Source organism: Saccoglossus kowalevskii, chromosome 17 (assembly GCF_978046115.1).
Source record: "Saccoglossus kowalevskii chromosome 17, keSacKowa6.1, whole genome shotgun sequence".
NCBI lineage: Eukaryota > Metazoa > Hemichordata > Enteropneusta > Harrimaniidae > Saccoglossus > Saccoglossus kowalevskii.
Window position 1 is genome coordinate 10488248 of NC_140657.1, and position 72089 is coordinate 10560336.

The 72089-nt window shown below is 36.8% G+C and overlaps 3 protein-coding genes, 3 long non-coding RNA genes and 2 pseudogenes across 6 annotated transcripts in view; 2 read left to right on the plus strand and 6 right to left on the minus strand.

Moving 5' to 3' along the window:
* Nucleotides 1-15673: 15673 nt before the first annotated feature.
* On the minus strand, nt 15674-16999 carry LOC146732629 (uncharacterized protein F54H12.2-like). The gene has a single exon (XM_085491861.1). The coding sequence runs from the start codon at nt 16997-16999 to the stop codon at nt 15674-15676; it is 1326 nt and encodes a 441-aa protein (XP_085347987.1).
* A 4765-nt stretch (nt 17000-21764) lies between these two features.
* On the minus strand, nt 21765-22790 carry LOC146732630 (uncharacterized). Its single transcript, XM_085491862.1, has one exon. It carries the CDS (start codon nt 22788-22790, stop codon nt 21765-21767), a length of 1026 nt encoding a protein of 341 aa, XP_085347988.1.
* Nucleotides 22791-27275: 4485 nt separating this feature from the next.
* LOC146732631 (uncharacterized) lies at nt 27276-27879 on the plus strand. Its single transcript, XM_085491863.1, has 2 exons — nt 27276-27670; nt 27852-27879. Exons 1-2 carry the CDS (start codon nt 27276-27278, stop codon nt 27877-27879), a joined length of 423 nt encoding a protein of 140 aa, XP_085347989.1.
* Nucleotides 27880-31041: 3162 nt separating this feature from the next.
* Nucleotides 31042-39555, minus strand: LOC144348193 (uncharacterized). The gene is made up of 4 exons (XR_013419798.2): nt 39449-39555; nt 34359-34441; nt 32986-33035; nt 31042-31228 (listed from the first exon to the last, which is right to left on the minus strand). It is a non-coding gene; the product is annotated as an uncharacterized LOC144348193 (long non-coding RNA).
* A 2111-nt stretch (nt 39556-41666) lies between these two features.
* LOC144348188 (uncharacterized) lies at nt 41667-44091 on the plus strand (annotated as a pseudogene).
* Nucleotides 44092-45811: 1720 nt separating this feature from the next.
* Nucleotides 45812-48093, minus strand: LOC144348189 (uncharacterized; annotated as a pseudogene).
* A 10854-nt stretch (nt 48094-58947) lies between these two features.
* LOC146732632 (uncharacterized) lies at nt 58948-60067 on the minus strand. Its single transcript, XR_014926895.1, has 2 exons — nt 60024-60067; nt 58948-59255 (listed from the first exon to the last, which is right to left on the minus strand). It is a non-coding gene; the product is annotated as an uncharacterized LOC146732632 (long non-coding RNA).
* Nucleotides 60068-64921: 4854 nt separating this feature from the next.
* The window catches only part of LOC144346268 (uncharacterized), an 18418-nt gene continuing 11250 nt past the window's right edge, over nt 64922-72089 (minus strand). Inside the window, exons 2-4 of the long non-coding RNA XR_013419496.2 lie at nt 66976-67073; nt 66447-66496; nt 64922-65106 (exon numbers count right to left, since the gene is read on the minus strand). This is a non-coding gene — a long non-coding RNA (uncharacterized LOC144346268). The remainder of the gene's footprint in view (nt 65107-66446; nt 66497-66975; nt 67074-72089) is intronic.

Consider the following 72089-nt stretch of genomic DNA (forward strand, 5'->3'; position numbering starts at 1 on the left):
TGGGGGTATCCTCGTAATAATCTTATTAATATACATCTTTTCCTTCCAAGCATACATCATGGGAATGCCGAAATCCAAAAAGTTTAGAACAGAATCAGTGAACTTCTTTGTGTGGAGTCCGGTCAAACCCCGGTGGCATCCATCTTTGTTTCTATTATTAGAGAACGTTTACGCGCGTAATCATTCCATATTTGGATTTCGCAATTCCTTATATAGTAGAAAGAAAATACCCCGTTCAATTACGGCACGCTGGAACTTGTGACGTTACATTGTCAGATATGTATAATGTCATAATTTCTGCATGGAAAATACGTAATTTAATAAGTGGACTAGTAAACAATGTTCAAATTACAAATTGTGATACAACTATTTCAAACGACGTTGTATAATGAAGCGTGTTGTGGTAGAACGGCACCGTGATCACATTTCATATCATATAGTACACCTACAGGTAAATCGCACCCCTGGGAATATGACACGTGACGCCACGTGTAATATTTAGAACAAAATCGTACATACTGTACCGTATTATATTTGAGTTTAGCATTGATTTAATTTTAAGATCCTTTGCAGGTTCTTTATTTTCAAATGTTTAAAGAAAGAATAGTTGCCATATTGTTTGTAGTTTCTATTGCCATTATATGACAAATGTCTACAGACTTCCTGATGCCACAAATAAAAAAAGGTTACTTGTGGACAGGTAATTGACATGGACTTTCATCTACAATGCCAGGTAGTGAATAGCGTAGTGTGAACTTGCTTTTTTTAGGGATAATTTTATTGAAATTGGATGTCTGTTATGGAATTCATGAAAACAATATTGATATTTTTGATATATATATTTTTTTATTACCAAAAGTGGATCTGCAGCAAATCATGGAGGAGGAAGAGCAATGTCCCCGGGGAGCCAGGGCATCATTCATTTCACCCATCTCCATCCCCTTTTGTTCTCCTTTGTGCTAGTGTTGAGGTTGAGTATGATCATGATGAGACTGTTGGTGATGATGTCGCCGATCATCGTCATCATCATTTCCATATGATTCATCATCACCACCATTTCCCTCTTTTTCTTCTCCTTCCTCAGGGGCGGATTTAGAGGGGGCCGAGGGGGCCGCGGCCCCCCTATTTTTAACAACCAGCAAGGGCTTCGCGCCATCGGCGCTCGCGAACTTGGCCTTCGGTCAACTTATCAGCCCCCCCTATTCCAGAATCCTAGATCCGCCCCTGTTCCTCTGTCTTCTCCAACTTGCATTTCTTCCGCCCCTTCTTTGTCTCCACCCGCTCCCCTGTGTTCATTTTCTGTCCCCCTTGTTCTTCTTGTTTACCTGCACATTTGCCTCCGTGTGGGTTTCGTTCCTGCTGTTGTCTCTCCATGTTCTTCCCCTGTTGTCTTTCCTGCCCCCCTTTTGTCTGTCCGTTGTTTCCCTACCCTGGTGTCTCATTAGTTATCTTCCTGTCGTCGCTTTTCGTCATCGACTTGGTGGTTGTTCTTCTCGGGGCTTCCCCCCATTTATGGTTTACTTTTCAATGCTCATCGACCAGACAGATGAATTACTGTTTAGCGCCATTCTACCTTGGAATTGAGTATATCCCATGTATCATCGCGAAGGGAATATAATTCCGAAATCAACTTATGGGCATAAATAAGCCGACTACGATCATGAAGTCAATGTCAAAAGCAGTGGACTTAACTGACATACTGAGTAACAGCGCACGTAAACCTGCGTTCAACGTCTCCTTGTTGCCGGTTTACAACCAAACACAGCAGAACATTTCATTGCAAACAGGCAAATATATGAAAAGAATATGCCAGTAACTCCAGTAACACTCTTGTACGAGGCATTCTTGGTTAACGGATACATGAAGAGCAACATGGTACATGGAAATTAAATCCATTCTTGATGATGCAAACTACGATGAACTAATATATTCCCATGATCCAATAACATCAAAATTAATAAACCTTGATATAACACTTAAAAAACCTACCGTCTTTTCAACGTTTAGAGGATTATTTGACAAACATAAAAAATATTGAAATCCGGGAATGAATTGATGACTTTTGTCTAAGTAACCATTCACTGAGAATTGAAACAAGGCGCCATACTTAATTAACAGCAAATGAAAGGGCGCGTCTTCTTTTGTGACACAAATCAGATGAACAACATTTTGTGATGTCTTGCCCTGCCTATGCCCAACACAGAAACATACTATTTACAGAAGGAAGATAAATGTCCCAAAATTCTAATGAAATTAATCACGACGATCAATTCAGATTTATCTTGAGCAATGAATCTGTCAATTTCTTTACGTCAATATTTGCGAATCTATTTTGAATCGAGACAGCAACCCCCCCCCGAGGGACGGATGTCACCTTCAAAACTTTCTGCAATTTTCATTTTTAATTGTTGCTTTCTCTGCGTATTTGCTTTGTCATGTCACTTCATGTATTTGTTTGTGTGCGTCTATTGTATTCCATTATCATCCATTCCAATGGATGTTAAGTGATTAAAATAACTTTAAGTAGTATCTGCATACATGCATTAAATATTAAGTTCAGTCGTGTTACACATAAACCATGTGTTACCTGTACATATGGAAGGAAAAAGGCGTAGTAATTACAGCAACATGTACTGTAGCAGTGAAAATTTGTTTGGACATTATAGAAATAAAGTACTCCCATGTACTGATGGGTATAGAGGCATATCATTACACATAAAAAGCATTGTGTTTAATTCATGCAAAATAATGTCTTATTTGTACTTGTCTCTGACCTTTATGCAGTTCTTGAATTCAGTAAGTTGGATCTCTTTGAGATCTCATTTTTTACTTTTGAAATAATTTTTTCAAGTTTCTATACTTTTCAAATTAATGACATGATAGAATATTAAATCGAGTGAAAATGAACCATAATACGACTTAAATTAAGAGTGATTATGGACTTGAACTGCTTCTTATCTAAGGGATCTACAAGCTTGAAAACATGTAACATATTTGAAGGCACGTTCATGAAGAAAAATTATGTGTCTTATTATACAACTCCCTTCTGGGAGTCTTGTGAATAAATTTCTATTTTTTTCCCTCGTGATCCTCCTGCTGTGGCTTTGACAAGGGTTTTTAGACACGTTCACACAAGATGACTTCCAGGGGACCGTCCAGAAGTTGTTGGAATGATACAATAAGTGCATTGCATCTGGTGGGGACTACTTTGAAGAGGACGAAAAAGTGTTCCCACGAAAAAGGTCAAACTTATTGAAGGCACCTCTCATACATGTACATGTCAAAATCAATGTTTGTTCGTCGCATAATCTATGTCATTGTCTCATTTGCTCCATACTTAATAAGTTGATACATGATGGTGTATATGGCGGCCATATTTGGTACAAACACAGGCTAATCAAGACAAGCTTAGAAAGAACTTCTTTGTGCTGAAAGTGTCAGAAGCATGAAAAACAAACAAGGAATACTGTATTCATTGCAATATTTAGAGAAGCACATCTTCATTACACATGAAGCATTGTATTTATGCATAATCATTTGACCATAGACGTGTCTTTGTCTTCTGTTTTTACAGTATGCATATGTAATTCTAATAGAGCAAATGATTAGGGTGGTTTCAAGTAGCTATGGTTCAACAATTATAAATATTTAATGAAACAATTGTCAATGACATAATCCCCGTCATGTTTTTAGTAACTTTGTTGAACAACAAAACGATATTCACATGTATCATGACTTGTGATGTACCAATTTTGAAAAAAGGTATGCACAAGAAATGACTGACAAAGGGATGCATGTGACAGTCAAAAGTCAGCAATTTTTTATCAACTTGCAACTGATTTGCAGCAAGCGCACATCAGATCGATGTTCATATGCTCAGTAGACGTGCGCGAGAAATGATACACACAAACTGTTTGGAAGACAAAATTGGTTAAAACTTGACAAAGACCGTTGAATACAAATGGATGTGATTATGCACAACAGATTAATGACTCATTTTAGTACAAAATCTTACCCTTGGTCTTGGCATATCAGAGAAACGATATTGACAGACAATACCCTGAACACAAGTTCTCATTCCATTGTTCAATCCAATATTTATAAAGGCTTTATCCATGTACTTCACAATGCATTGCATCTACCGAGTATCTTTTACACAAAACTTAATAAATGAGCAAGAGTAACTTTTTCTATTTACTAATAAAAATAAAAAAAAACAATGTACAATTCGGGAGGCAGACAGAGATCAACTGAAGACTAATTACGGCCCTGCTTGCCATTATGAAGAGCATGTTTTAGGATATTTAACTGATTTTTTGTTGGCAAATTATTTACAACTGCTTTTTATAGGAATTGATTAACTAAACTTTTATGCAAGCTCATATTTACAGCAATGAAGACAAAGCAGTGTACAAATGTGTATTAGTGCCATTACATATCAACAAATCCATAATAACTTCAGTTACAGGTTAATGAGATTCATATGGCTGAAATGAACTGCTTGTGCAGACAGGAATTGCTCATCAGATAAGTGTAATCATAACGAACAATACATAAGACTAATTATGAACGCTAAAACTATCGACGTTATTAAGACCACATGGCACCATCAAGTCAATATTACTTTCACTGATCATGCACACTGGTGCCATCCAGTTCACATTATTTTCACTGATTGGTTAATTAGGATTCATAGAACACTGATGCTTGAAGAACTATCAAAATGCACACTGTTTTGCCATCGAGTCCACATTACTTTCACTGATTGGTTAATTAGGATTAATAGAATATAATGCTTGATCAACCAGCAACATGCACACTGTTGCCATCAGGTTTATATTACTTTCACCGATTGGTTAATTAGGATTAAAACAATACAATGCTTGATCAACCAGCAACATGCACACTTGTGCCATCAAGTTCACATTACTTTCAATGACCAAGCACACTGTGGTGCCATTATATTCCTTTCACTGTTTGGTTAATTAAGATTCATAGAACACAATGATTGATCAACCAGCAACATGCACACTGTGGTGCCATCAAGTTCACATTACTTTCACTGTTTGGCTAATTAGGATTCATATAACACAATACTTGATCAACCAGCAACATGCACACTGTGTTGCCATCAAGTTCACATTACTTTCACTGTTTGGCTAATTAGGATTCATAGAACACAATGCTTGATTAACCAGCAACATGCACACTGTGTTGCCATTAAGTTTGTATTACTTTCACTGATTGGTTAATTAGAATTAATAGAACACAATGCTTGATCAACCAGCAACATGCACACCGTGTTGCCATCAAGTTCACATTACTTTCACTGTTTGGCTAATTAGAATTAATAGAACACAATGCTTGATCAACCAGCAACATGCACACTGGTGCCATCAAGTTCACATTACTTTCAATGATCAAGCACACTGTGTATCATCAAATTTATATTCCTTTCACTGTTTGGCTAATTAGGATTCATAGAACACAATGCTTGATTAACCAGCAACATGCACACTGTGTTGCCATTAAGTTTGTATTACTTTCACTGTTTGGCTAATTAGGATTCATAGAACACAATGCTTGATCAACCAGCAACATGCACACTGTGTTGCCATCAAGTTCACATTACTTTCACTGTTTGGCTAATTAGAATTAATAGAACACAATGCTTGATCAACCAGCAACATGCACACTGGTGCCATCAAGTTCACATTACTTTCAATGATCAAGCACACTGTGTATCATCAAATTTATATTCCTTTCACTGTTTGGTTAATTAGGATTTGTATAACACAATGCTTGATCAACCAGCAACATGCACACTGTGGTGCCATCAAGTTCATACTATCACTGATTGGTTAATTTAATTATGATTCATAGAATACAATGCTTGATCAACCAGCAACATGCACACTCAAAAAAACAAAATGGCCACTTGACGGCTTTTTGAAATTGAATCACGAAAGAAAATGAAGTGCATCAGTCACCCACTATGTCTGATGTTAATACTAAGTTTGAATAAAATCGGTTAAGTTATGCCCGATAAACAGTTGATGACATGTTCAAATGTTGATTTTTGGGACAAAATGGCCGCCAGTCGGTCAAAGGTAAACCAAATCGAAAATAAATCGATGTGCACATTAAGACTTGTATTTGTACCAGCTTTGGAGAAAATCTGTCCGGGCGTCTAAACAAATGACGCCTACATTTTATCTCCAAGTTTTGCTGGCAGATTCTGTTAAAAATTATAATATTTTCCTTTAAAATTGGCAGACTGACGGTCATTTGTCATGTACTTTAACAAAAGGTACATAGGGGGGCTGTGACATGGCTCGTCTCAATCTTATTTAGTTAACCAATACAAATTCGCAAGTTGCACGTTGTTTTCTCAAAAATTCTAATGTCAAAACCGCGACAGAAGCAGCTAGTAGAAAATAACAAGAGCGGCCTTAGCCCCGCTGGCCTTGTCCCCTAAAATATCAGCACAGAAACGGGTGAAGGTCGATACATACTCCATATGCACATAATATGGTATTTCCAGCGGAAATGTTGGCTGTAGTATTACGTTCAATAAACAATAAAAGCCGAACCACTAAATAGGCCAAGGTTAAAAGCAAGACAAGTTAACAAATTGCCATATTGGGTCCTTTGCAGTGCCGTAGTCTAAGCGTATTGCACAATAATCGCAGATATTGTGGTTGCAGATGAAAAGAATACACAAGAATCAACCTCACCAGACAGTGAATACCGAATTTGGACCAAACTAGACAATTTTAAAATGAACGTTCTGTCGGCCATGGAGTCTTTTGAAATTACCTTCCTAACAGAACGAACGAAAATACGAAATTTACAAAAATGTTGAAGAGTGACAGCTGTCGTCGACACGCACTCGTAATACGGCCACAGTCAGCAGTCAAGTTGTACTCCTTCAAACAGTGATATTTGTGAAGACAAAAAACCAGGCGCAGAAGCCAACCACAAAACCCTGCTTCAAAATACCTCCCAAAACACGATCACGGTTGTCCAATTCGAATATACAGCGACACATTGCTGACCAAACAGCTTTAAAAACTAGCATGCTCCACAAAAGAGTTACTGTTTGACCAAAAATGTTTGCTGAACGACATTGAAATATCACAGAAACCACGTCCACTAAGCACTGCATGCGCAGCCAATTCCTGTCAGGTGCCGTATCAGCTGTACTCGACACTTTACATTCGATTTGCAAAAATTCATCCGCCGAATGCGATGTTAATAAAAAAAATTGTGTTCCTGTAAACGCTAACATTTGTGGCAAATATTTCATAGGGAACAACAGCATTAGAAATTAGCATTATGAATGTCATTTCGTAAAAAACAAAACAAAAAAACTTATCACCCACGTTTATGGGGATACCATTGCGCGCTAAGGTGTTACCCATTTGAAAACTGGGGGCGCTGGAAACAATTTATTTCATATTTTAAAGACATCTGCAATACAATGTATTCATTTGCTTTTTTTCCTTTTCTTTACAACTATTGTGCAATGTTTTGTGTTTGTTTTTTGAGGGCAATTGCTTTTCCATAAATTCCTTCGCTGCCAGCTCCATGGATGTAAAATTACGAAGTCCTAATAAATTCGATACACTTTCCAAGGCCCTGGGTCATTTGTAATATTTTTTCCTTATACGGGTATGCGAAACACCAACTTTTGAAGAAAATTAGGGTCCGGGAAACTAAATTTCTCAAAAATCAAACCCCTAATTTGAAACATATTTACAAGAAGAGTCTACCTCCAGTGTCAAAAACGATTCTCTTGACTATTGAAAATTTCAGAAATGAGCCCCTTGCACATCTTTAGACATTTTTGTCGCCTCGCCAGACCTGCATACAGTCCCGTTTTTTTCTTTTTTCTTTTTTTCCAATAAAATAAAATATGTGTAAATGGCGAAACGGTCCGTGGCTAATGACGGTCAAGTTAATTTCTAATATTTTCTGCAATCTAACATTTGGGTTTTTGATGTAATTTCAATTGAAATTGCGTAAGTATTCACACTTAACATTTTAGCTGTGATTCCCGAAGTTATGCCTTTGGTGGCGTCATTTAGTTTTCAATACTGAAAGTAATAGGATTTTGAAATGAACGACGACAATCAAAGCCCTATTTTCAATTGGGGACTTTTCATTTTATTGAATCGCTAAGGGTCCTTTTCGGTTATTTGCACTTTTTCAGTCAACTGCTATAATATCACCAGTCAATTACTAGTATGTTCCTACACATCATTTACCTGATGACCAGTAATGTACACTATGGAACAGTGACATTTTTCATTGTCTGTAACAAAATTTACTTGTCTAATTAAAAATTACGAGTCAGCATAGCGTTAATTTTTGGTACCTTTTATATTTTGAGGCAACGTGTGGAGATCTTCACGTAACTAGACTTTAGAAGTAACGAATACGAAACAACTTTGCCGTTCCCTCGAAGCGAATCATATGGCCATTAATCAACCAATCGCTTGGTCGTCACGTGACTATATGTCAGCTACTAGTATACATTTGTTGAAATTTTGTTCGCTGTCATTATTATTCAAAAGTGTCACCCTTTTTCGTAATCGCACTTCAGAACGTGAAACAGTTCAGTGATATAATATTTGCGAGTTGGGGTCGGATTGCGCAATTTTTAATCCCGTAATTATAAGTTTTTTGAGCTAAGAAATTCCACAATTGCTCGGATATTGAGCGGCCGACCGACAGTTTATCTCTCACTGAGAAGTCTCGTGTTGACAAAAGCACTGATATATATGCGTAAAAAAAAGTTCGCCACCGCAGGTATAACTTCGGGAAAAATCAAAATTGTGATTACATACCGTCAATTCATAAATTTAATTCATGTCGAAAACCAAAATGTTAGATTTCAAAAAATATTAGAAATTCACTTGACAGTCATTAGCCACGGACCCGAAACCCGATTTACCGCGAAATAAATAAGTCCCTTGTTTATTTCGCGGCAGAGAACATTTTCGCAATTTTATAAAGACTCCAACTAGAATCAGTGAAAACTGGTACAGTTAACGAACGCTATAATAACAAGTCATTGTCAACTATGAAAAATGTACTTTATAACTAATTGTTGGGAGAGTATTCAGTCTGACTATACGCCAACTGATAAAAGACAACATTCTTTAAAGCGAGAGAGTCGTCACCTGCGTATGCGTCAGATGGCCATAGCGTGTCATTGTTTACAAACAAGCGTCTACCCATGAGCCTTTGCGTTTATATCGTGTGTTGTTATCGTCGCTTGGGACTCAATTCCCGCGCGTGCCTCCCGCTTTAAATGTTTAAATAAAGTCTGCCAAAAAATGTGTAGACCGTTGTTCGTTGTAATTGTACCGACTTCAAAAGAATGGGTTCATGTATATTCAATATATGGTTGAAGCATGTCTGAGAAATAATGTCGAACGGAACTCAAAACATCTGACAAAGACTAAACAGGATTGACTTTCCCGAAGTTATGTCAGTTTGAATAGTTTTTGAGGCAATATTTTCCCCGCAATACGTAGATGATAAAAACAATAAACATTATGCTATGCCTTCGCTTTTATAGTATGTGTAACATCAGGTAGCATCTACTTTGGACTTGAAAGTGTTAAAGAGCGGTGATCATCGCGCTGCGCATGAGCGACATTTGTGTTGATAAACATTGATTTTCCCACAATCTAATGCGCTCTTCTAATGGAAATCACAAGTATGAGGTTTTACCTGGGCGCAACTTGCACTAACTACCGCCGGTGACTCCTTCGATACCTTCCAACCACCTAAAACAATGCCCAATTAAATCTTGGTAAAGTCTCAGTTTGTACTCGTTGATCTGCGCAACAGTCAAAGTCGAAATCTTTGTTTATATGAGACACGTATATCTCGCGCATGCGTGGCGCGATGACTACCGCCCTTTAAGCATTTATGCACTGTAGTGAGTGGAAGCATATCGAAGCCGGGTTGAAGATTTCACGCCCGGTCGGGTTTCACGGTCGTGTTGGCGAGTATAAATGTAAACCACGAACTAATTTCTCCAAATGTTGGAACACATACAAGTATATTTCACCGTATTAATTGCTCGTAACAATAAGCAAACACCGTGACGTCGTGTTGGTATTGTTCATGTGACATTAAACATATAACTCTGCAATGTGTGCAAAATTGAAAACAATTCTGGGTTTAATAATTATTACATAGTTTGTTAACTGTGATAATTTAGTGAAGAAATCGCGTGTGTCGTGTGTATCAGGACTGTTAACATTATATGTAACGTTAATGCCAGAGGTCACTAGTGGAAACTAACCAACGAACATGCGAGACACCCAAGAGGTTTATAAGTTATGTTTCAAAGTGAACACTGGGACCCTGTTCGACATTTTAGGGATCGTATTTTTGTTGTGTTGTGAATTTGTTTCAGGGGGTGAATTTGCTGGTTGTAAATTTGTTTCAAAGAGTGAGGTTTGTTTTGCAAAAACTAGTCTCGGATATCAAATGAGGCAATTAGACATTTTCTGGTAGCTACATTACATTCCAGAAAAAAATATTGAAAGGTGCTTTGATATATTAAAAAAACGGGAAAATGTTTTGCTGATGTGAAACATTAATGTCAATAACAGCAATAAATATTGCATTTTTTCTCTTTTTCATGGCAGCTTCAATTTCAGGAATTACTTTAAATGTTAATGACTGTCGTGATTCCATGAAAAGGTACATCATCTTTGAATTTTTGAAGCGCGACCATCCCGGCGACTTTTTAATTTTAATTTTTGCAGGAAACGCATTCTTTGGCTTTCGATGACAATGACTGGCAAATTGTGTGGCGAGGTATTGGTTTGTTTTCCCACGGGATTTATATTCACTTTGTACCCAATTCAGATATTGTTGTTTTATCATAAACAAAAAAATCACGGTCATCTTTTAACACGCAAATGTACAAATTAACAATAGTCCAGTTCATCTTTTCAATGTTTGCGCAACTAATAGTAATGAGCGCATTGAATGTTTTCAAAAACTTAAAAATCATCTCAAACAGTTTTAACAATGACCCAGTTATAATAGGGGGTGATTTTAACTGCACTATTTATCCTGGACTTGATCGCAATGGCGGCAATGAGCCAGACATACACACGTCCAGCTCGCTCAATACTGTTTTAGAGCGATTTAAGCTCACTGATGCATGGCGTCACTATCATGGTAACATCACCAATTATACATGAAAGTACGTCTTGACAGGTTTTATGTCAGCAAGCACATGCGCAGTAAAAGTAATGCAATTAAAATCGCTCTTGTGCTTTTTCTCATCACTCTTTACTTTTCATAAAAAAATCCTATGGTGACTCCAGAAATAAAAATGCTGTCTGGTGCATGAACACCGATATACTCGGTGATGATGAAACATTAACTGATTGCTGGACAAACTCAGCGCAACAGGTTCAGAAATCTACAATGTTGGCGGGATATTGGAGAAACTAAAATAAAATGGTTAACACAAGACTACAGTCACTTCAAAAACTACAATTCCAACACAATAAAGCCATGCTAGAAAATGAAATTCATCACGTGGAACTCACCATGAGAAACGGGGCATTCCCCCAGAGCTAAAAATGTTTTTAATACGCTTCTACAACAAGCACGAGGAACCGATATGCATGCGCGCTACAGATGTTTGCGTGAAAGCGATGTCTCCAACTCGTACTTTTTGCTAGTTGAAAAACAGAATAGTAAAAAAAAGACCATCTCTCACTGAAAACTTGTACAACGCTGTCCCTGAACACTATTCTCGATGACTCGCCACATCTTAACGAAAGAGACCGTGATGACCTGGATGATGTCATCACTTTAACAAAACGGTCAAACTTCTCGCAGCTGGGCGTACCCTTGGTATTGATGAGATACCATATAAATTCTATTAGAAATTGTGGAGTGTCATTGGTCGAGTTCTGTTTGATGTTATGTCTGCTTCTGTTCGGGGTAGCATTTTGCCCCTGTCATGTACGAAGGCGGTTGTTACTTTACTCCCAAACAAAAGAGACAATACACTGTTAAAAAAATGGCGGCCTGTGAGTCTGCTCTGTAGTGACTACAAAATACTCATTAAAACATTGTCACTACGTGTCCACTCTGTTATTGGTTCAATTATGCACACTGATCAAAATTGCAGCATTCCAAACCGTCACATTCATGACAATATCAACTTACTTCGTGATTGTATGGATTATTCCAACATTAATAACTCTCTCCTGGGTATTGTCGCCTTAGATCACGAAAAAGCTTTTGATAGGATTCATCATGAATATCTTTTTAAAACTTTTGAGTTTGGTCCTGGTTTCATCAGTTGTATCCGTCATATATCATAATGCACAATCATTAATCAAAATAAACAGCGCCCTCAAAGTCCCGTATTTGCTTTATCGGCGCTAACGTCAGGGCTGTTCATTATCATCGCTTCTTTGTTATTGCCAACGAGCCATTACTTGATCAAATCAGGAAAGAAAAAGTGATCAAAGGTATCAAAATCCCGAATAGTGACAGTCGTCACTACTAATTGACATCGATGCATACGATGTCGATTTTTTTATCACTCGCCGCCGGGATTTTGAGAAATTAGGAAAACGGCCTTGTATATATGAATGTGCCTCAAATGCTAAAATCAACTTTGTTAAAAAAGAAGGGTTATGGGTTGGCTCCTGGCGGAATAACACCATCTCATCACCGAGCATTAAATGTAACAGTGTAACGACTGTCTGCGTTGTTTTAATAGCGATAACGCTATTCTATGTAGTTTAGCGATCTTACTTGTATAGCGCCCTCTATAGTTAAAAACAAACAGACCGGGAAGTTTCGGTTGTATTTAGCACCGATCCCCGGAATAGAGGTACGCTTTGTGATTATAAGTTCCTGTAGTTCATTTTGACATGCTTTTTGTGTGATTTTGAGTATAATTTAATGCTCTATATCATCGAGAAAGTAAAAACGCATTACTGAGTGTACATAACATGACGCCATTGCTAAACTACATGTACTGAATATTTGCATTTATGTACTTGTCTATCGGCTATGAAACAGCGGTTGTAAATCGTCGTTGTGATGGGATTACGTCCTTGTATTTTGATATGCCAGTGAAGTGTTGATTGTGCAGTACACGAGTCTATGTACATGTATTAATAGTGGACTGGTTTACTGGATATGCCTTTGCTCGAGTAATTCTATACTTGTTTACATTGTCACTTAGTATTTTGTATTTCTTTGTTTTTCTAGTTTCACGTGAATTTGTAATTCTCTCTATGAATTATATTCAATGAACCTTGACACTGGAGTGACCTTGGTGAACCAGTGAATAAACGACATTGATGTTAAATATTGGAGTGATTTATTTCTGACGCTTGCGGACTGCGACCCCTCAAGTGAACTGTTTCATTATTGATGAAATTACTGCGTGAAACGATTTATCAATAATCATTCGCCACACACAGCACGGGGTTGAAAATGCTGGGGGTGTAAATCAAGCTTTTCACTGTCAAGAACTGGATAGAGCTGGTACAAAGGTCGAAAATAAAATTAAGTTTTCGTCTCATTTTGCACCCAGCGTGACCTATAAAGGGCGTTCACTGGCCATTAACAATTTATCCTCACACCATGCGTATTGTATACATTCAAAGATATCTTTATTCGGATTACGACCACCAAAGGCTCAACTTTACAGACTACTTTTTCAATGTATGCACGCCATCTGATTTGCACCAATCTCAATATGTCACTTCTTGATCTCCCACCATTTATTCAGACTTATTAATTGTTGAAAATCATGAGACAAGAGACGTAATCTTGATCATAATGCGACACGTTTACTTGCTGAACCTCTATTTCATAACCCGCTCAACCGTCATCCAGTGCGGTACGAATCTTTTTAAGCACTTTGCCGATACGGGAGTTGTAAAGATTGGGGATTTGTTTGATACTTCAAACAAATCGTGGTTTTCAAGCTCACATTTTGTGAATAAAGTCAATATCCGATCTGAACATACTCTTAATCTCAGTCTCAAGGTTATCCCCGATCCCATTCCAACTAAATGGAAAAATGAGATTAATACAAAATAAAAAAAAATGATGCTAATTAGCTACCTACGACGCATCTAAGCTTTCGGTTGCATGAGTCGGATGATTTAAGTATGCCACTGTATACAATCGAAAAATGTGCAATATATAAATATTTGTTAAAGACAGTTATGCCTTGCCTTGCCTATCACCAAATTTGAGGGTGACTTACAGTGGCGCATCAGTAGTTTAGCATGGACTATAGGGACGACCATGAGGGCGCTGTTCATATTGGGATGCGATGACGTCATACGGGGATGGATGACGTCACAATGGGAGGCCGTGCATAGATGAGCATAAATAATGACGTCACAATGGGAATCCGTGCATAAATTAGCATAAATGAGGACCATGGCCGTAAAGGGGATAATTTGAATGAGGATGACGTCACAATGGGATATTGTGAATACATTTGCATACATAAAATTGATGTGAATACGAGGTCGTGTCGAGGTCATCGTGAATACATTTGCATAAATTACCATCAATTTTTTTTTATTATTTTTTAATTGGATGTTTTAATTATTTTTAATTGGACAGGCGTGGACGAAAGATTTTCAGAATGTATCGTAGAGGGCGCTCACACACACACACACACACACACACACACTAATAAATATACGTCATTTTGAAAACTAACGGAGTTTATTACACAAAGAAGGGGAAATCTACTAATGAGTAAATAATCAAAAAAGAATGGATTAAAAACTGAGTAATATAAGAATAAAAAAATGACATTTTGAGTATATAGAAAGTATACAATTTGTTTTTGTTTTGTTTTGTTTCTTGTTTGAGTAAATAAACAAAAAGAATGGATTAAAAACTGAGTAATATAAGAATAAAAAAAAATGACATTTTGAGTATATAAAGTATACATTTTCAAATGCGGATAAGTATTCGATTATAATAAAAACAAGAAAAAAACGAGTAACATCGAAAAGTCAATACACACTTTCTAATCAGAATCGCTCATCTGTGATAAAAAGAAAAAAAGAGAATTAATATGAAATCGATATATATACATGTGAAATTTCAAAAGCATAAGTCATCTAGTAAAACTGCGTGGGGAAAAAATATTTGTCATAAATAGGGAGGTTGAGTCCGGTCACGTTTTCGATATATCTGTTCACATAAAGGTCATTCAAATGTCTATCACGCGTAAAAGTGTCGGCTACGGACTTCATAGGTTCCCCTCGACATCTGCGCAGCAAGTAATACAGGACGTATTGACCACAAACTGTAGAGAACGGAGCTTGTAGTATTTGATGATTGTAGACCCATGTACAAACGTTTTTATCGAGAAATCTCTTAAATTCCACGTAGTAGGGTTGACTACCATACGAGTCAAAATATTCTCCGCGGTAGGGATCCTTCAGATAAAAAGCCACCCAATGTGTCCCGCCTCCGCTACTGTCATCGGTGTTTGATACGAACGCTGCGGGATACTCCAACACTTTAGCCTTAGGCAGTTGATCTCTAGCATAAACGCCGAAGAACACGTTTCTAGTGTACGGATTAGTCGACAGAATACGATTCAGTTGATTCGTGTCAATCGCAGCTAGAAATCAGTCAATACGTTTCTGTCTCTGTCAATCTCGATAACGTCGTATTCAGCATAAATCAAAACGGACACAGTCTCAGTCAATGCTTGTCTGAACTGAATCTCAAGACCAATCTTTCCTTCTTGTATCAAATTGAGGTGATAATCGCTGGCCGATTCGTCGGGAGTGAGGTCAAATGCGAAGATTGTGTACCCTTCGGGATATTCGTCTCGAGTGATGCCGTTGCCTTGGTCTTGACCCATTTTATTTGTACCGGTAAATAGAGTGTAATAAGCCATGATGCAACTTCTGCCACCAGCTGCCATGAAGTCCGTCTTCAATGGCTTTGCGGGAACTTGCTCGCCTCTAACGTTGAGAACGAGTGAAGTGATACCGTAATTCTGGAAGTTGAATGGATTGGTTTCGTAGGATCCATTGAAAGACGTATTAGAAACCAGACACAGGATGATTCGTTTGGGCAACTGACCAAGGAATATCAAATCTTTGTTTAATGACATAGTACCAGCCGGGATGGAAGCGATTTTCATAACGCATCGATCGATGGGGTAATTTGCAGTACCTTGTTTCAACGCTTCGACGTGTCCCAGTTGTACGCTGGGGCTCAACTTGACTTTTCTCACCAGGAGAGTAGCGTCGGTGATGACTACTTTGAATGCTGGATTTTCGGTTGAACTGATCAAGCAGAACTGATTTTTACTTCGATGTAATTTCAGTCTAACTTCCACCCCATTGAGTAAATACTTTGGTTGAAAAAATATGTCCCCGTGTATTCGTCCGATCATGTCGACCGTCTTACTGAGTGATGTATATGCGTATCGACGTTTGAGTCCCATGTTAGCATCATCATCATCAGCCCTTGGGTTTGCAACATTCATTTTTCCAGCGGTGTCCTTCTCAAATATCGCCGCACCAATCTGCGTTGATTTGGCGTCGCCTCCATAATTCAATAGCGTTTCGATCATGGCTCTGTAAGAATAGGTGGGAGATGCATCCGAAATCTGCTTTCCATTTAGGTACACGTCGATTTGATTGAAGAGGGAATGCAACCACAAGTTTGCAGGCCCTACAGTGGCGTCCGCAGCCAAATTACTTCCGTTGGCATTCGTGATTTTAGCCTTGATGTGCAAAAGCGTAGAACCAATATCGATGTAGTCACTTCCGGCCGAAGGTATTACAAATTCGATCGGACCATCGGCTATATTCGTGAGTGGGTTTACCTCTTCGTAACTTCCTTTTTCGATACTTGTCTGTGTCGGAGGAATAGTAAAGAGATCGAGTTCCGTCTTTGCGCATTCACAGGAGTGTTCGTGTACAAAAGCCATGATGTTCAGTCGAATATATCCGGAGATCTTCTCCTCTTCTTAGCCTTGGAAGAAATGACACGTCTCGTTGTTGTCTTCTTTCTTTTGATGGTGCGTCCTCGCCCCGTTTGAGAGGGTCTTCCAAATAAATTGCTCAATACCGAAGAAGTAATTTGACGACCCGCAGTCTTTGCTCTACTCGAAGCCGCTTTTTTAAAGTTTTTCCCTTGTACAACATCACCTAGAATACCCAAACCGGCATCGAGCGCTGGTTTTGCCACTGCTTTCAGACCTTGTGTTAACAGAGGTGCGGCCGATCTCGCCAATCCAGAAAACATACTTCCGATTCCATATCCGTGTTGCAGTCTCGTGCCAGAAAATACAGATCCTCGTCCAATCTGATTCATGTAGTAATTTCTATAAACCCCCACGTGAGGAGTGTAAGGTCGATGTCTGTTCATTTTTTCTTCACACTGGCGAAGGACGAGCTTTGCGAAAACTCAGCGTCACGATCACTCGTCCGCGTTGAAATGGCACCTTCTCCCCCGTATCAGACCTTATATCAATCTCCACAGTCTCAAATGTTGACGTTCGAATCGGCAGGAAGTAGGGTTTGTTGTAAGTGTGATTGACGCTATCTCCGTGGGTTCCTTCAACATTGACTATTCTCAAGAGAGGTACGGAAACGTCACCGACCATTTGGTGTTCGACTATATTGCAATACACGTAGAGGGAACTTCTAATGTCGGCAAGGTAGGGACTAGTGCGTCTTTCATTTGTAATTGTTGTATTTGAGGGAAATCCTAACAGTTCGGCCAATCCACCCATCAAGATTACACGAGCTCCTTCTTCAGCCGCCACGGTCACTCTCCTTGACCTCGAATTATATGTGATCAGTATTTCATCTGGTAGACCTTTTTCTCAAATCGCATCTAAAATCATTTCGATCGAGTTGTACTAGCCCGGATTCAATTTCAGTTCTCCATGATCTCTCATATTGGGTGAGGCATTGTAAAAGATCCTATTTTCGTCATGTACGACGTTGTACCACGAATTTGGGTAGTGGATGTCGGCCAATGCTACTTCCCAATCGCCATCTAGCGAAAGCGTTCTCGGTAGTTTGACAGTGTATTTTGTCAATGTGTTGTTCGGGAACACATCGAGCGAGGCATTACTAGGGAGCGTCAAAAAGAAATCCTGTCCCGACATGATGATCTTTGAAATGAATCGGGTCATCGTGTGTGTGAACGGTATTTATAAACGTTGCAAGTCCCTGATCCAAGAATTAAACGAATCATCATATCCGCGCCACTTAACGAAATATTCCACGTGGCCTTTACGTTTTCGCTTGCGCAGCACTTTCTCCACAATGTACAATGCATCGTCGTCTTTTACTATTTTCTGAAGTTCTTCTTCGTAGAAAGTACCTTCCAACATTTCGCCGTTGTAATCTGAAATTTTGTAAACAGGTGGTTGCGTGTTGAGACGTCCAACAATCGTGAATACCTCTTCGGTCCAATTGGGTAGGTAACCTTTCTTGAAAACGTGTTTGGTTTTACTGATTCTGACTCTGTCACCGAGTTTATAAATCTTCCTCTTCTTCGACCCATTTTTCTCCGTGCTTAGATCACCGTACAATATGTCTCTGACCTTTTTCTGGTTCGCGTAGGTAACGAGTGAGGGTTTGGTATTTATACTTCTGTGATGGGTATTGTTGTAAGAACGTACCATGTCGTCTAATACAGGTAGATAAGTCAACGTGTTGTTCTTCGTGAAATATCTGAACATTTTTCCCTTGATGGTTCTGTTGTATCTCTCCACAATGCTGGCTTTAGTCTCATTGCCTGTAGTAAAGAACTTAATGTCTTCGCTCTTGAGGTAGTTCTGAAAAAGTCTGTTGGTGAATTCAGTTCCTCTGTCCGTGTGCAAAACGTCAGGGCGACGCCCCTTCCCGAGTATTTTCCGAAATGCCTCGACCAAACTCGCCCCTCTCTTGTCTTTCAGAGGTACAACGAAAGCATATTTTGAAAAAACATCGATACACGTCAATAAGAACTTGTATCCACTGTTGTATCTGGATATTGAGGAGAGATCGCATAGATCAGCCTCCCACTGCTCGTCCACTTGGAAAACCACCACCCTCCTTCTTTTAAAGGACCGTCTAGAAGGTTTGTGCAGAGTATATGTATCCTGTTTACTCAACCACTTCTTCACGTCCGACTTGGTTATCTTTTTTCCTCTCTTTGTTTTTTTTACGGCAGCATAAAGGGAATTCAAACCCCCGTAACTTCCAGGACTTTGGACATCGTAAAACAGTTCGTCTAGGACGGTGTCCATCTTCTTCATCATTGTTTACGGGTGTGGTTATTTCACACGCGCAGAGGCAGTGGATACGTTCGATAAACGAAAGCAAAGCGGGACAGCGTGGATCCATCACGACCGACTGAACCAAAGTGAGATCTAGCGGTAGCGACGAGGTTCTATTTAATACGTCACCCACGTGTGTCGAGGATGAATGGGAGTGGAAACCACATGGGGTCAACGTCTCCTCGGAACTCTCCCCTTGAGTGTGTTGGTATGCATGTAAGACCACCGATCTGTATTGCCAACAAGGTCTTGAGGTACATTTGACATTTTCATAACTTCGGCAAATTCTCTCCAACCTGTGGGGGTGAAATTCTTCCTTTTACGCAAGAAATCATTGACTAAATCGATGATGTGCATGCCTGGCACGGATTGTCCATCAATGATTAATTCACCATTTTCACCCCAGTCGACCCGTTGGTTCTGTTTAACTTTCTGTAGTAGAAGCTTCGCTTTTCTCTGCATGCTCTTGAGAACACTTTGTAAGACTTCGGATGTAATTTGATCTGGCACACCGTCTTTGTCGGGTTGAGATTCCTGATCGGCTACAGCAACAGTGCTGGGTAATTGCTGCGTAATGGAGATTGGAATCTGTTCGTTTTTCTTCTCCCGCAACAACAAGTACTTGCATAGAACCTGTTGGTACAGTTTGACTTTTTCATCTTCAGGCAACTCTACCATTTGCGTTATATCGTTCATGTCTCTATCCAGCGAAGTCAATGATTTCACCACAGGTCTCGTCATTTGAGCATTCTGGCTTTGGATGGTAGATAATAGCTCAGCAGGGACTAAAGCCATCTTCTTCACGGATTCCATCTATTTAAGACCTAGTAGGGGAGGGAGTATGCTCGAAATTAAGGGAGCAATCAAGGCGGCCAGGAAACCTCCTTTCTGAACCAGAATTTTTCTTTTTCTTGACTGGAGTTTTCTTATTGGACAGTGCTTGGAGATGTTTCACGTACAACGCCAATTTCCTTTTCTGACTAGGTGATAGCTGGACGTTCCCTTTCAACACATTGAGCGAGCATTCACACAGACACTGTATCAAGTCACTAGAGGCTCCATCAATTATCCCCTTTTGTTGTTTCGAGTTGGCCTTGTGCAATACAGAGAGAAAATCAGCGTTCTTTCGCATGCGGGATGACATGGTGAAATGACTGACGATGAAAGACTGTCTTTTTTTTATACCTTTCTCACATACACTATCGGTACTTGAGATGAAAGTATGTTCGTTCGAATGCGTATTTCCTCAGGGGTGTCTGGCATCAGATCCACGAGGAGGTAACCATGAGGTTCTTGGGTGGCATCGGTGAATGCCTCCTGAAGAAACTTAATGTTTCCGGGGTACATTTGCTTTGCCAGAACGTTGACTTGTGATGCGTCCCTTGGATTTTTAAACAGGAAAATGTAGTGCGTGTTGAGACTGATGGTTCTCGATTGTCTGCCCTGATGAAAGAGATTTTGCAAAATCAGTATCACGGATAAATTTCGATGGTGAGATCCCTTCGTGAAGAACTGGGCGATTTGTTTATCGTTACCCGTTTCTGTCATCAGATCATCTATCACCAACAAGTTTCTTTTAGCCGGGTCGATTATTCTACCAATATCTGGAGGTATCCCTTCGATAAAGCGAATTTGAGGCACTGTCTTCATCATTTCCAAATAGGCTGGCTGAAACTCGCCATAGCACCAATAGATAACGTCTGGTGGTGGAGATATGACGCTGTCACATTGTTCTAATATCTGTTTGACTAAAAACGTCTTCCCAGACTGCGTGGGACCGCACACGAGAGAGGTAAATGGGTGTTTCAATCTTGCATCCATGACGATATCATAGGACCTCGCTGGTTATCGCGTCTCCTTTTACGTTCTTCAATGTACTTTTTCAACATCCAGTTTAAAACAAAATAAGGCAGTGTACATAAGCCAGAATAGACGAGTGATAGAACCAAGTCCGATTTGGTAGAGCCCATGCCAATGTGATTGTTCAAGGTTCAAATGGATGAATGATGGGTAACCAACGATCTAGCTTCTATTTATATATTTTTTGTTTTTAGAAGCCGTATGGGAGGGTATAGTAATCATCTTGTATCACCCGTTTGTCATACACTAAACTGTACGTTTTAACTTCTTCTCTATTGAATATTCTATCTCCCTTGCGCGTTATTTTTCGAGGGTCTTTGACGTGTAGAGGACCGCTTGTTCTCCGAACGAGTTGATTCATGGAGTCAAAATTAATTTCCAGTTGATTTCTGTTTGTGTAGTCGGTACGCGTAATTCTTCGGTCCTCTCGATACGAAATGTGTGATGTAATTATCCGTCGGAGTTATTTCTCTCGTCAAATCTCCGAGATAATCACCCGATAATCAAACGAGTTGAGATTTAGCTTGGCGAGAGCTCTGAGACCTGGATTGGTGGTTATCTAGCTTCTGTCCAAGACGATACCTTCTCTTTCGTGGTACCTTTGGATGTACATGGTTCGGTCTTCCTCGGTGCGACACCACTCTGGAAAACCAGAAGACTCTTGTTTAATTTTCAGAAACATGTTGATGTACTCGGTGAACAACCCTCCTTCTCCAGTTTCAGGGTTGTATGTTGCCGACTCATCGTCTTGATTCATGGTTTCCGCGCATTTGGAACAGAGTGGGAACATCAGTTTGTTGTTCACCCTGAAAGGTAGAACTGGTATATACAATCTCCTCGGAGGTAAAACGTCGCACTTGATAATACCGAAATAGTCTGTGGGTTTGGCGATAAAGTCTTTAGTTACGACTGTCGGGTGGCCAACTGGATATCGCAAGGTCTTATTGATGTACAGGTAGAGGCTGCAAAAGTCAACATATTCTATCTTTTCGCCTTCCTTGACCTCGTAATACAGACGCAGGGCATTGGTACGACCCCCGAGAAAAGCCTCCCTGCCTCTGATAGGATTTGAGATATCTAAGCTTCCGACAAACCTCTCGACTTTGTGATTGTTCTTCATCAGGTTTTTGAAATCGCATTCCCACATGGTGACTAGCGAGTATCCTTTCGATTTCAACCACTCTTCCCTCGCCAGTAGCCTTTCGTAGAGGGATGTCATACTGAGTTCATTCTTGCGATTCGTCTCATTCCTTCTGGGAAAACACTTTGGACAACCGTGGAAGTAACAACCGTAGTACTCATACAAGGTTTCGGTAGAAGCATCATATCCGTCTACGTAATAAGGTCCAATTTTCATCTCCCTTCTGGAATTACGAACATGTTGAATATGCGTGTTATTGACGTGTGCCTCGTATTCCATCCATCTTATAGCATCTGCAGATTGATTCTGGGCGCTGAGGTACCCTTTCTCAGGCACAACCCCTATTGTGTCAGGAGTCAGGAAATGCTTTCGAAATATGACGTTGCACACGGAAGCGATCGTGATGCAACGGCTGAAGGGGTCAACTTTGGTGAGATCCATCATCATCGATCTAAATGCCAAACAACACTCCTAGAGTATGCGCACGTCGCTCCGACAGTACTTGAGCAGTTCTTTACGTAAATCATAAACAGTGTTCTTTTCTACTTCTCCATTGTACCATGTGTAGAATGTCTTTCTAGCCGCCTCCTTCATACCATCTGGGTCAAAATAACGAGCCCCAGGTATCGGTCCTCTGTAATTGTCTCCAGTGGTTCTCGGAAACAGGTGAGGAAAAAAACCCTTGTGTAACTCGTCTATGCCAAAGGTCTTAGGAAGTTTAGATAGAGCCATGGGCAGGAAATTCAAGCTATCAATGAATTTGATATCTGCACGACGGATGTATAGTTGCATGACTTTCGAACCATTCATGATGACTTCGGGTAGTATATTGTGATCGTGACAGTATTTCAGAATCATAATTCCATCATACCCCTTCGAATTATGCGCGATGAAAATCATCCCATTATGCTCTTTTTCTAACGCCCACTCACAGAAATCTTCCAAGGTACGTGGACCATTGAACACTTTCTCCCTATTCGGTGGAATTCTCGCTACGCACAGATCTGGAATATGAGTGCAATGTTCGTCGGTCGTGCATTCAAAATCGTAAAAGACGTAGTTACCATGGCTGTCAGAGTCATCCTCCTCCAATTCTTCCATCGAATCGTCAGATTCTTGGTTCCTTTTTCTATCGGTGAGTGGTTGAATGTAACACAGGTGGTCGTACGTCTGAAAAGACTTGCAGGTTTTGCAGTAAACTTCGTTACATTTGTGAGACCCATCACGATATTTGAGGAGTATGTGACATTTTTCGCAACGTTGAACTGACTGGCAAAGAGTTTTTTTCCCATTAACTGAGTTTTGATGCCTTTCGAAACATTCTTCGTTCTTGAAAAATCTGTGACAATTTCCGCATTTTTGCCATCGTGTAACCACGCAGTCCCGTTGATTTCCACAACTCAAACACCCAGTCGGACACACATGCTCGTAACGTTTAGAATAAGACTTGTCACATCGTGTGCAATAGTAGTCCTTTCCCAGAAAACCAGTCATTTTTGTGATGACGTTGTAGTGTTTATCTTTCAGAAACAGATATATGTCTTTAGAACCTTCTGCGGCATCGCCCACAAAGATGAGGGAGTCAAAATGATCATGCGACAATACGTGTATTCTGAATTCGGGTAACACGCTCTGGAATTTTTTAATCTCTTCGATACCACATGGACCCTGTTCGACTCTGGCCTTCCGTAAAAGTTCTCTAGCTCGGACGGTTTGCATAGAGTAGTTCGCCGTTTTTTCCTCTTTATAGAATCCCACACCGATGGTGGATTTTCGTCTTTTGTGGCGTGTGCCATGGCGACCACGATCGCTCTTGCGCAACACATCTGGTCATCGGAAACGATTTCAATGACAGATTTGGAATTTCTCAACCTGTCTGCGATCTTCGTATCAAACTGTCGCTTCCTCCCACGTGTTTTGCCGGCACCAAGATGCATTTCAACAGATACTGTCCTGATGGTGATGTTTTCCTCAAGGGATATATCTTGGTAAGATTGTAGAATCCTCTCCACTTTTGACATCACCTTGTCAACATTCATGTCCTCAACCGGTATAAATGGTAACCAAATTTCGTTGTTCAAGTTGGTTACGTTTATGGAAATGCGAATTTGGTCACGTCCGTCAAGGTCAGAGGTGACCAGCTCGAGCAGTTGATGAAAAGTAGCGTGTAATACGCTATGCACTTCATCGAACGTATTGGCATTTGGATGCGAAACTTTTACGACCCAGTCCATTCCACTCACCTTAAACTTTTTGACAAACGTTTTCTCTTACTGACAAGATTGAAATTAATCTTGTCGGTGATATTCTCGTCACTATCATCTGTGTCAATATCACTGTAATAAAATTTCAAATTAAATAAATAAATAAATAAATAAATAAATACACAAATATATGAATAAATAATCAATAAACAAACAAACAAAACAAACAAATATATAAATAAATAAATAAATAAAACAAACAAACAAACAAATAAATAAATAAATAAACATACCTTACATGGTCTTTACGACCCCCACGTTGATATCCCGAGGTAGATGGATGGTTAACAGGCCCTATTGGACTCGGAGGGTGGGTAGGCGTGTTCGTTTCTCCATATATAGAGTACAAATTTTTCTTAGCGGACTTGGGTGTTGCAAATCCAGTACTTGTAGAACTATAAAAACAACAACAACAAAGATTAAAAAAGAAGAAGAAAAAACAAATTTCAACTTACCTCACATGTTTTGTTTTTTTGTTTTTTGTTTACCAAGTATACTTACGTTACATGTGAGCTTGAACCAGATTTAATAAGACATTTCAACTTCTGATTGAAATCTGGAGTATCTATACTGCTGGCTGGAGACCATGAACTATGTAAAAATAATAAATAAATAAATAAATAAATAAATAAATAAATAAAATAAATAAATAAATAAATAAATAAATAAATAAATAAATAAAGAACTTACGAAACACTATCTTTCATAGGTGATTTCTCAGATGTGTCGTCTTCACTGAAAAAATAAGAGTTATATCATTTTTTATAATTCATATTGTTTACTATCTTCACACGCATATCGAACGAATTATTCATATAGTATTCGAATACACACCTGCTTATAAAACCATATTCATGTTCTAGGTCTGACAAAGTTTTAAGCTGTGAATTGCTTTCCCTGTAAATTCAAAAAGTTAAAAAACATGTTTTATCCTGTTTTATTTTTTTCCTCAGGTAAAATTTGAAATAAATAAATAAATAAATAAATCACCCTTCATCTGAATTGTCGCTTTCTTCTGTTTGTCTGAAAATGACAAGAGTTTTGAATCAGCTACAACTTTGTGGTCAGTTAAAAAAAAACTTACTCAGATATAGAGGGCGTGCATTCATGCTCCGATTAAAAACAAAAGATTTTGAACGAGCTAAGGTTGGAAAATAACGTTGCTATGTTCAAACATGTTGGCAGGTAACGCTATACAATATGTTGACCTTCATGACAAAATAAAAGGTCAAGTCTAGTGAAAAGACACCGTAACTAATTGGGAAAACACCGCACATAATCATTGTTTTAAAGCTGGGGGGTATGCTCGATGAATGAGTCCAAGCAAGTCTTGATTCGCTGTGTCAAGGCATTCTTTGCGAATGACCGTGGTATGACATCATTTGAAAATATTGTAGTTTTCGTTTTTTAGTAACCAAGTCTTCATTAATTATACATTTTCTACCTACTCAGACTTTCTATTTTCTGTGCCAATTTATAACAATGTCTCTCATAGCATAAAAAGATAAGTATTCTTTAAAGACGTAAAGACTCATGGGTAGAAACTTTCCCCTGGTTTCAACTGACAGTTTTTCAAAAAAACAAAAAAACTCACATATCCCGAATTATTAGGTAGTGTTTACAACATGAAAACAAAAAGTAAAAAATGAATTCCCTACCTTATATTATCTGTGGACGCCATTTCATTCCGTGTAACCAGTGTGGCTCGTTTATTCATACTGACTAAGCTAAGAAGTGATAAATACATTCCAACGATTTGTGTTTTGATAGCAGGTCTGACACCCTGAAATGCCCTAGATAGCAGACATTCATAAACCCCCTACCCCCTGGATCCAGGAACAGATGTGAATCTGTTTATTTTACTATAAACATCTGTGTGTCTGTGTGGTCTGTTTGTGCACGGTTACAAACTAGTAACCGTGGTTTGTGTGATAAAAAATGGATCATGTGGACACAGGTCTGACACCCATCGCTCAACACCTTAGTGAACTCAGCATTGATTTTCCCCTGGATTCATGAACTGTTTTTGAACAGGACATGTGTTTTGTCTGTTTGTGTGATAAAAATGGATTATGACGACATAGGTCTGACACTCATCGCTCAACACCATAGCGAACTCGACTTTGATTTCCCCCCTGGATTCATGAATTGTTTTGAACGGGAGAAACCTGTTTATTTTACTATAAACATCTGTGTGTCTGTGTGGTCTGTTTGTGCACGGTTACAAACTAGTAACCGTGGTTTGTGTGATAAAAAATGGATCATGTGGACACAGGTCTGACACCCATCGCTCAACACCTTAGTGAACTCAGCATTGATTTTCAGCTGGATTCATGAACTGTTTTTGAACAGGACATGTGTTTTGTCTGTTTGTGTGATAAAAATGGATTATGACGACATAGGTCTGACACTCATCGCTCAACACCATAGCGAACTCGACTTTGATTTCCCCCCTGGATTCATGCGTGCGTGTGTGTGTGTGTGTGTGTGTGCGTGTGCGTGTGCGCGTGCGCGTGTGCGTGTGCGTGTGTGTGAATCTATAAATATATTTGACTTGGTTGGGAAAAATGCTGACATGATGTAAACATTCGGGGCAACAGAAAGGGGAATTTTTTAACATGAGGCGTGAGTGAATCATTTTATCACTGACGAGCGTACTCGCAACATGGCTTCAAATCAGCTCAGCACCTACCTCAATGAATTCTCAGGCAGTCTTCTACAGGACGTTACTCCTGGAATGTCTACTCCAGCTACAGCACAGCCCGATGTTTCTGAAAATTCAACTCGCCGTATTAAACGGCGCAAAGTCACGAATGCACTAGCTAAAAGTGGCACAACGCGTCCGTCGCCAGCTCCACCGAGAGGTGAGGCCGACATTTTTACATATTTGCTTTGCCCAGTCAAGCAATTGTTTGTCACAGTGAATACTTTTCGCGGACAAACTTATGTTCACATTCGCGAGCACTATAATGGTCACCCAACAAAACGTGGTGTATCCTTACGGATGAACCAGTTCAGAGTATTGAATGACATTATGCCTCAAATCAACCGTGCTGTCAGGTATGTTCGTTTTCATTTAAAAATCCAAATATTCGTTGCTCATTTCCCGACTTCTAATGCATAGAACACTTTATCTATTAAAACGATAAAACCGTGAATTTAAAACCCACTGAATATGCCTGAAATGGTAAATCAGAGAAATAGTCATTTACAGTTTTTTTTTTTTTGTATTTTTTCACAGGCAGCAGTCTGAGGAAACCACTGGATAAACTTGTTTCCAAAAAACTCGTCGCTGAATTCATTTGTAGACACGTACGTTGCATCATCCAAACTAATTGTCCCGCGTGTGAAGTAGACCACCCTTCACAACTCCAACATTGGATAAAAATAGCCGGATCGATGAAATCCGTTTTTTTATTGACCAAGCTTTATCTGAGATTGATATTGGTAAAATTTCCATGTGTTATGACGCATTTCAACGCATTTACCCAGATTTGGTTGGAAAATTTTCCAAGCGTTATACACGTATTCTGTTTCAAAGGTATAAATCTAACCCTGAACTGTGTTTAGATTCCTGTGAAATTACGCTATCAACTCGTGAAATGGATTCCCAACTCCTTGACATTATACAACAGCATATATAGAATAAGAATGTCAATCATTCTCCGTAGTACAGTGAAAGACACTCGGTGAGTTTTCTACTGATCCCTAACCCTATTTGTTGCGCAGATGACGATGGAAACCTGTGAACTCCGTAGCCGACTCTTTTACGCGTGATAGACATTTGAATGACCTTTATGTGAACAGATATATCGAAAACTATATATATATACATATATATATATATATATATATATATATATATATATATATCGAATTCATATTATTTCTTTTTTCTTTTTATCACAGATGAGCGATTCTGATTAGAAAAAAAGTGTGTATTGACTTTTCGGTGTTACTCGTTTTTCCTTGTTTTATTATAATCAAATACTTATCCGCATTTGAAAATGTATACTTTATATACTCAAAAATGTCATTTTTTATTCTTATATTACTCAGTTTTTAATCCATTCTTTTTGTTTATTTACTCAAACAAGAAACAAAACAAAACAAAAACAAATTGTATACTTTCTATATACTCAAAATGTCATTTTTTTATTCTTATATTACTCAGTTTTTAATCCATTCTTTTTTGATTATTTACTCAAACAAAAAAAACAAAAACAAAAACAAAATGTATACTTTCTATATACTCAATTTCAATTACTCAGTTTTTAATCCATTCTTTTTGATTATTTACTCATTAGTAGATTTCCCCTTCTTTGTGTAATAAACTCCGTTAGTTTTCAAAATGACGTATATTTATTAGTGTGTGTGTGTGTGTGTGTGTGTGTGAGCGCCCTCTACGATACATTCTGAAAATCTTTCGTCCACGCCTGTCCAATTAAAAATAATTAAAACATCCAATTAAAAAATAATAAAAAAAAAATGATGGTAATTTATGCAAATGTATTCACGATGACCTCGACACGACCTCGTATTCACATCAATTTTATGTATGCAAATGTATTCACAATATCCCATTGTGACGTCATCCTCATTCAAATTATCCCCTTTACGACCATGGTCCTCATTTATGCTAATTTATGCACGGATTCCCATTGTGACGTCATTATTTATGCTCATCTATGCACGGCCTCCCATTGTGACGTCATCCATCCGCGTATGACGTCATCGCATCCCAATATGAACAGCGCCCTCATGGTCGTCCCTATAGTCCATGCTAAACTACTGATGCGCCACTGTAAGTCACCCTCAAATTTGGTGATAGGCAAGGCATAACTGTCTTTGAAATTAGTAGGTGGATTGAGTATGTCTCGCCAGACAGTGTCCAATTTATATGGGTGGTGATTTATATGGAGAACCATTAACAAATATTTATATATTGCACATTTTTCGATTGTATACAGTGGCATACTTAAATCATCCGACTCATGCAACCGAAAGCTTAGATGCGTCGTAGGTAGCTAATTAGCATCATTTTTTTTATTTTGTATTAATCTCATTTTTCCATTTAGTTGGAATGGGATCGAGGATGACCTTGAGACTGAGATTAAGAGTATGTTCAGATCGGATATTGACTTTATTCACAAAATGTGAGCTTGAAAACCACGATTTGTTTGAAGTATCAAACAAATCCCCAATCTTTACAACTCCCGTATCGGCAAAGTGCTTAAAAAGATTCGTACCGCACTGGATGACGGTTGAGCGGGTTATGAAATAGAGGTTCAGCAAGTAAACGTGTCGCATTATGATCAAGATTACGTCTCTTGTCTCATGATTTTCAACAATTAATAAGTCTGAATAAATGGTGGGAGATCAAGAAGTGACATATCAATTTTATGTATGCAAATGTATTCACAATATCCCATTGTGACGTCATCATTCAAATTATCCCCTTTACGGCCATGGTCCTCATTTATGCTAATTTATGCACGAATTCCCATTGTGACGTCATTATTTATGCTAAGCTATGCACGGCCTCCCATTGTGACGTCATCCATCCCCGTATGACGTCATCGCATCCCAATATGAACAGCGCCCTCATGGTCGTCCCTATAGTCCATGCTAAACTACTCGCATCGTAGATGGGGCGTACGCCACCACCGGTTTCCTCAAGTACTTTAATTTTACTGCTTCTGAAAAATGTCCACTCTGCGGAGATTTTAACTCTCTGTCACATATTTTCCTGGAATGTCAGGAAAATTGGCGTCCTTTGCGGCCTAATTAACCGTATAGGACCCAGTTTTATTGCGTTACCGCCCCCAACTGTCGCAAGTTTATATCCCAACAGTGTGAAAATATCTTTCTGTATATAGTTTGTGCTGCAACAATCTCAATTCATATCAGTCAACGTAATAAACGGGATGGCAACGGTTCCTCCTATTCACTCGAGAATTTCATAAACCGTGTGGCCAGCAGAATCAAATCTGAATATGCATATTATTTAAACTTATTGACCAATTTGAACTCACAGTGACGTGTAGTGGCGCACTTTGTTAGTTGAACAGTAGATTACTACAATTCAGTTGGTATATGCTATTGAGTTTATGTTCACGAAATATGTCCTGGTACGACGTTAAAACTGTATCCGTTTGTGGATTTTTTGGACTTGTGAGAATGAGGTCACCCTTTGCCACAACTACCTCCAGGTCACCTTTGGCCAAGGGCACCCGTGTGTGCCTGTATTTGTTATAAAATATTAAAAACAATTGTTATGGTCAAATAAAACGTGACCTTATAGAGTTGCTATTTAATTGGGGATTAATTAAATAAAATGCTTTACTGTATACACAAGATATTGGGAGTTTATGTACAAATGTAATGTAGATATGTTTTCTGCTGGCTGAATTGAATTGAATAAAATGAAACTTTTTTATCGGATGCCTATCACATAAAATGTGTCATTTATTTCAACACTATTATGCATTACATCTCAATTATAAGCAATCTGTTTACTAGCTGCAACCATAAGCTATTTCACAGCAGATACACAAATATGGAATTCTATCACAACAAACGCGTTTCTGTGGATCCATTGTGTCATCATCCCAAGCACTGCAACAAGAACGAGTATAATCATATCAACTGTTATCGTACATACATAAAGCAAAAACATTGAAGAGGGTCGGCAAGGGGTATTTTCTTAAGCTGTTTTTATTTTCGTAGTAATGTAATTTAAATAAATAAAAAACGTAATTTCGTAAACATGGGCCGTGTAAAACGTAATCAGCTATTTTATTGTTTCTTAATTCGCAAAAAGATCTTACTTTTTGAAAGTGTATAAAGCATTTTTCACATTAACCGTCGTAATTCGTACTAAATTACAAACTTGTAATTGCTCTTTTGTAGCCCAGTTTCATGCAAAAAAATCTTCCGTGCGCTAAAACTTCCGGTTGAGGTCGTTGCACATGCGCAGTGAAATTCTCTGATTTTCTACGCGGATTAGTGGATTCTCGTAAATATTTTGCATTGTTCCATGAAAATAAACGTTCTGCTGTTGATGCATCGACGGCAGAGGGCTAAGTTGTTACGTATATCGCAAGGTTTCAGACACACATGTTTTGTATCTTGCTGATTGAATCCTTGCAGTTTTATATATTTATAATTAAATTATTTATACTAATAATTAGTACATCGCAAGAACGCCGTATTTAAATTTATTTACCAATAACTCGTACGACAGGAGTATAGCTTATTTGAAATAAATTTTGCCGAGATGATCAGTTCAGAAATGTTTACTTACTCGCTTGTATTTCAACAATTATATACTTTTCCTGGACTAGTTTAATTTGCAGTCTGCATGTTTGTTATTGATTAAAATAAATATTTTTAAAGGTTTACATAGACAGACGCATTTTTGTAAATTAACAAGTTTATATTTTTATTGGTTATGTAAGTATAATTGCAGAACACGTTACATTTTGTAATCGTATCAGTTGTACATACTTATGATTGCATTTTATATTAAATAAAAATAAATACCATGCTTGCAACGTATACGAGTTATTTGAGATGAATGTAAATACGCCGCACTTGTAAGGTGTGAGTTATTCATGAGAGTCGTGAAACTCTTTTAGGACTGTGGTAACATGTTGCATTATAGTTCTCGATATTTTTGACTTTTTTGTGCCCAAACATGTGAAACCATAACTCTGAAAGTAACCTATTTGAGTATAGGCAAGATGGTATATAATTTTCACACACGGCACCTTTAACAGTCGACTGCCTTGGTGCCACGCAAAGTGTGTTTATTATAACTGTGTTTTGCTTGAGTGAGCCAGTTATATATTCCGTGGGGTTTAGTTTAGTTATCAATTATTAAGAATGCAACAGACAAGGGAGTATCTAACCTAAATTCGTATCGTATAATGTTATCATATTTATCGGTGCTGTAGGGAATATTGTCATTTTTCAAATACAAAACAAAATGAATACACAGTAAAAATTGATTTCAATATATAGATTTATATAGATTGTGTTCAGAATTACAGTTGTTATACTTTATTTTATTTATATCACTTACTCAACTTATTCCACAAGCCTTATAAAGTAAAATACTTATGTTTTTTTCTATTATTATTATTATTATGTGACTATAAATATTTATTTTTAATTTTCTGCTCGTAAAATTCTGTTAGTATGGGCATCTTGTAACTAAATTTGTAATTTTTATTTTACAAAAATATTCATTGTTCCTTGTTCAAAATTGTGTCACATGTTGGCCAACGTTTATAAAATATTATTGATATTTCAAACGTCCTTGTTCCCCCAGATAATTAAATCGTGTCAAATGAACAGCAAGTTGGTCATACCTTCTAGGAACTCTGTCAAAGGTCTTATAATCATCCAGTTTCACTTGTGGCTGTAAAATGAACATTGACAAATCGTGTGCAAATATATGTTATAAAATATGTTGATAACTTCTGTTAATTTTAATGTGTATAAGTTGTGTAACAGCAAGAGATGTACTCAGACCTGCTCTATCCTGATAGAATAATTGATTACTGGATATAAGCACGCATTAGACTGAGAAGTCTAAGGATAAATATCAAGTGCTATATATTTCAAAGGTTTGGTCAAATGGCTGGGAAGTGTTGGATATCATGTGATATTTGTGCTGATTTTGAAGAGAACGCAAATAACTACCATTCTAGTTATAATCAATACCGCATTGCAAGTAATTATTTAAGCATATTCAAGGTCTGAACATTTATCTATGGCTTGTGTAGCACGATCAGCCATTAAATCTACAATTTCTTCGACCTCTGAGGGCAAAACAAATATATTCATATGGCAACTGTAACTTAATAGGTAAATATAAAAGTGATACATCCTAAAATCTAAGGAGATTCTATTATCTGTATTCCCCTCATTATGGTTTAATGACATAACGATACAAAAAGTGGGGACGAAACTTAGCCATTTCTCAAGAAACGAGTGCACTACTTGTCATGAAAATTGGTAGAATCTTACAATTTTCTATGCCGAAATTATTTCGTGGAACTTTTCATTTTAACATGCAACGAACAACACATTTTTTTTTTAAATTGAATCTTACCATTAACAAAATCCACTTAGTTAATTGAATTTCCAGTGTGATTAAAGTTTTTGATTATGTGCAATAGTAAGTTCCCTCCCATATGTGCCATAACGTGCTCAGTAGTGAACATATAATTTAGCTCAAACTCGAAAACCTTCACTAGGCACTATCTGTCTACAATGTGATCTAAGGTACAATAGGTATCTCGCTCAAAGCATGTTTTACCTAAAGTTTAGTATAAATTCCTAATGCCAGAATCACACTAACTGGTGAAAAAGGCCACTAGGAAAGTTAAGCATTTAGCTAGATATCTTGAGCATATGCGTGATTGGTTGTCTCCCTACTAAAAAAGATGCGTGAACTTTAATAAATGTTACAGATTCATTTTAACTTACTGGTTTGTTCTGAATTCCCAGAATAGCAGAAAAATATCATTTCCCCGTGTACCGTGCATGGTTCGAATGGTAATCTGATGCTCTAAATAAGCAACTAAAGCGAATGTCAGCATATCATAAATAATTATGAGAGGAAAGATTAATCAAACTAAAATTCCGATAAAAATCAAAACTGTAGTTTAATGTCGCACTTCTTACATCATTATAGAAGTACTAACATTTCAACAAAACCAAATTTCACAATACTTACCATAGCACAAGCTGGATTGAGCACACCAAGAATTCCAAGAGACAAAATGACAATGAGAATCATTCCATTCATGTTGAGGGTATCTGAATAAAATACAATATGATTGGAATTCCCTTTTTAAATTGTGTGTGAAGAAAATTAAATATATGTATCTTTTTTGAATAAAAACGTTGAATAACATTACTTCAACACCAATGCTATTACATGCACAACATTTCTTAATCATGTCTATTGTCTTTTATTTTATCTGGCAATGCTCTATTAGTTTGTAAGAAAGCTGTGAACATGAGCATTGAGTATTTGAAATTAACAACAAAAAAATGCAGTAAAATCTCACACAATCAGTAGTCAGAATACGTGTAGCTTAGATGATTCATGCTGCTAATTCATGATGTGGTTATGACAGTGTTGAATGTGTTCCAAGGGTTATCTTAATGCATCGACTGATCTCTTTCAATTGTACTATATTTTGAGGCAGGGTCAGTGACTGGGTTGCTTGGGCTGATGATGAAAGGGTGCATTGGTCATCAGTCTGAACTTTGATAGTGTCTGTTTTTTATTGGTCTGTGCACCTAGACCATGTGTTATCCCAAGCCTTGTTCGTTACCGTATTTGTAATATTTAAACCGTTTCGGGCAACTTTACTAGTGTAAAGTGCGAAGCCTTTGTCTTGGTTCCTGGTCGATGTTTGTATAGAACAGGTTTCATTATGACTCGATGATCAGTCATTGTTTATAATTTACGTGGATTACATGTAACCGATTTAAATTATTGCCGACAAGCAGCTGGTCTCTTATATCATCTAACCCTGTCCCGTTTGCACATTTAGTAATAAGTATTTACAAGTAATTGAATTGAATTAATACCATTGAAATTGTGTGTAATGTAATGATATGTAAACAAATTACAATACTTCATTTCAAGATTAAATTAAACAATTCTTAAACATTGCTCAACTTGTTCGTGCATCAGACTTACCATTGTGTAATGTTATTGTATTTCATACCGCAAGTATGATTATTATACCTTAGCCTAATATCATTTTGTTTTGACTGTTCTTTGCTTCAATATTATAATATTGTTGGTCGAGTTGCCTCATCAAATGTTTTCTTATGGCGATCTTGGATTAAACAGAACCTCACAGGTTTTTAAAATGTACTGCAATCACGTGTTTTAAGGATGATACCCAGGTTCAATAGCACTTATATTCAAACCAGAATTTCAGTGAGTTTGACACCTATATGTTATATATTTTCAGGTAGCTCTGTGTGTGAATTGTATGAAAATGTTATTTTTCTCAAACTTGTGAAATGTATGCGCGTTTCTCGAAAATAGGCCATTTTGAGTTTTTGCACTCAAACGAGTACTTGACCATATTGAGAGATATTGCTCTGAAATAGCAATTAATTGAAGCAAAATCGGCCATTTTGAAAACTTCTTTATATCTATTACATATATAGAATTTGAACATAATCAGTCAAAGCATGTCAGAGATATGGCTCAAGAAGCGCATTCATTAAAACAAAATGGCCGCCAGTCAAGCATTTTCAATCTGCTCTGGAAATTAAAATGATGTGAATCAAGAACCGATAATGTCTAATGTATGAACACGTTTGAACAAAACCAATCCATAAATGCCACAAATGCTAGATTTTTGACGATTTTTAGCACAGAAATGGCCGCCATTTGGCCATTTTGAATCAGATAGATATATAGATGAATTGGTTTTACTATGTCATTATGTATAATGGATATATAAAGTTTGAACATAATCAGTCAAAGCATGGCAGAGATATGGTACTAGAACTGCATTCATTAAAACAAAATGGCCACCAGTCGGCCATTTTCAATCCAATCTGCAAAACTAAAATTACGTGCATCACGCACGATCCCATAGTATCTAATGTATGTACCAAGTTTGGACAAAATCCATCCATAAATGCTTGATATTTAATGATTGTGTAGCACAAAAATATCCACCATTTGGCCATTTTGAATCAGAACGTGAAACAAATTGATGTGCATATGTATAATATTATGTATGATGTACGTGTGAAGTTTGAATGTAATTAGTCCAGGCATATCTAAGATATAACCCGGACGGAAGCACACACGGATGCACAGACGCACAGAGGTCATTCTCATCCCTAAAACTCATTACAGGGCTCAACTGTTATCCGTGCGGACTGTGTCAAGCGTGGCTCTTCTCGTATAAAATATCAATCTGATCAGTCAAAGCACTCATTGGAATCAAATGTCCACAATTTTTGTAATTTTAGACAAAAACGTGAATAAATCACGGTTTTATTCTTTCATGTAAGAATTTTGCGTTACGATACACGTTACGATTTTCGGGAAAGGTGGTTAGAATGTAAGTAATTGGCAGGGTGTAAAGGCAATACATCTTGTGGTTTTTGAACACAATTGTATGTAAATCAACTATATTCAATGATTCATAAAGTCTAGCTTTAGCGGAAATCGTAACGTGTATTTCTTTCTAAATGAACCTCTCAGCGACCATTATCAAGAAGATTTAAAACTGTGTCACATAATTGAATGAAAATGTCACACAATAGGCACTACTCGTTCTCAAAAGTGTGTCATCCCTTCACAGATATGTGAATCGTCTGACTTCGTATTAAGTATTTGCTGGTAGTTGAAATATGCAAATCAATCAAGAACTAAATATAGTAAATAACCAAGCTTTAAAAATTCACTCACAATAAAATATGTTTCAAGCTCAGAAAACGAGGTCTAGAAATTTTTGCACCATTCCACCAATTCGTTTCTGTGATCAACGTTAAACATATTCTTTATGAGATATTTATGGACATGTGTTAGTATCATTAATACATGTGCTAACAATTTCACGAATACAAACTTCAGCCTGGACACGTGATTTGTTTTACCTTGAAAAATGCCTGAAAGATTCATTACATTCAGCGAACTACTGAACATGTTCATGTGAAATTAGATCAATTTGATAATTTGAATATAGCATGTATACAAGCAAAAGCTTCTTACGAAAAAATATGTGCCATGGTCGATTTTTGGCAGAAATTGGATAAAGCACTTATAGAGTTGGTTGTCATTTTCATATTTTGTATGTAGTTTGTTCCACCATTGCTTTTTACAAGATAATTAAAAATCGACCAGTCACATGGTTTCACCAAATAAAGTCAAAGTGCTTGTCAATTGCTTCTCATGGATACTTTGATCGATCAACTCGATGTACGTCTGTCAGACGCTGTTTTTCATGTGAAAAGATATGTACATTAATTTTTTGGTGATGTGGATCGTTTTTTCTCTGGGATATACGTATTTTGATGAATCTAGGTAATATGTTCTGTTTGCAGTTTGTGATTGCAGTGCTTAAGTTAGTGTACACTCAGCTTCCTGGCTAATTGTCCAAGGTGTGAATGGTTAATTTTCCCGCAACCAGCCCTGGGACAATAGACTGCCAAGCGTTTCCAGATCGGAAATGGAAGGACTGTGCTTTCATCAATCGCTACATTGCATTCATTTTGGACACATAAACAAACTTATCTTTGCAAACAGTTCCTAGTTGTCTGTTCTTTCACATGTGTAAAACTTGCACACCCGGTAATGAAATCGACAAATGTGGTCATTATTACGTGACTTAGAGAAAGTTGTTGACAGGTATTTGAACTTCTGACCTAGATTTAGCAGCGACGCATAGTTCCGTTTTGTCGAGTGCGAGTTTTTATTTCAGTGCGATCCACTAAAGTTCGTTTTTACTTGGAAATAATTGATTTTATTCAAATCAGAGCAAGATATTATAATAAAAGTCTACCGATGCTTTACATTTTACGTGACATAGAAAATATTTATGGCCCGTAATTTTGGGAAATCTACGGAAATGCGTTCATGGAGACAGTATTATTACGTGAATTTAACAGAAAATCGCTGAAACCTATTTTGACTTCTGGCACCGATTTTGCATGAACGCATAGTTCCGTTTTGTCAGCGAAGCACGCGTTTTTATTTCAGTGCGATCCACTTATTTTTTTATTATTGGTAAATAATTGTTTACATTAACTATAACGCAAGTCGTCCGGTGTTTGCGGCGGTAAAACAACGTGACACAGCAACTATTTACAGCCAGCAATTTTGTAAAATCGACGCTTTGATATATAAGCACACAGGCTATTTACGACGACGGCAAGAAATAGGTCAGCAGAAACCGTTATACTACGATATCCTTAAAAATGCACAAACGTACGAGCGTTCATGATTTTTGTTCATGTTTTTTATACAGCAATTAATGTTGTTTTGGAGTTAAAATTTGTTCCAGTCGCTCGAGAATAGGAAGGCTCCGCACTGTACTGTCAGCTCATGAATATTTTTTGCATAAATTTGCATATTGCGCGGTGCTTCCCGGTTACCGGGCCGGAAACTGCTGGTTTGATTTTGATCACCTCCCTTACAAAAAACGACAAAACCTATTTATTATTTCCCTTTACATTTGCATGGACAACCCATTATTTTGGCTGCCTTTTTATACGAGTGTTAGTATATCACACAAATATCACACAGTAGCGATTTTAATGTAATGTCCTGTGTAGGGTAGTTTGTTGTGGTTTAATTCAATTTCGATGACCTGAAGCGCTACACCATTTTGTAGTTTATTAGCTGCAACAATACAATCACAATCTGACATCACTCAACATATGTCTGACGGCACCAAAGAGGTTAATATAAACAACTGGACTGGAATTACAATCTTCCTTTTGATATATTTTGAAAAAGATTGTAAACGAATATTTCTAAGACAAATGTAACGTTCAAATACCAATCACGGCTGGATAGACTGATTTTTCCAGACAATAAGTTCCTTATTTTCACATTTTCCAGCTTTCTAAATAATTGTCATACATGTAGAGTAAGAAAAATTTGTCATAACAATTCATTGTTCGTAAAGCTTTTTGTTGTCTACCTTAATTAGTATTTCCGTTTTGGTTGAATTTTACTACTGTATTTCGAGAGAATCACTTGTACATGCTACGTATAAAGAGTAGCATTATTTCACAACGAACAATTAGTGGAATAATGTAATAATTGTAACTTACCTTAGACTGTGTTTAATGGGCTTTATCTGAGTTTAGATATGGTGAGGTAAACGCATGGAACCTGGTTATGTTAAATTCATCATTTCATGATTTGCATAATCATCAGATCTACCAGCTGAAATGTGATACGAGATCAGATGTGTTTTTTTTATTTATGTCTGGGAGGAGGGAACAGACTTTAGCTGTATTACAATGTTTCGAATGTATTCTGTAATCACTTCCAAAATTACTGTCGCATTTAAAATGTTTGTAGTTATCAACTAGGCACAGGCGTCTGACATTTCAGAATTCACGACATTTGTACATGACGTGCACGCACACACGTACTGGGGCCACTCTGACCTAAATAATACGATCAATTTATTGAAACCCACAATCATGTACACACACAGCGAGTGAATAAAGAAAATAGAAGTGCTATCAGTATACAATGTCAACGTGCTGGATATTCTTTTTATCAGCACTACACGTACACGGTGCGACAACTCATTTGAGTGTCACTATACTGGGACATGGTAGGGGTTTCAGTCAAAATAAAGGCCTTCACACAATAGACACAGAAATAATAAAATAAAATAGACTAGATGAAAATGAAGTGATTGCTTTTCATTTCATCAAAATCGGACAAAAACTAAAGGAAAACGAAGAGCAGAATACGCGTCAATGAGTTTGCCTAAAGATGACCCCAATTAACACTAATTAACACTATTATCTTCAGTGAAATGTTCATAACTTCTGTTCTGCTGAAAAGAATTACTTGAAATTTGGACACAACTCTGATCTCAATCAATCCTTTGCAATACAAATATTTTAGGCAGAGCCATCAGTTACCATAGTAGCAGGAAAGAGCACAACCAATAATACTCATTTTCATAGCTTTAATTAATATATAGCAACTATTTTGAAAAATGCATTTAAATTTATTTTTGTTAAAAGAGTGCTAAAAATGCATTATTTTAGTGGAATATTGTTCCCATGGCAATGGAATCAGATTTGACTTATTTTAATTCAAAAATGACCAGTACCTTCAAATCTGCACAGGTTTGGTTTCAAACAGTTTCCCGGACATTGTATTTATATACATAACAAGAATATGAATTGGTTTCCATGGCAACAAAAATAAAAACAATACATTGAAAAATATTTCAAAATGACTAGGCAAGTGTATACAGAATCAGATAATGAATATGTTTACAAGTTATTGAGTACAACAAATCACCAGTACCTTCAAATTGACAAAGCTGTATGCAAACAGTTCCCCTAACGTTGTAAAACATTATGTACATAATGAACCATTAAATTCAGCACTGACAAGTAACTGAAAGTTTGGGTTTCTTTTTCATTGTTTAATTTTTTTTTAATTATATGAATAGATGTTGTTTCTATGGCAACCAACATATTGGAAATCTGGAATCGAAATAATTTCAATTTTATGATCCTGAAAATTAATTAATATTGCATATATTTTTTTCTTTTTAGATGCATACATAATCACTTGATTAAATCTTAATCACGAATAATAAGATCAGTTTACCCTTTATCCATCCTTCTCAACACAATATTGTTCATTTTTTTCCCTACAAGAAGAGTTGGGTCAGTTTCAAATTGTGGCAGTCTCATTCGCTGTGCTTTAACTGCTCTGTTCAGTCTGCACTCTTTGACTGTTTCAAACAGTTTGGCCCAGGCAACACGTATGTGTTCACGTCTTTATTCTACTGGTTTTAACTTCAAGTCAACAACGTGATCATCTCTCTTCTCCACAGATTCATCAAATACAGGTAAATACTGGTTTTGATTTTAAAACCTCCTTATGGAACATAATTTAGTTGACAACCTGCACTCTTTGTCCTTTAGAATTCAGATTTGTTTATTTTTCATCAAACTCCATTTTGATCACGAGTTCCATACAGTATCTATTTTGTTGACCTTTCTTGAATGAGCCCTAACTTCTAGTCTCTTTTTCCTGCAATTTTCTGTTGCCTCGATGTCTCTTTTTTAGTTATATATTTTGCTCTTGCTTTGTTGTAGCTGGAACAAACTTCATCTAATAGATGTTTTTCTTCTGCAGATTTGCAAAACTACGTCATCAATAAACAAAGTTAAGCCTAAATGCTATAAAACTGGCCCATTTAGGTACTAGTAAAGAACTATCCCTGCCCGCAATGGCTATTCCGCCAGGGCAAAATAAGAAAATGTTTAACTGCCTTATATAGCCAATATGCTTGCTGAACAATATGATGATAAGATGCGGTTTCCAAGCAAGATGATATTAACGTTCCTAGTCCGCATGTTAAGCGCAGGTGTAGCACAGTACGACCTATCATACAAATTGGTGGCACTAGCCAATTGTTTTCTTCATGCCAATTACCTGCAAATGCATCAGGGGATTTTGCCCCTGGATTCAACTCAAACAGAATGAATTACAACAAGAAACGACACATATACAAAGACAAGTTGTTATCAAAATTAAATATTGCATTCGTATAAATATATATATAGTGTGCTCACAAGGTATCAACTGACATGAATTTAAATGAACAGTAAATTCAGCATAATACAATTACAGTGTGTCAAGACGCATGAAATTAGGTAACGCAAAACAACACATTTACAGTCGTCTAGTCACAAAACGGAATTGATACTAAAATAACCTAGTTTCAAAACTCAACCTTTTCGACGCACACAACATGGCAAGGCTTCGGCTAAAACAATCACGATGTAATTGCTGAACAGCAGAGATTTCTTGTAAATCTTGTGGAGAGAACAGTACATTATCTTCAATTTGGCTTGACGTGAAACTTTGGAGAACTCATGACGAAGTAACTGTCATCATGTCGCAAAGTGTTGGTGATAAGAAAAAATAAACATATACCAAATCCTCTACGTGAACAATCACTGCGAACCACTTGTGAAAATCTCATTGGAATCCTTGAACAGGTTGGTATTTTTTAAAGTCATCTGACTTATTTTGGTATATAATACAGTGTATTTAACATCTGTTTTACTTTGATTTAAAATATAGTGGTGTATTTTTAAATCCAACAGGATTTTATATGATCATATAAATAGGGTTGTTTTTTAATATTTTTCCCAGCCATGAACCCACAAAAACGAGTGGCAGGAAATTGGTAAAGCTGTTGAGGAACTTGTTGGAAGTCTAAATAAATATGCAGACAAGCACAAAATAAAAGTGGGAGAGCCAGGCTGTCCTTGAGAGAGGCAAGCAAGTAGTTGTTGGTTTAAACAAGAAATTTTGTGTATCTGACCATGACTTTTTCCAAGTCAACTCTGACACCAAGTGTGTGTCTCTAAGTAGATGTTCCATATGGTATTGAGGGATCATTCTATCGAGGAAAAGTTTATGTTGGTTTGAAAGATTCTGTTTTTAAGCATCAATCCCACAGAGACATGTGACTGAACTAAATATTCAGCTCCAAAAGGAAGAGATGTCTGAACTGTTGTTTAAATATGGTGATGGTGGACCAGACCATCGTGTGTATTATGGTACAGTTCAGTTAAGTTTGAAAACACTATTTTTGGAAAATGATTATGAGTGTGTGTTTGCCCTACGGACACCACCTGGTAGCTCATGGAAAAATCCAGCCGAAAGAATTATGTCCACATTGAATTTAGCCTTCCAGTGTCTTGGTGTGATAAGAAAGAAAATGTCCACAGAAATGGAAACAATTCCGTCAGTATGTAATAATATGAAAGACATTCGTGATGCAGCTGAAAAGTGTGCAACAACCAATCACTCTCTTATTGTCCGTTTTACAACTCCTAGACCTGAATAATGAACACTTTACTGTGTTCACAGGTGTTGAGGGAACAGATATAAAGAAATGTTATCAGACACTCCGTAAGTTTGTTCATGAGTTGTTAGACAAATCAAACTCCAAAGATATTGCTCAGGCCAATAATCTGCAGGACTTTATGAAATCACATTGCCATGTTCGCCATTGTGCCTTCAGTTATGTGAAGTGTAGTGATATGCCTTGTAAATACCATGGACCACCACATCTCCCAATTGACCCATTCAAAGTGTTACTGTCTGGTATTGGATCAGGGAGGTAATGTGATAGCCTGCACTACAAGCAATTTGAACATGTTTATGGTACCACCACCACTGATGATCATCGACCATCCCTGAAAGCATTCCAGAAGAGAGGTCATGGCATTCCATTTAATCCATCAGCACAAACTGCTTGCAGGGTAATTTTATTTTTTAATTTCATAACAAAATGATAGTAGATTTCTGTTCATCGAGTAGATACTTGAACTATTTCTGGGGAGGGCACTGATCTTTTGTTAATGCATTCAATGTTTTTTACTTTTGTTTTCATTATACAGGTATCAAAAGTGGAGATTGTGGCAAACCTAGAGTGCTACATGCTGCAAGAAAGTTGACTAAAAATCAGCAGAAAGATCTTGACATTATTGCATTGGAGAGTTTTTGATATAGCTGTGGAACAGAAATGTATGAATGTATCCCACTGGCAGCAGACAGAGATGAACACATTCTTGGCAAAGTTTATGTTCGTGGTGATCTGATATGCAGTTCCTTCATTGAAATTCTCTACTACTCCTCTTCAGTATTTCCCGTAATTCACCTTTCCACAACTGTCAATCAAATTTGCAGTTGACCAATAGGAATGCAGCGCGTCCAGCACCCTATTATTGGCAGCCATTTTGTCCGACAAGTTGTCGTGTCGGAGGTTCGCGCAATGTTTGAAAGATATATTTTTTGGTAGTAGCGTGTGCCCGTTATTAGCATGGTTAAACGTTGTGCCTGGGATCAGTGTAAATCTTGCACTAGATATCTGGAACAGAATTCTGACATTGTATTCTTCCCATTCCCGAAACCCAAAACCCAGTACGACAAATGTCTGGAGTGGATCAAGGCTTGCGGCCGACCCCCACTGAATGTAAACAATTTCGATAGACACAAGTACGCGTGTTCCAAGGTGAGTCATACATCTTTAATATCAAAACAAATGTTAGCATGTTTTATTACGAAAACCCTGGATGATGTTGTTAAATGCTAGATGTCACTAATGTTGTCTAATTTCGCAGAAATGTTTTGTAGCGCGCACGTACCGCCGGCTCACGCTGATGTTTCATAGTGAATTCCTGGTTTATTTATTGAATCATTAAAATATGATATGAGGGCTACGGCCGACCATCGATTGTATTTAGTTATCTGTAGCCGTAATAAATTCAAGGTCTGTCACAAGTTGATAACATTATTTGGAAGACTTTCGTTCGTTTGCTCACTTGACATCAACTATCGCGAACGGCGTTGCTAGGTGATACATATTTTGTCCCTTTCACAATATCATACACAGTTTATTTCAGCTGGCATAATACTTTCGTTATTATTTTTACCTCCATGGTTTTGCGATTTTCCGCTTACAGTAAGTACTAACAGCACTTTAAAGTATTAACTTGGGTACGTTGTGTGGTTAATATTCATATAGCATTTCCTGGGCAGCCAGGGACCAAGTAATACATGCCCGAATCCGCTTCTAGCTGATGGGAAAATTACCGGTATAACTACAAGAAAGCCAGCCAAGAAACGGCATAGTACTGACTATAAACCTGTAGACTCCAAGAGAAAGTGTATTGAATCATTATACAGGTGGGCAATATATTGTAAATAAACATTTTTATATTTGTAAAATATGCAGTGCACCATTTTTAAAAGAATTTCAGTTGGGAATTCAGTGTTATTTTTCTACTAAATAAGGGCAAGGAAAAACGAACTTGTTGAGTGCCATTGACATTTATCATTTATATTATGAAAATAATTGATAATTCTATGTACTTTTGCTAGGGACCATACATATGTAATATTTTGCAGTGTTGTATCAAACTATTCATACATTGTTTATAGTTTTCATTGTAAATCTTCCCATACTTGTTGCATTTCCGTGCACAGAAAAGCGACCAAGATTGTCATGCAATAGAAGTGAACACTGAAAAAAGCTGTCAAACTGATGAGTTGTGTAAGTTTTATATGACTTTATCTACACATTATGTAGAAAGATGGCCAAATATGGTTTGGCATGATCACTAAAAAACCTAGTTAGTTTAGATAGTAATTCTAGCATATAAGGGATGTCTGGCTCAATTCTTTTACATGAATATCATACATTGTATATACAACAAAATCACAGAATTCTGCCCCCGTAACCAAAAAGCTGTCCCTGGACTTGAACATAGTATTGATGGCTGTGATCTAGAGCCAATGTAGCATCTTCCTTTTTTCTTAGCATAAAATTGGTTAAATTCATTGCTGCTTGCTCTAAGGTCACACGTCTTGCACTGTATGGACACTTAACCTCAATTAGTCCACACTTTCCATCAGGAGATGCACCAAGGAAGGAAGTTATGGATGTGCCTTGATGGGAACATGTCAAGATATTTTGCTTTAGCTTTTGACTCATTACGTTTACCATATTCCAAGGATGCTGCAGAGAATTTTTTATTTGTGAATAAATCATTAAGAAATGCTGTGGATAGTAGTGATTTTCTTTTCATTACACGACTAAAATTTGATGCTGTGAGACGTTTTTCTCTAGCTTCAAACCACTTTTCGCAACTTGATTGGCCTTGCGTCTCTGTTTCAAGACTTGAGGGATCAGATTCTTCATAGTCTTTATTAATGTGTAAAACTTCTTGTGGTAGTCTGATGACAGCTGTTCTTGGGAAATTTGTTGGTCCACACCCACTTCCATGTGAAATTTCAATAGTTTTGATATTGTTTATCTGAAAGTAAAATAATATATTTTTATTTTTTACAGGGTTTCACCACTGGATGTTCTTGCACAGTGTGCCGACTTTCATCAGCTACAAAAAGAGATTAATGAGTGTAAATTAATTATAAAAAAAAACAAGAATCTGTTATTTCTCAGAATGAAGAAACAATCAAATGTCTAAAGGAGAAATTACATAGTTGTAAATTTGGTGTACAAGAAGTGCGAAAAAAACAGGAAAAAGTCAAAGGGATGTTCAGATATTACACTGGTATTACACATGTTAGATTTTTAGCACTTTTATTATTTCTTTTGCCAGAAGAAATGAAACTGACATATGCAAAGACTAGGTCTGACATTACAAATATGTCCACAAAAGATTGTCTTTTTTATGTCTTATTCGTTTACAACACAATTTTGGACTAAAAGACATAGCCATGAGATTTGGTATTTCTTTGAAATCAGCTGGAGATGTATTTAATACATGGGTTGATCATATGTACGGTAAATTTGGTCAAATTGGTATTTGGCCACATCGGAATGTTATAATTTCTAATATGATTTAAAAAAAGAATTCCCAACCAGTTTAGTTATTATTGATGGTACTGAACTTAAAACACAAAAACCATGTGCACTTGCACTTCAGATACAACACTGAAGGCATTGATAGGATGATGTGACCCTAGGGGATATGTTATTTTTGTGTCAGAACTTGTCACTGGATCCATCTCTGACAAAGCAATCTGTGAACACAGTGGATTTTTATCAATGCTTAAATCAATGATTGATGAAGGCTATATCCATGAGGGGGATGCTGTTATGGCAGACAACCTTATTTCAAAATGTCTTTGTAAATGAGAAAACTAAATAAATAAAGTTTCAATATCATCTGAATTGACCTTTGGAAGTCTGCAAAACAAAATACACATAAAAATTTTTTTTTTATTTAAACAGTAATGGCTCCTTGTATGTATATTTTTTTCAATTTTCACCTCTGCAGTTATAAAAAGAAGTGACAAAGTTAAATATAGTTCCCTCTGTTGTATTTACCCATAATGCTTCAATTAGTGACAACCAACACTTACTTTACATATGTGTCTATCTGGCAAAGCACTGGTTTTCTCTTTCTCTTTTCAGATGGTTTAGCTACAATTACATGATTGATGGGTACTGCACTGATCTTAGGGCCTCTTTGAACATGCCACTGTTGTGGAACACTGGTACAACTGAGTTCTGATGAAACCCTTGACAAATTGTGTAGCTTAAACTCTTGTAAAGATTTAACTAAACCAATAACATGTGAGCATTGTCCACTCAAGCTGAAAAAAAAAAACATACATCACTTTAGGCCATAGTCAATACAAACTACACTTAAAGTGAGAATAAATAAAAAAAAAATACTTATTTAGCAATCAAAAAATTCGGTTGAACCATCTTAATAACAAACAAAAAACATTTGGTTAACCTAGAGGACGCTATACAAAGGTCATAGATCATGAATTAGTGTAAATTCGATGGCGCTACTCACTATTTGAATACCGGCAAATTTAAAGATTATTCACAAATGTACGGCACAAAAACAAAACTTACCCAGCTTTACAAGAACAGCGGGAAGTCGCAAGTTTTCTGTCGGAACATATGTCCATGGTGATTTTATGCGGAGGCTTCGATTTTGACATAGACCTCCAACATCGCGCACTGACTGAACCTTCGCCGTTTACCCTGATATCGTGCATATAACCTTGCACGAAATAATTCAACCCTTTTTCTTGGGCCTTCTTAGACACATTTTCCCAAGTTAGCAATATAGATGATGGAAATATCATTTGCTACAAGAACAAGGCTGTCAGTAAATAGATAAAGATGTCTGCTTTTTCCCGCGCCCGCCATAGCCGATAAGTTCACATTAATGGGGGGGGGGGGGGCGTGGATTAGATCGCCATTGTGGAAAGGTGAATATGTATCAATTGTGCAGCGGGAAACAATCTTGTCACTGGTCCCGAATACTCTGATAGCTATCCAAGATTTATTAACTGCGCTGAAAAACCCAAAGTTTTGAAAAGGAAACGCAACCTTTTTAATAGCAAAACAACCAACAACAAAAAGTAAAACAGGCACATTATAACTGAAACTTGACTTGTATTGAATAAATAAACATTGTAATCGAAAATGCGCTTGTACTCGCACTTGTCTAAAATTTCAGCTCAGTATTCAAACAACATTAAAATTCCCATGAAACGAGAAACTGATTTTTTTCATGGTCTAAACCAGTGAGCACAGTATTTAGTCTGGTAAAAGTTTCATCGATTATTGACCCAAATACAAGAATATCGTCCAAGTACACCAGAAGAGTTTGAAAGTTTAGGTCACCAAAAGCCTTGTTCATTAGTCTTATGAACGTGGCAGGGGCATTGCACAAGCCAAAGGGCATTCTAGTATACTCGTATAAACCACCTGTACCAGTACGGAAAGCAGTTTTTTCAATGTCTTCTTCTGCAACAGGAAGTTGGTTTAATCCATGGGCTAGATCTAAACTGCAGAAATACTTCGCAACACCTAGAGCTTCTAATACCTCTTCTATTCTGGGGAGTGGATATGCATCCTTGTGTGTCATCATAATTAAAGAACGGTAATCAATACAGTCTCATCTTACCATTCTTTTTCCTCACAAGAACTATTGGTGAAGCACAGGGCTGTATGATGCCTCTGTTCAATGACTTGCATATGTATTCTCGAACTTCCTCCCAATGATGTGGAGATACTCTGCGATGTGGCACCTTTACTGGTATGTTGTCAGTGGTTATTATTCTGTGTTTCACCAGGTCACAGTAACCGATATCATCTTCATTATTACTAAATTTGTCATAGTGTTTAACAATTATACTGTTTATTCTGATCGGTTCAGCATTACTAGTCTTGTCAACCTTCATTCTGCAAACAAGTTTGTTCACTAATGATGTGTTCACATTAGCCTCTGACACTTGAACTTCATTTACTGAATGAAATTGTATAGATGGTTCCACAGAAGCAGTTTCAATCACTTCAACTGGAGTACGGGGTGGTAAGTAAACATCATTATCACTGAAATTTGCTACCTGCATATGAATTCTACCACCAATTATTTCATAAACTGTAGAAAGAGTCATCCATTCTGCAGCTCTGTAGCATGGGCAGTATGTCTCTCAAGCATTGCATAATGCACACAACCTTTTGGGCTGGGTTGAACTGACCCCTCAATGACGATTAGTGATCTAGCAGGCAGTAACACCGACTTATTTCCAGCAACTCTGACATGTCTAACTTCAGGCTCCACAACACAAATCTCCTGATTTACGACAGTAGTTATGTAACCTCCAATATATGCAAAAGTTTAACTTCATCAGGTCTCAGCTTCACACTTAATTGCGTTATTCAATAGGAGTATTTATTGGGTCACGCACAACTAAAAACACTAATTTATGGAAAGTGTGGTAAAACAATGTCACAGGAAGTTCTACGTAGCCGGAGTTGGGAATTTCTAGGACATGGGAACCAGTAATCTTGATGTATGCAGTTACATCCCGTAGTGTTTCCCCCCGTGAGCGAGGTGCTTACTGAAAAATTGTTCAGTCACTGTAGATACCTCAGCACCAGTGTCAATCAAACATGGTATTGCTGTCCCTTCAAACTTGGCAACAACTTCTGGACAATCTCCAACAATCGTGCTTAAAACTGAGCCTTCATAAATTGTTTCACCCACCACACGGCTCTCAGCAGTAGGTTTGACTAGTTTAAACTTGGTGGCTTAGGTACATTCTCTTTGCGGCGTGGCTTCTTATCAGGACAATCACAGCATAAGTGGTTTGTAGATCCGCAAGTCCAACAGTGCTTCTTACCATCAGGTGCAACAACAGCTTTTCTATTCACAGACTTGGTCAGCGAGGATATGTGTGACTCTAACTGTTTCTGTAATGCAGCTATTTGTTCACCCTGCTTCAAGATCATTTTACGCTAGTCATCTTCAACTTTGACCTCTCGAACAGCAGCACTGTGCTTTACTTTAAATTAGCTTTGTCCCATCAGCTCCATAACATGGTCATGGGTGTCAAAGAAACTAAGCTCAGGCTGGTCACTATTCGGTCTACGTAGCTCTCATCATACATGGCTTCAGACAGACGGCTTTTCAGCTGAATATTTCTGCCAAATATAACAAAAATGGATCAAGTTGTACCATACGGCCATACAAATTACCAATTATAGGGAACAGGAAATGAGATCATCACCATCGGTTTGCTTGTAAGAATAAAATCGATGCTGAAGCCGGGCAAACTATCTCCATCACCAAAGACTCTTGACAGTACAGCAAACTTTTGGGCATCGGACTGTATTTCCTTTATTCCCATTATTTCGTGCCTGGCCTTACCAGCAAGTTGCCCTGTTCACAATAATAACTATTATTACCGACTGGCAACGAACCAATTCTGTCACCTTATCGCTTATTTGGAATATAAGACGTGTTTTAAGAGCAGGTCATAACTTCCATCAGTAATCGACTGAAGTCTTTCACATTGTATTGCTTAACTGAAGAATGCCACCATTGGTGTGTGAATTGAGTCTTATCTATTTATCATCAACAAACCACCAACTATTAATTGCAGCGGATTTCTTTATTTTTAATATTACAACAAAGGCGGAGCAAACATGTTATTATTATTGAGAGGGTGCTCAGCACTGCCAATTCACACCACACTTTTGACGAAATGGTGTCTCGACGAAAAATGCATCGGGATAAAGCATTCTTTATGTAGTTTCTCTCAACGATCATTTACAATTTTTTTTATTCGTTTTGTTTTCTCAGACGGAAGTGAAATAGTCTCTCTCTTTCGATTATAACTTGTGTATAATATACTGTTCCAGGCCAATAAGACCTTGGTTAGACCACACATATTTCCTAGCAACAGATTTTATCAGATTATAGATTTTACCAAGGTATCGGACTCTTGATTTTGAGCAGGCACATTACATTGACATTAGAACAAATACACATTTTTAATTTAAATATTTTATTATATTATTAACAGTTTCATAATGTCTCTCACACGGGCATAGCTGTGCCAAGGCGAGTAATCAACACGATGACTGACCAAAATTGACTAAAAGACAGACGCGCCTCAAAGTCTAGGTGTACCGGACTTTGTAGCAAAAATAGAAAACATTGTGGGCAATATCTGCCAATCATTCCTCTGATTTGCAGTCGATGTTTATATTTCTAGTTACAACTTATGTAAATGTGAAAACAAATTGTGTAACCTATTGTAGAATGTTATCTATATCTAGCACTACCTCAGCGTCAAATCAGTGCCTGGAATTGCTGTAATATTTGTTATGGTACTGAGCTGTACGATGGTTGTAATTTTACCATGTCGATTCTCGGAATATACGAACCAATCGAAGAGGCTCTAAAGATTGTGATGCCTTCCTTATAATATTTTCAAAGATTCCCGAATATTACATCATGATCCCTATTCCCTCAGTACACGGGAGTTCTTTCTAAGCTTTCTTTGATTTATATTGAAGTAAGGAGAGTTACTGATATGTCAGGTTTCGAAGAGAGCAATGATATGAAATTAGGATGACATTGTATCTTCACAGAGTAACTTTTGGTCAATACTTTTATTCAAGGACCTAATATTAAGATGAATTACAGAAAGGGCATGTGGGGGTGGCTGAGGAAACTATAAATTGAAATCATGTAGGGGATAGGACATGCACTGAAATTTGTGGAAGGTAGAGTCGTCCACCATGAAAACAAATAATAATAAAAAGATATTTAACTTACTTACTTAAGATTACCGAATTTTTGTCTACGTCGTCTTCATGGTTGATGGCAATCTTATTGTGTGATGGAGATTTCTTCACAAAAAATCCGACCATTATAAGTCCAGAGAAATTTGAAGCTTGCTAATCTTCTTGCCTTTCACGTGAGAGTTCGGCCTGATGTACTGAGGTTTTCATTAATAAATACTTGTGCTATTATCCCTATATCCAATATCTCTGACAGTAATATCTTTCCATTTACGGCGATTCTCGTATATGACATTACGACGACGTCTTGTTGTGAAGCGAACTATGATTGAGAGTTGACGAGGTGTTCTGTTATCATTGTGTTGTAGTAGTTGTTGTAGTTTGTCTGATACCTATACGGTGTGTTATATCAATGTCATTGACAGTAGTGTCCGGTTCTATTTTTTGTAGAACATTGCAAGCTATCTTCTGGTTCACGGATTCCAGATATCTCAAGATTCAATCGCCGACTTTACTGGTTTAGGTCAACAGCTTCTCTTTCAAGCTGCAGCACACGATATGTCTCAAATCATCATTATCTTTTTTAAGCTGCTTGTTGGTTTTGATTAGCACTTTAACTTCTTTTCGTAAGTCTTCATACTGCTGTCTCATGAACTTCAATGAAGGCATTACATCATTTTGCGACTTTTTAACATCAGCTCTATCAACTCATAGTAGCGAGTTTTCCCATTATACTATCTAGATCAGTGGCCTGTCCACTGGGACTGGTATCTTGTTGAGATTTCGGGAATCGCTTGGCTTCACATTGTGGGCACAGAAACAGGTCACCTTTTTTTCTTTTGGCACTCAGGCATGTTTACAACAAGACGAGTTTAATTGATTAAAAATTCCTTGGAAAGACCTTTTCTGATATTTCAAAAAAAAAGAGAAGGAAAGAGAAAAAATAATCCATCATACATCACCTGGGACTCCTATACGTAGGAAAATAAAAGGTAATAGAGAAAAAATTGTACTTGAAAGTGAAAAAAGATCGATACAAGCCATGAGATACCTGCAGAAAGTGTAGACCCAGCACAACCATCATCATCAAAAGTTAGACCTGTCACCACCACCACTACCACCACCTGTAAGCCAGGGGACAGATGCAAGCCATATAGCTAGTATTAGTGACAGTGAGTCGGATAATTATTTGAAAAGAAACACTGAATTGCTTAGGCAAAGAGAATGCAGGAGAAGGAAGTCAAGAAAAGCCCTGGTACATGACAGTACGTCTGATGATGATGATTCATCATACATATCACCACCATCCCTACTACCCCCAGGTGGATTCCTCATCAAGGAGTAAAATTGTTTTGTTTGTTTTTTTGTCTGAAGATGAAGAGATGACACGGTTAAGACTACGCAACCACAATGCCAAATTAATAAAAGATACATGGCGAACAGTATATACTGAACAAGCACACTACTCTGAATCTGAAGATGACAGTAGTAGGGTTGATGATGATGGATGCAGTACAATGCTGAAAAAACGTCATACACATCCCTTCACTGGTAACACAACTGGAGCCAACATTGATGCTTTATAATCCATCTTTCTAAGATCTTTGATGAAAAGATTACGAGTATGGAAAGAAGCCAATAGGAATGCCACTTGGTGCATCACTGAGAATGGAGGGAATACATTCTTGTCTCTTCTGACTAGAAGTGAAGAAATAAGTGCACTGATTAGTATAATTGCCATCATGGGTGTTGATTCAAAACAAGAGACTACTGGTCCACCTACAAGCAATAAGAAATGACTACATTCCCAACATCATGAGCCACAATAGGTACCAAAAACTGATGCAGTATTTTCACTGTAACAACCTCGAAAATGACCTAATGAATATAGTCAATAATGAAGAAACGATGCACCTCTATATAAAGTACAGCCAGTACTAGATGCTTTCTTCATCAAATCCCAGGGATGTTACAACCTGTACTGTCAAGTTTGCATAGATGAGTCCAGTGTTGGCTAAGGGATTCAAAATATATGCCTTGGTTGATAGCAAAACTGGATTACAACTACAGGATTGAGATCATGTCAATGACTGGTAGTCCTGCAGTATAGAAGGGATTGGTCCAGAGCAAGAAACCTGTGTGAAAGACTTCTCATTGACATTAGGGGATGCCATCATATCCTGTACATTGACAGTTATTATACCAGTGTAGACATGGTGAATTACGTACTAGAAAATCATGAAATTCATGTGGTTGGCACCGTGAGGCAAGATAGAGTGGGATTCCCAAATGCCCTTCATACAAATCCAAAGAAAATTCTAAATCACAAGGCCATTATGAAGATGGAGAGGGGACAGTTTTCTATGCAGACAAAAAGATAAAGTGATGGCTATATCAGTGAAGGATTCCAACTCACTGAATATACTGACAACATACTATAGGACCGATAACCAAAGAGTTACCCGTTTCCTGCCAGATACTGATAGTATACTCTCTCCCTGCCCTAGAAGCCATTTATGATTACAATCTGTACATGGGTGGATTTGACAAGTCAAATCAACTCTGGTGATATTATACAGCCCAGCGACATCTTTTTCTACTTTCTGGATACTGCAATATGCAACAGTTGGATTCTGTACAAAGAATCAGTGGATACAAAGAAAACGCACAAGGCCTTCTAAATTGAAGTTGGCATGGTATTGGTAGATGGTTTTTCATCCCCAAAGAAGCAGACCAGAAATTCAGAACCTGTCATCAGCTTATTTAAAAACCACCATTTAATCCACAGTCTGCGCCGCGTGGCAAATCCTGCAGATGGTGCATTCAGAAAAACAAGAACAGGTTGTCATGTATCGACTGTGTTCAGATGTCAGGAGTGTAGTATCAACAACTATGCAAGGGTTGTTTTCTGCCCTACCATCATGTGGCCACATTATGCTCAGACAGACCCAAGACAGCCAGACCAATGAAACTGATCTTGAAGTATCCTGAAAAATATGGGATCATGACAATTTTACGCATCTATTTTTTCCCTGATTCACTAGCTACTTTAGGTCTATTTCCATCTCAGAACCAGATATATAGTTTTACATTGTTCTCCCCAAATAAGGTGACAGAGGCATGATGCAAACATTTTTCCTGGTTTGAATAGTTGACCAGCTGTGAAAATTTATTAATCGACATTACACTATAATTACATATTTCAAAAGCCCTACTACATTGTTTAGAATACACTCCACATTACACCATGAAAAATAAAATGTTTGTCCCCCTACCATTCTATTCTCAGTATTTTGCCATTCATGACCTAATACTCACTTTCTGAATACAACTTCTTAACTTTGTGATCTTAGAAAGACGATTTAACAACTCATGTGTCTTATCAGAAACATTCACTTCAGTCTCGTATATTGGCGTAGTTTCTAGCTTGCAATCATGATATCTCAATTCAAAACTGGGCTGTTGTTGTAACCCAATAATCATTTGTCTCAAAACAATCAGTTTAGCTTTGCTGATGACATTAGATACAGCAGAATCTTTCGATATTTAGGGCAATACGTCTGAATGAATGAAAGCCAATTTCTATCTGAAGCATTTTTTTCAACTGATATACTGATTATCATTTGTGCATCAGTCGTATTCATGTTTTTGTTTTTTTTGAATACTGTAAAGAGATTACATGCTCAGTGAATGGCGACCCAATAACTTTCTTATGCATTTGCTGATTTGTTGATCAAAAGCATATGAAAACTATTTCAAACAAGTTACTTGACACATTTTAAGCAAAGTTGGCTACAAATATGCTGAAGATGGGAGGGGACTCTCATAGGTAAATAATGGGCATTAACAAATGACTCATCTAGCCAATGAAAACTCATATTTTGATCAAATGTAACCAATTAATTAATGCTTTAATGGCGTCTGACAAGTATGTACGCCTTTAGTTGGTGTAACCAAAGTTTTGGTCTGTGGATAATTACAGCATTTAGTGTGTAGTATTTTGTTTGGATCTCGTGTTGTGTTCTTATTTGTGAAAAATGCACGTAATTGAATAGTGTAGTCTTGTCGTTTGTTTCATCCAACCTTAATGGAACACATTTCATGAACACGCGACACCTTTTCAGAATTTAGACGATTTGAAGTGTATCATAGATAATAAAAATCTCTGTGTAGCGTTAAAATGTGCTCGATGAAGAAATCACTAATTTTTATGGTCGCCATTTTGTTTTGCGCATTAGCTTGCATACCCATTCGTTTTTATGGTGGCAGATCAAACTATCAAGGTCTGTTAATGCTTTCATCTCAAATACAGTACAAAATTGAATAAAATGGAGCATTATATTATTCCCATTAAATTTGTATTTAGCAATAATTTTGTTGATGTTCTGAAAACTGTGCGTGATCATTGCATGAATGTATCACATAGCAGGCAGTTTCAAATTTATATTCTTGCTATATTATTTTATGTATCACTATGAACTGTTATGTTAGGCCAAGAATGAACAAATATTTGTTTCTCATTTTGGGCTGCCTGAAGTTTCATGGTACAAGAACAAAAAATGTTTTCCGAAGAATGAGAATAACTTTGCTTTTGATAAATGCCTAAAGTATTTATTTATTTTTTTCTATGTTATTGGAGCTTGTAAATTGTTTTTGTTGTTCTTGTACAAAAATATTGTCCGGGACACTGGGTTTTATTTGGTTACATGCAACACTTATCTCAATCTAATTAAAATCTGATCTACTGTATAGGCTTTAATTTTATTTGTTATTACTTTTGTTATTAATGCCTTTTCATTTTATTATTTTACATACATCTGACCCGATGCCTATGTAACGAGACCCACTACAAATAAAATGGCGGATTATACCGACGTTAGCGACCGAGAAAAACACGGCTTTTCGGTGAGTTTGTCATTGTCAAATGCAACGAAAGTTATTTTTTATGTTTATATTGTGGCTCGAATGGTTCAAGTTTAGATCGTTATTTTGTGTAGTTATTCTGGGAGTGACGATTTTGTTTCCACCGGTTCGACCGAACACCGGTGTCTTTTTCCAGTCGCTTGCCCTGGAGACGGGTGATGTTTTCTTGACGATCGGGCCAAAATCGTTTACGGTATTGAAGCCGTAAATATATAATAGCTGTAAATATTCATCAAAATGTATCAACATTTTGTACATTATACAATAACTCTTTATTAAAGTAATTGAGTTGATTTGGACTGGAATAAAATATTTTTTATTTGGAACACATCGCAATTGATCATGATATATTTTTTTGCTCCAGTTTTCTGCGTTGATGCAGTGGGCCGCTGACTGTTATACAATTTAAAATCAGTTTGCATTGTTTACTATAGCTGTTTACAGTGTTCTAATCATTACTATTTACTTAATTGTTTGCTTCCATTCTAGATAATTATGCTCAGTGTTTGATGTAAAATTGAAGCAATGACTGAATAAACTTTGGCTGGCGAAGATGTATCAGGAAGTGTACATATTTGTCGGAAGTGAAAGCAATTTTCAATGTAATGACAAAAATTGTAAAATGTTGTGGAATTTCTTCTGTAAATAAAAATATACTAGCAATTTTCTATTAATGGTTTATTCAAGTGGGTAAAATATAATGTACAGACAGATTGCCCGTAGAGTATCGCTACACTGAAAAGTAAGCAACCGACAGCCTGTATAAAAGGGGGCTGTGATTGGCTGCTACTTACGCAAGATGTGAACAGGACTTGCATAGGTGTCGGATCAGATGTATGTAGGGCGGAATTTAAAAAGTAAAATAATAAAATAAACAAGTCATTGGAAATGACACAGTTCCCGTTCAAACTGTTAAAATTGATCTTCATGTTCTAAACTTGGTCTTGACAATTTTCAAGTATTTACAAAGTGCTAAAAAACCCTTCAAATACAGGTTATGCCTGTATAAATACTTGAAACCGAGTACTGGGTGCAATGACATGAAAAAACACCAAATTTGGTTTACAGTGATCAAGTTTGAAGGCAAATTAAAGGGAGGTAGTCATCGTGTTGTGCACGTGTGACATTAGTGTTGATAAACTAAATTTTCCCAAAATCCAATACGCAAGTATAAGCTTTGACCCTGGTCGCCAGACTTGTACTAATTATTGCCAGTGACTTCTTTGATACCTTAAATCCAATCACCTAAAAATACCCAATTAAAGCTTGGTAACGTCTCAGTTTGTACTCTTTGATATGCACATCAGTCAAAGTCGCCATCTTTGTTTATATGAGACCCATATATATCGTGCATGCGTGGCGCAACAATTATCGCACTTTAAATCAGACTTCCAAATGTATAGCTTACTTTATTCTTCAGTGTATACAGCAATGTACTTAAAGGGACGTTTATAATTGGAATGTAATATGGCAGTGTATTGATAGTTTAGTAAGCATTAGAAACACAAGGAGAAAGTGTAGGTTTTAAGGTAAAAGTCTTGTGTTAGCAGACAAAAACTGTAAACCTTTACTTTAAAGCAAGTACGGGAAAAAATTGTTGATTTGTCAATGTCAAATGTCAACTTCAGCAAGGCACCCAAAAATTGATGTGCATGGAATACAGCTAAAATGATATGATCCAAATGAAATGTAACTATTTAAATCAGCAACCTGTAAATACGTACTAGAATCTTTGGTATGCCTGTTAGGATAAAGTTTTAAATACAACAATTGCCCCATATCTAGTATGTTATCAATATTCGCACTGTTCCAGTTAGCAGCATCCATAATCATTAAATATACCAGGGCTACAAGACTGTTTATCATGCATGTACTGGCTCCAGATGTGGTACCCAAATATTTAGGTGAACCTTGATGAAAATTACCTGCAATCACTAATTTACCTTGACCTGTTATGTCACAGTTTGAAGTAGGACCAGGATTGCTTTCTATATCACCACTTAGCAACAGAATCATTCTCATATAGTACAAATAAAGTTGCATAATCCACACAGGAAAAAATCTTTTTATTACAAACTTTAGTTTGTATACAATGACAAATTCAGAAGACCAAATACATACTTCTATATGCATGATTTCTCAGTCAGAAAGTCTTCTCTGTAATATAATATAATATTGGATATGGTACCGTTGTATAATTTATATGGTACTAATAGTATGGTAAAAATATGGTATATAATGGTATAATATATACTGGTTCAATCTGGAGTACTTTGGTAAGCAGTGTATGTGACAGTACGTTAACAAAATTGAAAGACAAAAAAATCTTCTTTTAAACCCAGATCCTGTAAAAAAGCAAAAAAAGTACATTTAAACAAATAGGTTCAAACAAGTCACATTGGACGTAGATGGCGCTGTGACAGCAACAAGATGGCGTCCGTCGTCACGATATTAGACTAATTCAGGTCATTTAAAAATTGCAGTTAACTTGCTACGAAATTGCATTGTGATATCACAGTGATTTTTTTCGAATACAGCATTTGCAGATGCCAATTTCTACAAATCTGCCTGCTCTGCACATCCCTAAAATCACCCTGTCGACCGTTGCCGACTAACATCCAAAACATAGACTGTGACATGGCGAGACATCGTTAAAATGAGAATGTTGACAAAATATTCTCACATACATTCCACTTAAAATAAAAAAAATGCGGCCAGACACAAAAAATCGATCACAGAAAACTTATTATTTTTGTAAATAATTAACTTGTTAAAAGATAGATACCGGAATACCAGTAACGTAGACAGTGTGGGAGTCACCAAACGACTCCTGGGACCGCCCGGGCTCCTCCCGGGAACGTCCGGTCCACAAAAACGGTTAAATACACTCCTTGTGGTTAGAAACGTGCATAATTCACATGACACACAGCAAAAATAGAATATATTTAAATGTTATTGCTCAATATTGTAATTTCGATCGTTGACACAAATGACGGCCATCGCACGGCTACGGACATCGTCAAAATCTGAACAAATTACCTCTATAGATCGGCAAAGATACAAGTCCCAAACATTCATATATCATAGTACTTACAAATATATCATGTACTTACCAAATAATTTATTGATCTTCAAACTATTCAGTATTAGCGCGAAGTCACAGAAAGCATCCATAAAAAAATTGTCCTACAGGAGGTTTTTTACCATTTACCTTATTGAAGCGAATTCACTCCCATGATGCAACAGTAGAACACATTGCCTGAACCCGAAGATCATGCTTCGTTTAGCATGATCGAGGTACGTGGTAAAAATATTGATATCTTTATTGCAATCATAATCAAATCAGGATATCAAACAAAATACGAATAAAGGTAACATTCTGACAAACCAACATAATACTACTACTTTATTGACATTAATTTAACAACATAAAAACAACTTTGTATTGGATGCATGTAATTTATAGTCCAACTTAATCAGAATCTGCACATTTTCGGGTCTAAAATAGGTGCCAAACGCTCAAAATTGATCTAATCTCAAAACAACTTTACGTGCATATGTATACCTTCATGACATGTATGTGTACCAAATTTGAATGGAATCCAGCAAAGTGTGTCTGAAATATGACGATGCACGCACGCACAGAACCAAAAACACTACTTCCCGTTTCGGACTACCGTCCGAACGGGAACTAAAAAGCATTAATAACAAACGTAATAAAAGATAAAATTAAAATAAGATTATAGCCAAAATAATTATAGCCCGTACACTATATCAGATATAAATCAGATTGCACTTGTCTGGGTCACACGCCAAACAATCTGGTGTTCAATACCAGACGTTTAAACAATAGCAATAACACGACCATTGCTATCACATATTACGTTACAGTTTAACTATCCCACTCTAAGAGAAACGGTAATCCCAGCAGTTAATGACAATTGCAATCCTATACATTACATTACAGAAAAATGTTTGTATTCTACGAAAAGTCACCAGAAGTGGTATACATAAACTTAGAAACAACTAAATCTGAAACTTAACACCATGTTTGTGAAATTGCATATCATTTGATGACAAGGAATTAACAAATTCTTTATTGAAATTATACTTTTGTTTGATTTATTTTATCTTTGTGAATATATTCAGTGCGACATAATGTGAACGTGGATACACTTGTAAAGCAAAACAATGTGTTACAATGAGCTATTATTGTTAACTGCATATAAATTGGATGTGCCCAGTCATTAGAGTATAGCATTACAATTGTTATTGCTCGATTTCAATTCAGAAAGAACCATTCCAACAAAAATGAAACATCCAGCATCTAATTTTCAAAGTTTGCATATGCCTCCCATGAGTTTATTTATGTTCTGTAATCAAAATTACAGATAATTGGAAGATAAGTTTCATTTATTTTCATGTTCCCAATGCTTGAGCTGAATAATACATAATAGGTCATTATCTGTTTTAATTGTATCCTTTGAAGATGGGAGCCCTCTCATTTCCAAAGTAAGGTTTTGCAATAGCATACATTTATATTTGACTAACTAATAGCCATGTTAGTTCTAAAAAACACATTTGCATATGTCAATCATTTCTCTGGTATTGTGGATGTTATTCAAACTTGGTTTGAATATTGCAGATGGCTTTAATGCACGTCTGCATTGTAATTTAATCCAAAATGCCGACTGCTGACCATGTTTTATTTTCATACGTAAATCTTTCCATTGACCCCAACTCAAAACAAGGGAATCGCAACAAGAAACGACACAAAGACAAGTTATAAAAATTGAATATTGTATATATAGGTAGTCACTAAACCATGTACTTTCACACTCAAGCAAGAGAATAGACATGTTGGTGAACTAGCCTTGCACTGTGAGTGTTTTATTGTTTACACTAAAGTTTTTTTCACAAATAAAAAAATAAAAAAAAAAAGAACTGCAGACCACACTTCTTTATATTTTTTTAGTGGGCAAGCCATGTTTCCACATACAAAAATACACATAATATTTCTATTTAATTTATTTTATTTAAAAAAAAAATATTTTAGAGGCATAACAATACAACGACTAGATTTGGTGTCACAGTTTGCTCCCAATTCATACTGGAATATTGCCAGCAATAATTAATAAAGCTTGGTCAGAAAACCATTTATTCCCGACATCATATTCAATGGCTAGTTCTCAGGATCTACAACAGTAAATAAATAAACAGAAATCATTTTGATGCGTGGTTTTTAGACGACACTGCCATATCGCACAGATATTCAACACCACCATATCGATTTTGGATTTGGACCATACCATTTCAAGCTGCAGGGTGTCTAAACAATGACTCAACAAACAATAAACACATCTTCCACCCACCACACAAATTTTAGCCACAATTGAACAACCAAGAAAGCAACAAATATCAGGCTGCATCTTGAAAACAACGAGATACCGCACTACAACCAGTCATTACAAACATGAAATCCTCCACCCCTCCCAGTACACCCTACAGCATTAATGGTTCCTATACTCATTTGCATCTATGTACAACAAGCTTAGCCAATAGATGCACCTGACTCATCAAACTTTTGACCAACCACTCATTCTAAATATTGTTGAGTGAGAGCGCTATTTACTAATGAGAGGAATCATTTAAATATATATATATATATATATATATATATATATATATATATATATATATATAGTATGTGCTCAGAAGGTATCAACTAACATGAACTTAAATGAACAATGAATTCAGCATAATACAATTACAATGTGCCAAGACGCATAAAATCAGGTAACGGAAAAAGATTCACAAAACGGAATGGACACTAAGATTACCTAGTTTCGAAAGTCAACTTTAATCTTCGGCTCAACGACGGACGATGACAATTGGCGACTGACTAAAATTGACCCGTGACCCACATTTATAGTGATCAAAGACTCCTTAAGTTCTAGTAAATTACATCATTGATTAACGCCCTCTCGTTAGCGTATATTGTAATACAAAAAATACATATCTATAATTACTAATATCCAACCCCATTACCAGCCAAAGTTCATAAGGTCAAAAGAAGGCTGTATTATTCTTCAGTTATTGTTATATGCGTCTCATCGGGAAACTGGCTTATGGGAAAAAAACTAAGAATGCGACGCTATTTTGCATGGTCTGGTGACAAACCCTGAACATATTGTGACTGATGCATGTATAATTCAACCACAACTACCATTTTTGACTTTGAAGTGGGAAGGCGAACCCCAGTGTGAAATATATATGCCAACCATTTTTTTCATATGCAAATGCAAATGCATATGTCTTTGATATACAACCCGAGTGTGTATCCACTCACCTCTGCTACCTGATTGCAATGAAGAGCGATGTTATTCCCCCGGTCTCCTGTGAACCATGTGCCTTTAAGTCTATCAGAGTCTGTGGGTTCTGCAGAATTCATCTTTACTTTACCAATATTACAAATGTCATGGAGGACTCAATGTTCTATATGTAGTTATCTGGACATAATTACGTAACAGTAATTGTGTTGCGTTACCTCGTATTTCTTCACTAATAGAAGACGCAATTCTACCAAACCAAGGTTACTTAATGACACTGAACTCGCTAGTATACTCGAAATATACTACATAAACATGACCTATTATTGGTTATATTCATTATAATTTGTATGTATATTTGCCTCATTATAAATTCATTGGTTATGTGGCCATACAATCTGTAAATTCAATAGTATTTACCATTTTCCATACTATTTAATAATGTGGTTTGCAGTGTGTTTTTTTACGATTGGGTCTGCAATACACACAACCCTATTGAAAAAAACAGGCCCTGTCGACATGCGCCCTCTATTGGCAAGTGTAACATGATGGTTGTTTTTCAAAACGCTGCACAAGATTGGATAAAAGTAATGCTTGTACTGCAATTTGTCAATGCATATATTAATATGTTTGATATCAAATAAACTATTATTGCGAGAGGTATGTTTTGTGAAGTATCAGATTATTTATTTGTTTAAGTTCTGATTTTGATAAACGTCATTTTACAGAAATACATTATGTTGTGCTTATAGGGTCAGGTGTACTATAAATACGCTCTTAAACAATAGGGATTATTTCCTTGCTTGTCACGCTATAGTAAACAGCTCCAGCCAATCTCCGGTAAAAACTCGTTTTCTCGAACTTACATGTCATGCCAAAGTGGATGTATGTGACTATGAATATCAGCAGTGTCTGTGTGCAGTATTTATGACAATAAATAGTGTACGAGCTGAGATTTGAAATATTCTGAAACGCATTCAAATGACACCCCTATAATCAAAATGGTTTTGCACATTGACGCAATACAAAATGGCTACTTTGTAGTTACTGATTCTGTTTTCTTTTAATATAATATTGAAGAATCTTGTTAGGTATTGGTGACTGCCTGATATCATTGCTGTTCATTGTATTTCATAAGTGTGTACAGCCATTCATGAGATGATAAATATTTGGTGTCATGGGTTGAAATCTTGCTTTGTAATAGGTGATTTTCCGTTCAACATGCGAGATCTCGCGAGATGCATGAACATCGAACGTCTGCCGCAAAAATCGAACGATTTGATTTTGAACTCTAATTTCTTTATTTCGTAGCTCACATCGACCGGCCGATCTTCGACAGAGGAATATTGCTTTCGAATACCGTCACTTAATCGAAATTGCCTATCATCAAATGTGTACAGCACATGCATGGAAATGCCTCCAAAATATTTTCGCGTTTGTCGAATCCCACCCGATGTTTGACCCCACTACGACGCTATGATCTTTGTTTGTCCTGTTTTTACGTTCGATTTCACGCATAACGCGTGATTTTCCCAGTGAACGGAAAATGACCTATTTCAGTTGGTGTGCAAGCAAGTTCTGGTTCACAGGTGGTAACATGTGGCCTAAATGGCTTCACTTTGACGGTTAATCAAACAGACACACACGGCACTGTTTCGGGTAATAATTAAAAAATGAAAAGGTTACCGGATGCGTATCACATAGAATGTGTCATTTATTTCAGCACTAGTATAAAGTACATCTCAGTTATGAACGATCTGTTTACTATTTGCAACCATAACCTATTTCACAGCAGATGCACAAATATGGAGGTCTATCACAACAAACGCGTTTCTGTGGATCCAATGTATCCTCATCATCCCAGGCACTGCAAAGAAAACGAGTCATGTTATCGTACATAAATTAGGCAAAAAAATACAACGCATTCACAGAATATAACATGATTATATGAGTAATATAACAACGCTAATAATATTTAATATTTCATTCCTATTCTTATTAAATATTCTCTGATTTATTGTAAAGTAGTGAGTGAATTCGAATTAGTAATGTTAAATTTGGAAAACAATTTTGAATGTGCATATAATTGGAATATCTACATTTGGATATCGAATCACCTACCACAATTAGCCAAATACTCGTTATTCGTTTGTTCAATCAATGTTACATTTGGCATGTGTCATACCACGTTCTCATTTTATGCGGTTTGTCTGTCATAGTCGTTTTTATAAATTGCTATTTTTTAAAAAAATCATTTGGATAATTGTTATTGCCCATTATCAAGTCTATCCAAATCTCAAGTTTCTCTTCAACAAATCCAGTCATTCTGTAGGAGAATATTGTTAGGTTGGACATTGTATGCACGGTTTGACAAATCACTATGATCTATTGTAAATTGGTACAATTCGCAGTTTGAAAAAATAAAATAAGTTTTTTTTTTAATATTGACATTTAATTTGGTTTCATAACTCAAACAAAAATACAATAAAAACATAATCGTGATGGCTTCACTAAATATTCTTTGTCTTCTAGGTGAGCTTGCACAAAAATGTATTCATGAAAGACGTCGGAGCTTTTTAGCACTGTAGTAACATCTTGCATTATCAACGAAATTGCTAGCTATAATATATTAGTGTTTTTAAAAACATGTAATATTTCTCAATATTTTATGTGAGAAAGCAACATATTTGTGTATAAGCCAGGTAGTAAATAAATTTCACAGGCGACGTCTTTAACATATTTCTGTTTCGTGTGTTTATAAAAAAAATCATTTTCCATGAATAAGCTGTGTATATATTTCATAGGGTTCGTTTTAATTTTCATGTTGTTAGGTTGGAATGCAACAAGGAAATATCCAACTGAAGTTCGTTTCCTATAATGTTATGTTTATCGGACTATTGTCAAATACAACACTAATTGGCAACACAGTAAAAGTTCTGTATTGTAAAATATTTCGTTGGCCCCCACAAAGCAGGTGCAACTGGACTTGTAAATTTCCATTTACGACTAAATATCATAGTGGCAACACTATATATATAATCTTCAAAAGTGTGTCAACAATATGACAAGCGTTTATAAAATATTTCTTTGAAAATGATAACCAAAGCATTGTGTCGTATATTGTCTACTTTAAATTGAAAAGACCATGCATAATTTTATTGCGTCATCAAACCTGAAATATCTCAATAAATAGCAAGCTGGTCATACCTTCTCAGAATTCGGTCAAAGGTCTTATAATCTTCCAGTTTTACCCGTGGCTGTAAAATGAACAACTAATTGAATGTAATATCATGTTAACCGTGTGTGTACATTGTCTTGTGTAAAAAAATAATTCTGTATGCGTAATTGGTTGTAATGTTTTTTATAATATATGAAACACTCAGTTTACAACTAGAGATGTAATCAGACCCCCTGCTGTATTGAATAAGTGTCAAGACAATTTCAATCAATCATAAGATAGATAGAGCTATATATGTCATAGATTATCTAGCTGGGAAGTGTGGGTTATCATGTGAATGGTGCTGATTGTGAATAGACAGAGGGAATCTCTGATGACCCAACACTTCTCGTAGTTTATAAGGATTGGATAAAGGAGAATGAGATATCTGGTTTTCGACCCCTAAATCCCAAATTTCGGATAAAAATCAATTCTGTTCCATACAAATAATATTTTTATCGGACACCCCTTACATCATTGTATACTAATTTTCTAGACGCCAATTTTCACAATACTTACCTTAGCACAAGCCTGGTTCAGCAGAACAAGAGACAGCATGACAATGAGCATCACTCCATTCATGATGAGCGTATCTGATTGGTATTACTTTTACAACTCTATTACAAGAAATAAAAAAAAATATATTTTATTGTATTAAAAATGGTATTTTTAAATATTTACTGCAGACATATGCGACTCCTGTCATGCCAGAAAGACTGTTTCAAACATCTTGAAATAGCGCAGATGAACGACAGTGACAAATTGAGAAAATTCACAGTCAGCATTCACGACATTACAAACAACATGTAGTCTATAATTACACACATAGAAAGTCACAAATTAGGGATCAGAGCGATTAGTTAAAATTGCGTATGTAACCAATTCTCTCGGCCAACAGTGGCAACTACTGTATAAAATTAGTTTAATTACTGGCAAATATCAAACATAAATTCCAATGCAACTTTCTAGTTTCACAGTTTTTTTTAATGCTCTGAAAAAACTAGCGTTGAAATCAGCAGAAAAAAACGTACGTTTTAATTAGTTCAACATTCATTACTTACTAAAAAAAACAAATAACTAGGAGTAGCTTCAAAGCTTTGTTTGCATACAATATGTACTTAGGTTTGGACCATTTGTTTTTTGAATAAAAAAAATGCGAACTGTAAATCACTATTGTAATAAAATATTTGTCACTATATGACATAAAGAAAAAATGTTTCCAACAGCTGTTGTCGTGTCATCTCTGAACACAGTAGATTCACTTGAATTGCTGCATCATAAGAATATGCCTATTTCTCCTGCCAAGATAAGGGGGCACAGAGTACATGAAGAAACTAGGTCATATATAATCGATGTAAATGATTCTGGTTTGTGGATTAATTAATAGCAGAGGGAAAATTAATATCAGCATTTCAATATTAATTTAAATAAAAGAAAGCTTAGAAAGTACTCCCGTGTGCTGAGGGTATTGGAGACACGAGACAATGTAACAGACCATATATGTGTCAAGTTTCATTGAAATGTGATTAGAACCAACAATTATAAATTATTATGCTAATTATGGAAATAATAGATTTTAACCCAAAACTAATCAGGTTTGCACATTGACCTAGAGCATCTATGTACCAAGTTTCATTGAAATTGAATAATTAGTACTGTAGATATCCGTGTGAAAGCTTGCAATTGATATGTACAGATTTTAACCCCAAATTAATCAGGTCTGGCTATTGTCTTAGAGCTTTTATGTACTAAATGTTGAGATGTGATGATTAGTATTTGAGTTATCAGTAAAGTTGAAAATTGGTTAGTTATGCAGATTAGATAATTATTTACCCCAAAACTAAATCAGGTCCCTGCATAGACCTACATTATCTATGTCCCAAGTTTCATTGAAATGTGACTATTCATACTTAATATATCAGTGTAAAAGCTGAAAATTAATTATGCAAATTATGTGATTAATGTGCACAAATATTTAGTCCAAAACAATGGATCTCTGCATAGTCCCAGAGTATTTATGTTCAAAGTTTCATTGCAATGTGATAATTACTACTTGAGATATAAAGCTGAAAATTAATTAATTAAGCAAATCAGGTAATTAATATGTACTGATATTACCCTAAAAAATATCAGGTCTGTGCAGTGCCCTATGATATCTATGTACCAAGTTTCAGTGAAATTTGATTAGTGGTTCTTGAGATAATGGTGAAAAAAGTGACATACATACATACATACACACATCCATACATACATTTCTAATTTTTATTCGCAGGTATAAAAAGGATATTTACATTTCTGTTATTACATGACTAAAAAGGATAAAAATATAGGTTTACAAGAAAACCAAGATATCAAATTCGAATAAATATGACGAGTAAGTATTGTTCATGTAACCACGACTTCTGTCGAGTTGCGCCAATGGGTATTAGACCCATGGGGTTAATTTGTTGTCCTCAAAGGAGGATATTAGTGTAGGTAGGCCACACATGATTGGGTTAAAATCACCTAGAGTAGTTCATTTTGTATTGTGAACGAGACCCTCATTTTTATTATTTAGTCAGCATTGAGTTGTATTAACCAGCGCGTTTTGTTTTGAAGATCTTTCTGGTGTCAAGGATAATTTGTATAAATTATGTCGGTGACCTAGTTTTTGAGTTATATTTATATTTTGAGTTATTTTTATATTTGTCTTGTATATTCCTAGGAGTAAGCAGTATTTCTTTTGTTCATTATCATGCTATTTTGACAGGGAATTTTCTTGTGTTATAAAATTTATGAGTGTGTTCTAATTTGACGCAGTATGGGCTAAACGGCATGACTTTTGTTGACAAGTTGGTCTTGAAAGTTGCTATGTGAGTGACGTCATGATTTCAACACGCGTAGGGCATGACCAGTTGTTTTTTTTAGAGGGTTTTGCTGCGCACTGCCAATGACATTGTATTGTGTCAGCGCGTTGTTTTTTTTGCTCCATAGGTTGTATTATTGTATAGTACTATTATAATTTTAGATGATATAAATTTCGTAGTTAGGGTTTAAATATTTAGAGTTGCAGGGATTTTAGATTGGTCCCACGGCCTTCTTGCAATTGGTACGAGCCTACCTAAGAGCGAGACGGAGGCAGGCGGTTGTTATGGCGGATGTTGTGAGCTGACGTGCGACAAGAAGTCTCCGGAACATTTTGAATATTTCTACATTTTTGACGGACTATGTGCTCGGAAAGTCAATAATCAAGCTGCAGAGAAACTCAGCGTGGATGTGACAGAAATTCCGGATCTTTTGAAGTTTTTCAAGCATCGTTTATTGTGTACGAAGAAATCAAGTTTGTGGACCGACAGAACCGCCGTTGAAGATACGTGAGTCCCGTATACTGTGTCCATAAAAACTTCAGTTGGACCCATTTCGATAGTGCATGCCATATGTTTTATAATCTAAGGTTCCTTAGTAATTTCCCCATATGAGTTGTTTTTATTGTAGCGTATAATTTTAATTTTTGTTACGACATAGTGTATTTTATCGTCCTTTGAATTTACCGCCCTATAGAGTACGCTATCAGTGTAGAGTTTCGGGAGTACCGGATTCAATGAATAACTTGTTGCATTTATAGTAATTTTCTCTTGATTGTTCAATGAATCTGGCTACTTAGTGTTTATCGTGTGTTTTGACGTTTTCATTGTCTGTGCGACTGACATATATTTGGCCTTTCCGTCGCACTATTCAGCGTACCGCGCGCTCAGTTTTCTGTTTTACATTTTCGGCCATTCCGGCTAAAATTGTTGTTATACGGGTTTGTGCGTTTAAGCGTTAGGGAGCATAAACCGTATTTCTATTGCGTTTGTTACATATTCCTGTATTGAGAACTAAACATTATTACATAGATTGTTCTGTGGTATATCTTACGTAGACCCCTTTAACTATTCTTATGTTTGGCCTATTTGTTAAAGGGTGAGTACTAAATTGTTATACTTACTGACATTGTGGTAAGTTGTAAATTTTGAGTGGATTTCTGTTACTGATAGGAGAAATTGTATTGGGCATTTAGTATTTTCTATTCTGAAATTACTAAGTCTAGTGTATACATTTTGCTGCTTTAGGCTAAACTATATTGATGTTGTGTATAGTTAGCCAGTGTGCAATTTTTTGTTGTTATTTATTAAATCATTTTTTGTGAGAAACTATTTCATGTGTGTTTGGTCATACACCTCCCTTGCTCTGGTAAATATCGGTGAAGCTGTCCATGCCATAACCCGAACCTGTGTTATAAATTTGTCTGCTTCGAGTGCCTCTACTGTGACGTTAGGGAGACCTGTTGTCACTGGTTACAAAGGTCACTAGAGGGTCACTGAGAGAGGGCTTACAGACTGGCGCCCAACTTTTGATGGCCGTGTTATGGTGTAAACAAATTGTTGACAGCAGAATTTTTTTTACTTGTGCAAAAGGTGTGAGAGAAAATCCAGTTTTTCACATGCTCTGTCCTTTTAGTTTGTAGAGTGGAGAAACTGTATTTTTTTGCCTAGTGAGATCTTATGTCACTGAACCTGTGATTTGCATCCTGCTATGCGCGCTTGTTGATTTTTTGTGTGGTGTATGTAGGCTTAGTTTTTTTTTTCTCTGCCTATTTTGTGGGGTGATTGTGCGAATCATACCTTACATATTATATTGTTGACCTGTAAACACATAGTGCTAAGGTAAGTATTGTGAAAATTGGCGTCTAGAAAATTAGTATACAATGATGTAAGGGGTGTCCGATAAAAATATTTTCATTCAAGTTTTATTGTCCCCTATGCTGATTTGTGAGTTTTTTCACTGGTGACTATATTACTGTGAGTTTGAGTCTGGAAGTGTATTGTGATTATTTGAGCTTATTGCCTGGTGGGGGTTTCTCGATACTAGGGATACACACACCACTATAATATGGCTACTGGAGGTAAAGAACCAGGAGGCATTGGTCTAAAGGATGTTGACGATAAGGCTAATGGATGGAACACCCCCATGAATGTTAAGCCACATGGTATGTATAGCAGACTGAGGGAGTCCCTTCGTAGTAAAGAAAGAGAACAAGAGAAAGCGAAGATAGAGGATGATAAGCGTAGCCTTTTAGACTTGGTGAATATTAAGTTGGACCAGGAGGAATATGAGATTAAACAGGAGGAATATAGGAGAAAAGCACGTGAAGCACTAGACAAGGAAGAGAAAATTCAACGTGAAAAAGATGAAGCCCAGGAATTTGAAAGAGTCTTGTGTCTAGAAAGGGAGAGACGAAGTGAAGAGCGCCGCCAAAGAGAAAAGAGACGAGAGTATAATAGACTTCCATCTACCCCAGGATACTGGGATAGTGATCGTGGTAGAGAAGCAGATGACCATATGCGTAGAGTGGCGAGTCATCAGAGTTATGCCAAGCCGCCAGTGGCCAGTTTCTCTGGAGAAGGCTGCAAGGGAGATGTGTCCTACAGAGCTTGGAAAGCACAAATTGAAGGCCTTAAGACTGACCCGACTTTGTCAGCTAGCTCTCTAACAGCTGCTGTACGTCGAAGTTTGAAAGGGGAGGCAGGTGAATACGTTATTAATTTGGGACCCCATGCAACAATTGATGAAATATTTAAGGCATTGGACTACCCCTATGGAGAGGTAGGTGA

Bases quoted from the DNA above. Each gene is read 5' to 3' on its own strand.
- LOC146732629 (XM_085491861.1), bottom strand. From the start codon at position 16,999: ATGGCTTTTGTACACGAACACTCCTGTGAATGCGCAAAGACGGAACTC.
- LOC146732630 (XM_085491862.1), bottom strand. From the start codon at position 22,790: ATGATGGATCTCACCAAAGTTGACCCCTTCAGCCGTTGCATCACGATC.
- LOC146732631 (XM_085491863.1), top strand. From the start codon at position 27,276: ATGGCTTCAAATCAGCTCAGCACCTACCTCAATGAATTCTCAGGCAGT. The intron at 27,671-27,851 runs GTATGTTCGTTT...ATTTTTTCACAG, and splicing joins CAAATCAACCGTGCTGTCAG to GCAGCAGTCTGAGGAAACCA.